This window comes from Atractosteus spatula, chromosome 18 (assembly GCF_055471065.1).
Source record: "Atractosteus spatula isolate fAtrSpa1 chromosome 18, fAtrSpa1.hap1, whole genome shotgun sequence".
In the NCBI taxonomy this organism is placed as follows: Eukaryota; Metazoa; Chordata; class Actinopteri; order Semionotiformes; family Lepisosteidae; genus Atractosteus; species Atractosteus spatula.
Genome location: NC_142723.1, coordinates 13,945,081 through 14,017,169, shown reverse-complemented (window position 1 = coordinate 14,017,169; position 72,089 = coordinate 13,945,081). Strand labels below are relative to the sequence as shown.

Below are 72,089 nucleotides of genomic sequence, written 5' to 3'. Positions count from 1 at the left end.
TAAAATGGAAACAGAAGGAATTACAGAATCAGGATCAGGTTTGTCTGGCTTAGAGATTTGGGTTTGACTCCAAATTTAGTTGCAAAATTAAAGGTTGTTAAACTGCTGAGGTCTAGTTTTCTCCTAAGAGTAATATATGGAGCTACTTGCTTATCTAACTCAATTACTGTTCATCATCCACGCTGGATTAAAAAAGGACCTCACACTCTGTGATAAGGACACAGACACAGAGCTTCTTTATGTACCTTTTTTCACATTTATCAGTGTAGCCAATAGACCTTTTTCTCTGTTTCCTCCAATTAACATTTTGTGTAAAGTGTCCTTGAAGAATAGGGATTGTTGAAACACATGTTCCGCACTTTACAACCGATTTAAAGGGCAGTGTATTAAAAATGTAACATGGTTTATCTATCTTTGCTCCAGTAAATATCAATACATGAGCTGAACGAGTGCTTCCTCTGTCGCAAAAAACACTTTCCTTTGGTCTGCTGGGGTTTATATATTATTTAAGCCCATCCTGTTTTCAGTTTGTTTCTTCATTTAAATGTTTGTATACAGCGTACACAAACATGTAGTAGAAATATCACGCTACTGCTTTTGAAGATTATGTTCCAAAAGCGCCGTTCCAAAACAATACTACAATGTATTACAGAAGTTAATATTCCACAGTGCGATTAAAGTTTTTTTTTCCACAGAACTATCTTCTTTTAACTTGTACTGTATGTAAATGAACAGTTTATAAATTCACATGAATACTCCATACACGGCTGTAGTGCAGTGTTTTTTGAACAGCGTGTTGCCATAGAAATTAATTCTGAATCATTGCTGCTTTGTTCAGTGTAATGTATTGCTTCATTGTATTTCATGTATCGTTTTGAGGCATCACAATTAATTTGTTTGCGTTTCTCTTTGTAAATTAATAAGCAGCATCACAGTACCCTTCTTCCCCCAAAAATATTAAAAACCTCCTTTAACCAGAAGCGTGTCAAGGAAGAAAATGCAATATTATCTAATTTACTACTACTAGAAATATTAGCTTCACCTCTATAAAATTTTTGCCTGTGCATCTACAGTATAAACTCTCAAACACTATTCAAGATTTATTTGTTGAAAACTCTCAGTTCACCATAACACGATTGTGGAGAAATGACTCTAAGTGACCTCCCAGCTAGAAATTGTGCTTTCCAACATATAGAATGGAAAGCTACTGTTACGCTGTACCCTGTACGAATGCAAGACACCAGACATGTGCTTGTTACATGATTCATTTTGAATAATAGACAAACAAGTTGTGAATGGAGTTCATGGCTTTGGTCCAGAAGTGATAACTCAGTATGCTTTCTGAAAGTATTTTCATTTTAATATACAGCTGGAGCATTTTGCACCCTGTAGCACTATTTCACAGCAAGCCTTGACAGGAAATTATTTAAATATCTGAAGTGTACACGGTCTATAATAAGAGACTGATTTAATTTGAAGGGCACGTGCTGATGGCAAAGGCTGTATTCAGCTCGACGACAATTGTGACTGCACTGAAGATATTAGCAATAGGGATCTCCAGTCCTACTGATTTCCTAGGAGACCAATGTGATGGTATGTGGGGAGTGAGCATTGTGGGATTTTGTATTTGGAAGTCTCTTCTCATTAAACTGCAGAAGGGAGTGATGGTATCTCTTCAGACAGCATGCTCAATTAAATGCATTTTACATAACTGAAAACTCCCTGCGTGTGTCCGGGCCGAAGATTCACTTTTCTAGGAAGGAAGCCAAATTACCTGCTGGGCAGTAGTTCCCTTTCCACACAGCTAAACTGTTCCGCGATCGGCAATATTTACTTTTCCTGCATTCGATGAGGCCTGGTTTTCGCTTGCACCTTGTGGTTCCTAGTAATTAATTGCAAGGATGCCGTGAATGCGTGAAATGGTTCTCTGCCAGAACAGCACAGGGGGCATATTTGGTTAGGAAAGTTTTTGTCATAATAGCACAATTATCTGGTTTATGTTATAATTAAGGCTGCAGCATAACTTTGTGTTTCTGGGCCCCGTGTTCAGACATGCATGCGTGTCCTAGTTTAATAAGTCCAAACTTTTTTTTCTTCCATGGTTTCAAATTTGTCTTGACATCACGAGCTACATATTTTGCACTCAATATATACTATTCTGTATCAAAGCCTGGGGATTAAGGGGCCAGATGGCAACCCTAATTTGACACATGGGTGGCGATACAATGCCTGACAATAACATTGCTAGTAGTAGGTAAGAGAACAGGCTTGCTTAGCATAAAACCTTAAAATGCATTTTAAAGGTATTGATATTTTGCCTTTTCTTGCAGGGATGTGATCTGTGCCTTACCTGAGTTTTAGTTTTTGCAGAGCGGGTTTTATTTCGAGTTTTGTGCTCCGGAAGGGAACTTTGTAATGAGGTTTGCGGCTGGAACTGTGGCAGAAAGCAGCTCATCTTTATTAAACTGGTATTGTAAGAGGACTGAGATATTTGCAGTAGTCGTAGTTCATTTCCCCCTTTAATAATATTCTACAGTTCCTGCAGCAAAAACTGCTTCAAGTTTATACTCACACTCACACAGATGTAAGCATGGAGTCTTTTGTATGCTTTAATTTTTCCGGTGTGTTGCTTATTCAGTTCCCTACTGAGTGTTGTTGACTAGAAAAAAACTTCCACGTTCTCTTGATCACATCAAATCTCCTATCTGTCCCAGTTTAAAATTGTGAGGGTTTTTCTCCTTGACTGGTTTTGAATGATTTATTTTTTTTCCTCTGAAGCACCCAGAGATGGATCTTATGTATGTGGGAGCTTTAGCTCCGAATTTATATATATATTTGACTCTGACTCAGAGCCTAATCTTGTAGGTAGACATATCAACCACCTGTTGCATTTTTGTTCCTTGGTGGTTTGAAGTGTTTTTGTGTGTTTTGCAGGTCCGGCACCTCTCTCCCTGAAAATGACTTGTCTCTCCATGTTCCCTAGTATTAAGTCCTGTTTTAATAAGCCATATTTAAAACATTTTAAGAACTATCCAAAACGAACTAAGCAAAAGCTTTGAAAACCTTTGCTGCCAAAACTAGCTTTATCATATTAGAACCTCTTCTTTTTAAAATGCATACACACTCAAGAGAAAGTTGGGAGTCATAGGGGTTAAATTTCTTTTACCATTAGATCTTTCTTGTTAACAGATAAGGCACAAATCAATATTTTCTGCAAAGGCACAAATTGGGTTTTTGTTTTTTTTTTTTGTTTGTTGTTCACAACCCTGTTACTATGGTTGTGAAGTGTGGGAATGAAATTAGTCATGATCCCCGGTTCAGGTTTATTTCTGTCTCTTTGCAGACTCTCTTTCTCTGTGTACTGGGAATTTATCTAGGTCAGCTCATCAGCACTGCAGTGTAGCCACTACTAGTCTCTCACCCCTTTTAATGCCTTCAAATCCAGATTGATAATCTGGAGACAAAACAGGTGATGTAAAAAAGTTGCATAGACTTCACTGTACTTTCTAAATGGCAGGTATAGATTGAATACAAATTATTTAAAGGGGTTTCAGGTCACAGCTGAAATAAAATGAAGCAATTTAGAGTCACTAGCCTGAATTAACACAGCACTGCCTTAACATTTTTGATTTTTGAATGGATCAACTCCTGCAAGCCCCGTTTTGTCTACACAACACCCAGGATATTGTTCGGTCCAGTCGTCAAGATAACAAAAAATAAGATTGCTTGATTTTACTTAACTCAGAATGGTTAATTGACTTAACCTGAGCAGGTTAAGGTTTAGCATTTTGTTGTTTTTTTTATACCTTAAGCTACCATAGAGCAAAAGGAAAGACTGACTGTTCACCAAAACAAACTCTGACTGCCTTGCTTCCTAGATCTCTGACAGCTCGAACTGTGGTGGAATTAACTTGATATGAAAGGTAAGAAGTTGAGATACGAAGATGAGAAACTAAGATGAGAATTTGATGTCAAAGAGTGAAAAGGCAGCTGAAAGAAATTAATAAAGTACCCACATACTTAAATCTGGAGAACCATGCAAAACTTATTTAAAATGCCTAGAATGTGCAAAATTGATCTATGCCATAAAAAAAGTTTAAATTGCTGGTTTGGATATAAATAATAAATATACAGTAAATGAAAAGTAACTTAACTGGTTTTGTTGTTCCTGCTAAACCACTGTATCCCACTTAATGATTTTGAAAATAAATCTTTGTAGATTCGTCCAGATAGGCAGAATCAGTTTCAGTTTTAGACAGTAACCAAAACTACCCAGTGGAGTTTGCTCTCTGCTCAGCATTTAAACAGGTCAAGTGCAGAAAAGATCACAGACCAATCATAGAGCAAAGCAGGCCTCCTGCTCGATGCAGCAGACATGACAGTTTGCCACATGTAGGGGACGGATGAAAGGTTTTTTTTTTCCGTGCGATCGGTCTTTATTTCCATTATGAAGCACCCTTATATATTCCAATGAGTTATCTTTCACTCTGCGTGTGACACAAGGGTTAGCATTAAACAAAGCTGGCAAAGCCAGAGCCTCTGATGGCTTAATATTGCATTTTATCCTGCAAGATTATAATTATATCATGGCACCATATGTTGTAGGGAAAATTGGATGATGTCACTGATCCCTGAGTCCTCATCCAAACTGTGCTGCTAGCAGACTGTTAGAGACTGCTCCTTAGTTCCCAGGGGTGACGTAGTTGGCCGCACTACGTGGGGTTGGATGAGAGGAAGTTGGCATGGGGAATCCTCAGCCCCTAGCACACCAGCAGCCCTTATGGTCTTAGGAGTGAAAGCTGCATCAGAGCTCCATCAAAAGGATTGATCTGCTGCCTGCACTCTGGGACCACAAAAGGAAGCTTGTGCATGATGATGTGCATTTAATAGGATGCCTGTTTGCACTGGGTCAGCAGTAGCAAGCTGAGCTGCTTTGAGGGAACAATTGAGGGAAAGCCATTACTCTTAAATGCATTATTTTTACCGCTGATATTAGAGAGATATGTAAAAACTATAACAACTGCAGGCTTGTCTGTGGTAGCTCAAAGAATGAGCTCATCAATTGCCATTTGACTGATTGATCGCTAGTAAATAACTTAACACTACACTGTATTATCAGCCATCAGTCTTAATCAATGCAGGGTAGCGTTGATTACAAATCCTCTCTCAGAAATGGATTGCACTGAATGCATTTAATTGAAGAGGGAACTTGCCGTAACCACTGGCATTGTTTCAAATTGGCCCTAATGCGATAGAACCAGTCTCAGATTTACTGATTCGTGTCATTGAACACCTAACTCAACTAATTAAAAAAAAAAGTATTTTTAAGTATTTTTTTTCCCTCTCTCTCCCACCTCTCTATCACATCTGGTTTACATGTGCACTCTGCCTTACCTTGTGAAACAGGGTTTGCTTTCTTCTCATATTCTGTAATCCTGCCTTGCTAATATATCTCCACTGCTAACTCAGGCTGGAAAGGTTTCTATCTTAAGAGTCATCAAGGTTGGCGACAGCTGAAGTTTTAATTAGAACATTCTTCAGAGAACTAAATGTCTTTTGCTCTGGCTGTAGAGGGACAGCTTCTAAATAAAGACATCTGATGCAATTCCGGGGTTCCCTGTGTGCCTCAGTGACAGGTAACAAAAACCCATCAGTGGTTCATGCCAGCAGGGTTTCAAATAAGGACTTGTACGAAAAAAGAAATTCTCAGAATTCAGCCTTGTGCTGCTACATAAGAACTTGAGAAACGTTTCAAGTGAGAGGAGACCATTTAGCCCATGTAGCTAGTTTGTAGTTTGGTCGTTAGTAGTTAATTGATCCAAGGGTCTCTTCCAGGTGTTTCCTGAAACAAACCAGGGTTAGCTAGCTGGGCGAATTGCCCCATACCCCTACAACCCTTAGGGTAAAGAAGGGCCTCCTGTTCTTGGTTATCAATGCACTTCCACATCTAAAATTTTCTACCTGTGACCCCTGACTCATTCTGAAGAAAACTCCTGGGTTGGGTGATGTTGAGGACTTTGAGGCTTTTCAATACTTGTATCAGGTCCCTTTCCTGTTCAAGACTAAAGGGTTGCTTCCTCCACTTCCTTTACCTTGTCAGTGTAAGACATTCCCTTATGTCCTAGAATGTATCTGATTGCTTTTCTCTGAATAATTGCCGCCAGGTGCACTCAAGAGAAATGGGTGGCAGTGATTTTAGTTGTCAAATTAGCATGCGTCTTATCTACCCCCCACCTCCCTGACATGAACTGAAGGACCCTGGAAAACTTGGCCACAAACACTTCCTCACCTGCGCAACAACCTCCTCTTCACCTGCGCAACAACCCCCTCCTCTCCTGCGCAACCTGTGCAACAACCCCCTCTTCACCTGTGCAACAACCCCCTCTTCACTTGCGCAACCTGCGCAACAATCCCCTCTTCACCTGCGCAACAACCCCCTCCTCACCTGCGCAACAACCCCCTCCTCACCTGCACATCCTGCGCAACAACTCCCTCTTCACCTGCACAACAACCCCCTCTTCACCTGTGCAACAACCTCCTCCTCAACTGCACAACCTGCGCAACAATCCCCTCTTCACCTGCACAACAACCCCCTCTTCACTTGCGCAACCTGCGCAACAACCCCCTCCTCACCTGCACAACAACCCCCTCCTCACCTGCGCAACAACCTCCTCCTCAACTGCACAACCTGCGCAACAATCCCCTCTTCACCTGCACAACAACCCCCTCTTCACTTGCGCAACCTGCGCAACAACCACCTCCTCACCTGGACAACAACCCCCTCCTCACCTGCGCAACAACCCCCTCTTCACCTGCACAACAACCCCCTCCTCACCTCCTCACCTGCGCAACAACCCCCTCCTCACCTGCGCAACAACCCCCTCCTCACCTGCGCATCCTGCGCAACAACCCCCTCCTCACCTGCGCAACAAGCCCTTCCTCTCCTCCTCACCTGCGGAACCCGTACCCAAGATGCCTTTTTTTTTTAGCATTGTTTGCAGATGCCTATCTGGGTCGTTCATAATGTGTGCATGGAAAAGTTCCAAAGCCTTAATGCACTCCTTTACAAAAAAACAAGTTTTAGCTGACATAATTTTTTATTGGATTGCTCATTAATGTGGAGAATTTGAGCATCAAGTGACAACCTAACAAATGAGAAGACTGTCTTGAAGCCACAAGCACAGAGCACCATGGGGACTTGCGATTCTGCAGCATCAGCTGGCAAAAAAAATATATATCCCCTGTCCCTGCCACATCATTTGTTACGCAGTGACCCACTGCGTCCTGCTGGGTAGGTCGAATCAATTTCTTTCGGCATGCTAGTCACAGCAAATTTCAGCTAAGATATCCCGCAGAGCCCTGGTAATATAGTCTGGTGGAAAACATTGATTCCAAAGCTTGGTTTCCCTTTTTTGTCAACAGAATCTGCTAGGACACAGGATGTAAGCAAGGTGCCAGAAGAAAATTGCCTCTTATTCCAAGAGATGCCCGGGGTACTTACTGCAGGGAACGTGATGAATCTGGGGTGGCCAGGGAATACAGTACTCTGCTTGATCTGTGTTTGTTTAAAGGGACACCCTGTCGATTCTCAGCGGTTGGTGGCTTGGTGCCCTTATTGAATATCTGACTCTCCAGCTCCCTTTCTTCTTCATTGTCTCAAAAACAAGAGTTCATTATTACCGGTTTGTTCGGGGAGAAGGAAAAAGACAACTGAAGTAACACTGCATATTTCCAGATTATTAAAGGAGTGTAGCTGCAGCATCAGTTGCGAATCAACACTGTCTCTAAAGCGTTTTCCATACTGTAATATAAATAAGAGGCACAGCACTGTACATTTCCCATTAGTCATTCAGTGCATGTACTTGACTGAGGAGCCCCTACCGGCAATAATCTGCAAAAGAACACATGCAGGCTAATTCCCACCTGAAAAGTAAAAGAAAGAAAGATCACCCCTACTCCCAGAGAAAGCCGCACAGTCAAAATGTTGATTATCGTTCTTCCTGTTTGCTTTTCCGTACCCTCTGTGCAGCGCCTTGCAAGAGTCTGTCCTTTGATGGCGGCTCTTGTGACGCGTTTCGTCAAGTGAAGATTTGTCCTCAGGACCCGAAGAGTGCACGGCTTTTCTGGGCGGAAAGAAGTTAGAGGGGCGACAAAAAAGAGGGGCTGCCAAGAAAAGTCGGAAAGTCAGATATTGATTGCGGAGGTGTTCTCCAGCCCCCTCTCCCTCTCCCCAGATTAATAGCTGGAGGAAGTACCTTTAGCAGCAGATACAGCTATGAGTCTTTTTGGATAAGGCACTACTAACTATGCACACTGGGATCGTGCAGTTTCCACCTACTGTATTCTGCTTTGCAAACCCTGTCAAGTTGGTTCTCATAGTGTATTATATATCAAATATATATGCATTATATTATATTAGCTTTGCTGTGGGTATTTGTTTTGGGCGAGGGCACTGTGTGGTCCTGCAATCCCAGATCATGTTTTATACCATGGGATTGTATTACCAAATGTTGCATTACTGCAGATGTACTTAGTGCAGTACTTTGATCTCGGTCACAAGCCATCCTGTAAGCACACAGAACTGAAAAACTGCAGGATGCAACAGCCAGATCACTTTGATGAAGGCCTGCCACGACAGCAAAAGCAATAATATTTCAGTCAATCTCCAGCCGCATTTTAATAAGTTATCAAGACAACTTTGCAAACACTTGGCTGCAGCACCAGCCAAATACTCTCCAATCCACGTTTTTTTTTTACATTTAAACCTTTAAACTTGTTTTCAGAGAGCAAGTTTCCACACGTTCCTGCTAATTGGCTATTGAAATGCATTGAATAGAAAATGTATAGCGTGCATACAATTTGAAATGTGAGCATTAGGTTATGTTCAAGTAGAAATCTAGCCACATCAGTGTATCATGAATCAACAGCTGTTAACCCCACAGGAGAATGAGTGGAATGAAGCAGGAACTGCTTAGCAGGCAGTGTTTTAGCAAAAAAAACTCAAATTGGTGGCCATCCTTTTACTTGATGTCGCTTTTCATTGGATGCTATCGGGCAAATTTGACACAAGCCTGGAAGCCGGTATTCCTGTTTCTCCTTCTGTCTTTCACTTCGGGAAAACAAAGCCAGCTGTGCTATGGTTACTAAAACAAGGATTTATGTAAGTTGTTTTCAGCATTTTGTTCGAACGACTTCATTTTTGTGTGTGTCACTGGACAGTGCTTAGTTTCGAACAGACAGGACATTTAATATGTTGTGTAACTTGAGGAAAAGGTCATCTTTTTCTTTCCTTTTCTTTGAACACATGGTGCTGGTGTAATGATTTGAAAAAAAAAAACAGGAATAGAAAAGCTGCTTGTTCTGCAGTGTCCTTTTGCAAGTTCAGCTACTCCCAGCGGAAGGTTAATAAGAGCGGGCTGACATCCCAAAGAATGGAGGTTTGTCTTCTCCTGTCTTTGAAGTGTGTCAGGAAGGCATAGCTAGGACTCTCTAAAGCCAGATAACTTTTTTATCGGGTTTCTTTTCCAAGTTGTCATTGTCCAGCGAGGTCTTGTATGAATTCCAAGTGGTTTAAATACCAGTCTTCTGGCGGCTGAGCATCCGTGTCAGGCCCTGCACAATGCAGAAGCCCAAGTCCCTACAGCTGTTTTTGCATGCTCTCTGCCTTGTGCTTGGCTTTGTACTGCACTCATTTTATCTCCCTTTCGATGGGCTGCTGATTTTAATTTGCTGGTGCTCTGTATGTAAACAGACCAGCAATTCTGACTCCCAGTGCTCAGCAGCTCAGTCCATATCAGGTTTTATAAGCTGCACTGCATGAGTGCTTACCAGCTTGTTACCTTATTTTGCATGCATCTACATGGGTGTGCAAGGTACATTTATTTAATTTGTTGCTCCTTGTGTTTCATTAATACAATTTGAGCTTGGGGCTCTTAAAATGTAAGATGGAATCTAAGATCCTTATTACTAGTTACCAAACGGGTTAGATAGTTCCTATGGCCTCCTCTTGTTTGTAATCTTTCTAGGGGTCCGTTCTTAACCTTCAATATATAAGATAGGTTCAAAAACAAGATGTCATTCTGCCCATGTGGCCCGTTTGGTAGTCAGTAATTCATTGATCACATGATTTCATCCAGTCATTTCTTGAAAGTCAGGATAAGTGCTTCACCAATGTGGTTGGGTAGCTTGTTCCATACTTCTATGACCATTTGAGCCAAAGAGGTGCCTCCTAATCACTGCTTACAATGGTCTTCCACATAGTTTCCAGGTTCCTTTATTTGCTACATTTCTGTGTCAGCTATACAGTATATTATTAATAAGACATGCCTGGGCTATTTTCTCACTTTAATGGGAAAAGAATATTTGTCTGGAAAGTGTCATCTGCACATAAATTGTAAATTTGTTACCAGAAAGGTGAGGCAAATATCTGATGTGCGAGTTGAGGCATTTTGTAACAGTAGCAAATTTTCTCCCTGGTATGATCTTTAAAATATTTATTTTTTGCCTGGTGTACTGTCTGTTCCAGTGTAATCAAATCTGCTTGTGAGTTTTGCACGGAGAAGGTTCCCAAAATTAAAGTAGGAATTTATAGAAATCACACTTGTATTAGTTGTTAACTTGTTCATGAGGAAAGATGAAGAGCTCTTGTCATACTAGTTGCTGTGATTGACATGTTATATAAGTTTTTTTTTTAATTTTTATTTCAGTATGTTAATAAATCTGCTGCCTTCTTTGGTAATAACAGCTCACTGAGTTCGAAAATCATCTAAATTCATGCAAGAAAACATACTCAAAAGTTTCAAAATTAATGGATAGCATAACAATGCTGAGGATAACTTGTTGGTGAAGTATTGTCAACTCCAGTAAACTGTAATGTGATGCAGAAAGGATAAATATTAGCTTACACGTGTCTTTGTGCACATGGCTACAACATCCTGTCTTCAAAAGTGATTTAGTACAAATTTAGTGTTTGTCAGAGAGCTTTGACACTAAATGTATTGATTTAATATTTTAACCTGTTCAACATTATAGCTCAAATCATTTCCTCCTTTTATTAATTTGATCCAAAATATTTTAAGATGGCATTGCAATTTTTCTAACTGCTTATCCCCGGGAGGCATTATTTTTGTCAGCTTGTAAAACAAGTTAAAGAGTGCTCTGTTTTAGGTGAGCATTTCCACCTTAGATGAACTAATTAATAGCAGAAAATTCTGTGTGGAACAAGCTCCCCAGCCATTTTGGTGTCTTTCAAGACTTAGCTGAATGAGATCCTTAGGTCAGTTTGCTACTAATGACCACTGAATGGCCTCTTCTTGTTGGTAACCTTTCTTAGGTTCTTATCCTCTCGTCTTGCAAAACAAGCAAGCACGCGTCTTCCTATTTGATCTGGGGACAGATGCGTTTAAAATAAGCATTCACAAAAGATAGTTTGTCCCAGAGATGAAAGAAGAGAAAACAGCGAGAGCAGCTGACAAAACAAACAGACTCGGGCACACAGTGCAGAAGTCCTGAACTAAACCAACACTTGGGAAACACGAGCCTTAAGATTCAGGTGGCGGCTGCAAACAATCACAGCTGTTTATCAACACTGTCGGTGGTTTGCCAAAGTGGGCTTGTGCTGGCTTCATCCCCTTCTCTTGCTGTAAAGTAATGAGAAGCAAGGGGAATGAATGGTTCTTATACGTTCATAATATTTCAGTGCGATTGGAAGTTAATGCTTGCATTCGGCAAACCTTTTTCATCAGGATGCCAGAACCACTCTTCCATCCATTTTCTAACCACTTCATCCATTTCAGAGTCACGGGGGCAAGCAATGGGCACGAGCTGGGGTACACCCTAGAGGGAATGCCAGTCCATCACAGGACACACACACTCCCACCAGAGCCGGTTTTCTCAGAAACCATTTAGCCTACCGGTATGTCTTTAAACTGTGGGAGGAAACCGGAGCACAGGGTAAAAACCCACATGAACAAGGGGACAGCATGCAAACTCCTCACATATAGTACCCCAGGCCCAGAGCTGAACACCAGGCTCCAGCCCTGCGAGGCAGCAATGCTACCCACTGCGCCACAGTCCCCCCCCCTCAACTTCCCCAACACCTGCTGTCTGGGTGTGATTGCAGTGGGCTGGTGATCCAACAGGCATTCACATGTCCCACCTTGATCCCTGAGTTTCTGTTCTCTTTTCAGGATGCCAGTCCTTTGCAGTGCAGACACACACACACACTCACAGCTAGGGCCAATATACCCCAAAACCAATTAACCTACCCGTAGGTTTTTGGACTGTGCGAGGGAACCCATTTGAACATGGGGAGAACATACAAACTCCACACAGATAACACCCCAGGTCCGGAGTTGAACCCAGGGACCCAGGACTGCAGTACAGCAATTTTACCTACTGCGCCGCCTGAATATTTTTCTATTACATAGTAAAAAAAAACAGAAGAATTCAATGAGTTCAATGAGTTTTAAGGGACTGTTTATATAACAGGGACCAAATGCTGTTTGATTTCTATGTGGAGACAAGAGATAGAATTTCAGAATTCATAGTTCGACCCAGACACATTTCGTAACACTTATCAAAATATTTTTTAAGTCAGTACTTTATTACGGACTCCCCTTTTTCTAAATGCATTTCCGATACATTTTCCTTTTTTTTTCCCCCCTGCCGGTAAAGCTGTTGCCGTCTGGCTTGTGACCCAATGCCTGACTTGCAGGACCCAGAGTTGGAGGCTGGCTGGTTTCCAGGGTGTATCACTGACTGAAAGTGCAGAACGAACTCAGGACAGCCACTGCCAGTCACCCCCTCTGTGCCTCCAGCCCTGTGGTGCAGTCAACAGATGTTATTTTTGTTATTTGTGACCTTTTCAGTGCGAAAACTGATCTCGCTCACATGGGCGAAACGGGAAGGAGATTTTGTCAACAGTGTTGGTGTGGCCAGGACCATGTGCCAGAACTATTCTTTAACACCCCTTAGCTCTCATGGAACTTTCAGCTTTCATGACTGTATTCCAGTCAGTAGCTGTGTTGTGCAAATTGTGCCATAATTCCAAGGTGTGTCTCTTTAGTTTTGAGGCCCACACTTTCTTTAGGACATTTTAGACTCATTGTTTCTTTCTCTTCTGCATCAGCTCTCCCTCCATACGTTTTCTAACTGTTTTATCCAATTCAGGATCATAGGGGAGCCAGATCCTGTCCTGACCAGCAACATACAGTAGTTTAAAAGCTATAGCAACAGGTGAAGTACCTTAACCTTAAAAATTGAATTGATGTTTCTAATTAGTAATAATTCTTTTCACTTATATGGTGCTTTTCTGGATACTCCACTCACAGCTCTTTACAGGTAATAAGGACCCCCCTCCACCACCACCAAGGTGCAAAACTCAACTGGATTATGCCACAGTGCTCCAGAACGCTCACCACACACCAGCTCTCAGTGGGGAGGAGAACAGATAAAGCCAATTCATAGATGGGTGATTATTAGGAGACCATGATTGAGAAAGGGAGAAATTTGGCCAGGACACTGGAGATACACCCCTGTCTTTTCGAGAAGCACCCTGGGATTTTTAATGACCACAGAGAGTCAGGACCTCGGTTTTACGTCTAATCTGTAAGATGGCACCTTTTTTTAAAGTATAGCGTCCCCATCACTCTATTAGGGCATTAGGACCCACACAGACTGCAGGGTGAACTGACCCTGCCGGTCCCACTAACACCTCCCTCAGCAGCAGCCTTAGCTTTTCCAGGTCTCCCAGCCAGGTACTGACCAGGCTCACACCTGCTGAGCTTCAGTGGGCTGCCAGTTGTGAGTTGCTTGGTGATACTGCTGCTGGCTAGTTAGTAGAATACAGGAAAATAGCGATTATTTCTAAAAAATGCCCACCATAAGACCTACATGTATGTACTGAAATAAATATAAAATAATGTGATTGTAGCTGAAACGTGAAGGTCTGACAATGGAGTAATGACATGATCACTGTCAGCTATAGAGAGTTTTCATGCTGCTGCAATTTGTGTTTAATTCTTTATAGGATTTCTGGAGAAAATTGCAGTAATCAATAACATCCCTTTATATCAGAAGCTGTAATTATTTGATTGTAATTTGCCTTGTTTATAATTAAACTGGAGCATTTGTTGAAAAATGAGAGCAAAATCATTCTCTTTTAAGAGCTGAATTAAAAATGATGTACAAATTCTCATGCTTCTGCAGATGCAGAAGTTCCCTTTCACTCTGCGTGTAAAAAAAAAAAGTATGACTGCTCTAATGCCCAATTTGAAATTCAGTTGTCTTAACATTGTTAAAACGTAAGTCTTGGTGTTCTTTTTGAGTGTTAAGCTTTTGTTAAATCTGACTCAGATGCTGGGATTCAGTTGCGTGAAAGCTGGGAGTCTCACAACGAGCTTTTATGTGTTTGAAATTAGTCATGAAAAACTTGTTGGCTCCCAGTCAGCACTGGGGAAAATCAAGCTACTTTAACAATAAGTTGGTTCTTCAATATAATAAGTGCAATTGTACCATACAGAATAATAGCAGTGTTTTGCAGTTGGAATTTAATTTGCTTTTTTTTTTAGTAAATGGTGCAAAGCCACATGCCTCATGCCTTGAGGGAAAGTCACCTTTGAGGTGCCTATCAGTCATATGTGATTCTCTAAGGATTAAAAAACTAGAAATAATTAAGACAGCAGTTTTTGTTTCTTCAGTTTAAAAAGCCTCGGGCATTATTAACCCAGTCCCTTCCCTTGTAACTGTCATGCCTTTCATGTCCCACACCTCTGTTCTCTGTTAGTCTCCAGTTCTTCCCGAGTGCTTCGTTTGCAGTCCTTGTCTGTAAGAAGTGCAGAAAGAGATTCTGACTTGAACAGTTTCCTGCAAGCATCTGCATATCTGCTGGAGGCCAGTGTTCATTTGAAGTTACGTTTTCCGAAGCGTGTTTTTGATAATTGGCTGAAACCTAATTCGGGTCTGTTAACACGAAGAATCTTAACCCATCGCCTCACCTTTTTACTAACTACGGTTTTGCTGCCTCTGTAGAGTTTCAGCCAGCATTCGTTTGGGATTTTTTTTCCAGACAGCCAAAGAACTATAATATATTCAGTAGACAGGGTTGCTTCCAGGGCAGTTTTTCACAGGTTTTTAGCATTTTTACATAAGACAGCTATATTTAAGCTTGTTTTTGTCAAAAATATGGCTCTCAGGTTTGAAGTGTTCTGTTTTTAGTGCGGCTTGATAGTAGGAAAAGGAGCTGTGAGTGACAATAATCATTAACACAGCAGTGAAGTGGAGTAGCACAATTATCACGCTTATTAGGAAAACTGACACATTCAGAGGCAGGAGGGGTGACTGTTACTAGACCCAGGGGAAACTGACTTTTAATCCTTCTGAAGAGAACAGGTCCATATAAAACAACTGTGGCGTTTGGGACTGAAGACGTATACGTTGCTCGAGCTGCACAATGTCTGTTAACAGGGAAAACCTGTGATCATATTTAGGAAGCACATCTTTTTGACAGGCATTCTGACGAGGATCTTAGCACACTGTGAAGTTCCTTCATGAGAAAGGGGAGAAGCTTATTTCGTTTTAAATAGATTCCAGTGCTAAAGTCAGGGTTTTCTTGAGAATGGAGTCACTGTCGTGTCTGTAATCTTAATGAACACTGAAATGTATTTATCTCATACTGGGGAGCCATTGTCTAGCATCAATAATCCTGGATCGCGGTCCAGGATCCATGATACTGTGCTTTTTAGCATTTGATCAGAGCGGCTTGGTCATGGATCAGTGAGAGGAGAAGGGTTTCAAACATCAGATCAATTCCCAGAGTGTCACCGGTTCAATTTCCCAGTGTTAGACACCTGCGGTGATATCCCAGAGCAACATAATTCACCCCAATTCCTTCAGTCAACCCAGCTATATAGAAGCTTGCCAGATTTGCTGCATCCTGGGATGGTCAAGTAGTCTCAGGTTACTTGCAGAAGCTGGGACAAGTTCCAGTCCTGTCAGTCATTCAGTCTCAATTCAATTTGGTTTATACTAGCAGCATGTTCCCAGTAATGCTTTAAAACAATAGACAATCGGTGAGTATCCACCGTGAATTTGAAGCTAATGGCAGGGGTCTGATCAACATAATTTCTTACTGCTTTAATAACCAACGTTTGTCTTTGAAGGTCAGAGAAAGTGCTTGAAATATTTTGGTGTGGGTGCCAATCGATAAGAATGTATCAGGAATTTGCAGCTATTATTAAATGCTTTCTTTGTGTTTCTTAAATCCCTTATTTCCCAAGCCATATGAAAAACAATACAACTCACCAGGAAGTACATTAATATTGCACTTGTCTCTTTTCAAACTGTGTGCTCCTGTGCTCTTAATGGAGATCCATGGATTTTACGAGTCATATGAAATTCCCTTTATGTAAATCCAAGCATCACTTTTTGGCCAAAAAATAACTGGTTTGGTGCACAACTGAAATAAGATTTTTCACTGCTTTTTATCTGCACTTTACAAAGTGACGAGAGAACATACTACTTATGTAATCCTGTTACATAAAGACGAGCCAGAGACAGCAGAAATGATCTCAACTTGGCCAAGCTCACACTTAAGGCAGTCATCCTGCCTCAGCTGAGAAACAGAGCACTTCTACTGATCTTGCATGTTAAGCCTTCAGAAATAACAGAGTATAGGTAAATAAATCTAGAACCGTGATAATGTTTTAAGAGAAATTTAGAAAAAGAATGCAGAATGAAAGAATTTGGATTTAAGAGTTTCACAAATAACCAACTGCAAATATATTTCCAAGAACAGACAGTCATGATAGATTAATACCTACATGATGCAGATGTCCAATAAACAGGCTTGCATGTTATGATGACAGACAGAAATTAGACCCTATAACAACGTAACAGTGTTGATTCACTAATCAAATACAATATACAGTCACGATCACTGACATTAAAGGTCTGAACAATAGAGACATCATTGAAATAGTGGCAAGACATACACCTGAAGCATTATGAAGAATTATGAAAAATGCTGAAATCCAAAATGAAATAGAGGATACAGATGCATCTAAAAGGCAGGTGAGCCACAGACACAGAACTAATTGATTTAGAAATATGAGGATGGCTCAGACAGCTTAATTTAACAGATATCAGGAAAGAAATGATTAACAATTAGATTTTTGTTATTGTTATGTATGTGTAACAGGTGATAAGATCCAATTGCAAATTCCTTCTCTCCTGAATTCTTTTGGCCTTCAGGGTAATAATGGTTTTTATGGAGTGCTTGTGGGGGTACACATCTTTCCAGTCGGCGTAGTTTGTCTACCTTCATCTGGATCTGTGACACACAGACTGAGATCCAATCAGCAACAGCTTGCCAGACTGAAGCACAAATGACTGAAGGCAACAGAGACCTGCTTTTCCTGTCAGAGCAGAAGTAATACCAGGCCGCACAGACGTGCCTATCCTGCTCTTTTTAATCGGAGGGGATTCTCTCTACTGAACTCTTCCTGTGTTGTTAGCATCCTGTCCAATGTTCCCACTTAGTCTCTGTGACTGGGCTCGTTGAGTCGCTGTCCCAGTCCTTTGGATCTCTATGCTTCTATGAGGATGACTATATTAACAAAAAAATGATTTCAGGTTTACAATTTTACATACACTCAATTAAGTGCGCACAAGTTTTTGTCACTGGGGAAAACTTTTTGCACAACTTGAAATTTTTGCGCACACAGGCCATTAAAAATTAGAGGGAACATTGATCCTCTGCCCTGCTAAGTGAATGTTTTTGACTTTCATTTGGTTACATGGTGGCAGGACAGTTTGCGCAGAGTGTAGGACGGTTTTCCTCCTGCCCTCCAAAATATAGCTTTCTATCTGGGACATTGTCTGCTGCACGTATGCCTTGTATTTCAGGAAAGGTAGCTTTGAAAAATGCTTTTTCACAGCTTCTACAGCTCACAGAGGGAGGAGCTATAGTAGAAACAAAATAACTTCTTGTCAATTTGTTTATATTTTTGGATGTTTCAAGTACTAATGAAATGTTGACTCATTAAGAAGCTAATTGCGTTAGTCTCAAGCCCTTGTCAGTTAAAAACAAATGTACCTTCTAGGCCATCTTGAATCACTCTGTCATTTATTTGTCTAATACGGAGTACAAAAGCCTTATTCCTCTGGGTTGGCGTCCTGTGAAATGACTTCTACCTGCTTCAAATATGACCTGGGTTAACATACACCTCCCTCTTGTGGAGAGAAAGGGTAAAAAAAGTGTAAACGGCTACCTATGTGGTGGTTTTGATTTTAATCTATTTGGAGGTGGGGGGGGGGTTTTGGCAGAAAATGGGCAAAAAAACCACTACAGAGTTCCAAAACACAGGAAATGCGTGAGATGTTAAAATGAACAGGTGGTCTGAATCAGTTTGGTCTTTTGACCTTGGCCAAGGTAAAGTACATTTGATGTTTGTCTTTGGATTGGATTGTAACACAGACAGGACAGTTCTAAAGGAACTGATGAACAGCAGACTGAAATACACTAATAACGAAACCTGCATTTGCTTGTGAAATGAATCCGTTCCTCTGAGGCAAAATAATGTGCAACCGATGTGGTGATGTTGCTATTATCAGCACACTTAAGAAATGGAACAAGATTTAATCTTTGCTTCTCCTATTAATACTTCCTTCTTATTTAGCTGGTAGTTGTGTAATCTGCAGTCACACATGACAAGAATCTGTCATGTTGTCTGAACAGGGCAAATATTATCCTCTATAGTCCTGAAAATGGTTATATACTGTAGTTTAGTTTTCAGGTTCTACTCCTAAACAACATATTCAGGACCTTATAAACATTCTCTTAAATCATATTTGATGACAAATAATGAAATTGTAATACATTCATGCCCTACAGCTATGCTGGTGTTCCAGACATTGGGCAGGTCTTGGGGTATTTGTCTTGTTAGCTAGATAGGAAGAAAGACATTACTACTTAAAATTGTCAAAGTGCTTGAATGCCTTGCACTTTTTCCTGCAGTTTATGTCACGGTTGAGCATATTTGTCCATGCTTGACTATATTATTACCATGGGGGTACCACAAGCAATTTGCATGAAGAAAATAATTTTTGAGGCACGTTTGATATAATCCATTATGGTCCTTTTACACGATTTATTGCACACTCTGTATTTTTTGCTGGTAGGAGGTCAGTTTTGTCTCTGCCTTGAAATACTAAAAATCAGACAAGTGTCATTGGAAGAGAGGAAGTGGAGATGGGGAAGTATTTTGCACCAAATTAAGCTGCTTCGACAGTGGCCTTTTTAGGCCTGTGTACTGTACAGATTTATTATATCAGCCACTCCAGGCAAAGAATAGGTCAGATATCTGTATTTTACCAAGCGTAGTATCAATGCTAAGGTGTACAGTATAACGCCATTATGTAAAGCAAGATAATACTGAACATCCTATCACTTTTGATTAGGCATTTTCTACTATAGAAATTGTGGCTCATTTGGAGGTTTGAGGAGTAAATTCAAAACTCAGGAGAGAATCAGATTGTCCTAAACAAACAACAGCTACTGAGACTCACATCCTTTCCTTAGTCCTGCAGTGTGACACAGAGTCAGCCTCACAGTTTCATTTTGACGCACAAGAAAGCGAGAGAGAGAGTGTGCAGCACATTGGCAGGCATGAAAGGCCTGATTTCAGCTCTTTTTGGTCAGAAAAGCCTGCAAAGTTATGCTGATTATATACTGTACTTAAAATTTGAATTTCTGCCCATTAGACATTTTTACTTCTCAGTTCCTTTTCCACTCAGGTGATTTAATGCCCAGGTGTTTATGCGGTTACTTGTATCTTAATAATCCAAGTTACCTTTGTCTGAATTTCATGCACAGTGGGCAAACAGACTTATGAGAAGTTCTGCGATGACATCTTCTGTGTCTCCAATGTGTTGGTGTTCTCTGGAATTTCCTGCTCTGGCGAGCGCTGTGTTTACAGTGCCTGCAATGATTATGTGCACCAATTTATCTCCATATTACCTCGTAGCTACTGTATCTTGACCAGTTTTTCTGCCCACTGTCATCTAGCTTTTAAGCCTGAATGATAGTATCTGTTTCCTTATGCATAGAATGTTAAAGCAAATGAAAGGAATGTAATTACAGGCTCTTATACAAATCATTGAGGAGTTACACAATGCATGGGACATGGTGGCAGGTGAAATTGCTTCTTAACATTAACATCGGCGGTTATATTCATGAGCCGGAAAAACGGTGTTTCAGATTTGTTCATCTGGTGGGGTAGCAGACAGCAACAGCCTTTTCAAAAGGATTTTTTAAAAAGTGTGCTTTAGTTATGGAGTGCACAGGGTAAAAAAAAAGTCAGGACAATTTTGAAAACTGTGAAATAATGGGCTCCCTAATGATATAAACAGAACATATCAGTTGACAGCACATTTATGCTCTTTTCGGATTTCTAGTGCTCACATGCACACGTCAGTAATAGCAGTTATAATTAACGATTGTTCTTGTCAATGGCTTTAATTGAAATTGTGTCAGTGGTTCTAAGTGAAATTAAGCAGTGTGCTCAATTGTAATTCCATTTAAATGCAACCCCAGTGGGCTCTAGCTTAGCATGAGCCAACACTAACGTATAAGGAAACCTAAACGTAATAGTGTCCTTTTATAGTGCTAAGGTGTGCTCTTATGGATTGTCATCTAATGGTGCACCTTGTGGATGTAAGAGCAACAAATAATTACTCCTTGGCTACTGATAATTATATTAACACCACTGTGTATTAATTTCACAATGCTCAGTATGGCAATGCGAGCCTAGTACAGCATGTTGTATACTATTCACCCTGATGGGTGGTTTGGGAGAATAAGCAGTACCAAAATTCACAGGTTACCTAAAAATAGAACAGCACGCTCAAATTGCATCTTACATTATTGAAATATTTGTCGCACTTTTTATAAGTAGCTGTTCTTGGCATGTTGTTGAATTCTTACGGAAATGCTTTGTTGTACTGAGTTTGAAGCAACAGTTGTTTTTTTTAAGCAATTCATGTTGGCAGTTGTCTGTTGATGAAGGTCTTTAATTTCAATTCCCTCTTGAGGTACGCATTTGTTAGCGCTAATTCTCTGTATGATCTCATATTTACTGTATCTTGACCAGTTTTTTCTGCCCACTGTCATCTAGCTTTTAAGCCTGAAAAATAGTATCTGTTTCCTTACGCATAGGATCTTAAAGCAAATGAAAGGAATGTAATTACAGGCTCTTATAAAAATTACTGAGGAGTTACACAATGCATGGGACATACAGTAAGAATTGTGGTGGCAGGTGAAATTGCTTCTTAACATTAACATCAGCGGTTATATTCATGAGCCGGAAAAACGGTGTTTCAGATTTGTTCATCAGGTGGGTAGCAGACAGCAACAGCCTTTTCAAAATAATAAAAAGTGTGCTTTAGTTATGGAGTACCTTTTGATCCACAGTGAGGTATGTTGAGGTGTGGTTTTTTTGTGCTAGTTACCAGGTAAAAGGGAAGTATTTGAGGTAAAGCTGGGCTCAGCGATAATGTCCCTGCATGAGCTGCAACACGTACACAACAGAAAGAAAAGAAGCTTTTCTGCTGTTCTGTAGACATTAGGAAAGGAGTTTGATTCAAACAAGAGGAAAATGTAGTTGAGTGTTGCATTGAGAAGAAAAGCCAACCCTGCGCTGACCTTTTATTTGAATTTGGTCTTTCTCGTCTTCGTTTTCTTTTTTGGCAAAGTGGAAAACATGAAACAGCATTTCAGAATGGGTTCCGTTCGTGATGATAACACATCCTCAGTTTCTTCCATTCCCTGAACGCTTCTTTTTTTTAAAAAAAAAGCCCACTTGTGTGTAGAGCTGTGTGTTTCCTTTGGTGGAAAAGGTGGTGGTGGTGGTGTTTTTTTTTCATCTTCCTGCCAAAACAGTCATTCAAAACCAGGAGGCTGGTTTTGTTTTAGAGTGTAGCTCTGAGCATCTATCACACCGATGGGAATGCCACCCACGATCATACCCCTGTGTGAAATCGCCCCTCGCCCCCACCTCAGCCCCAGCTACTCTTACAACTGTGTCTGAAGTGGTTCTCTCAGTTTAAGCAATTGCACAAGTGAGCAAAGAATCACAGCCCCTGGTCTCCGGCGAATGCCCTAAGTTCATCCTCGTCTGCGTTCTCTCCTGCTCAAATGGTGTGGTGGCTGCGTCTCACGATCTCTGCTTCCTGGGGTGGGTCACTCAGCTGTCAGCAAACTGACTCACAGCGCTGGCTCACTCAAAACACGTGGGAGGACGTCAAATTTTTTTACCCTTTTCTCATGACAAGGAGAGCAGACAGCACCGTGCCATAGCGAAGATGAAGATATTGAGGAATGCCATTCGTCCATTGTTGATTTAAGCAGAATTACACCTGGTAATTTTTACATTTAAGGTCACACTTTACATTCCAAAGGGTCCCAAAGCAATTGTACATGTACATTCACTTCTCACCTTCACCTGGTGACTGCTGTCAGGAGTCCTGATAGTGGCCCCACTACACAGATCAGGTGGAGAAGAGAAAAATTTCCTCAACAGCTGAATTCATTGTATTTGTAGCTAGGTCAGGTTGTGCAAATCTAGAATGGAATTTAGCCAGTAACCAGTGTTAACACCCCTTCTCTTATGGACAGCACAGAAAGAATCTTTCACGTCCAATTTGCCAGTACTTCGATTTAATAATTCAACCGAAGGACAGGCTCCTCCTAAAACACAGCGCTCTTGGTTACCGTACTGCGACATTGGTCTATCATTTCCGGATCAGAGGCAAGATCGCCACCTACTGGCCTGCCAAAACCCAGCTTGACAACAGCACCCCGGTTTTCCTTCGAGGTCTCCAGTTCCAGTCCTGACCAGGTCCAGCCTTACGAAGCTGCTGGGGTCAGACAAAATCAGACCGCCAGGTGATAACGCTTTCACAAACACTTTCCCAGCCCTGTGCTCGATTTGTGCAGGATTTGATCTGGCCTACAGAGACCCAATTCCCACAGAGAAAGCTCTTTACAGATTCCTGCAGACACCCTGCAGCATTCCGGCAAGAATTCCGCAGGGAAGATCCTGCAGGCATGAAGGAGCCCTGCAGGATCCCTGCAGCAGTCTGTAGGGATAATGGTCTTATAGTCATATAGACACCTGCCAGTGTTAGGAAGGGTTTTTTTTCTGCAGACATTTTGTGGGGGTTAGCAATGTGGGTTAGATCATAACCACTGAGGTGCACTTATGACTCACAATCTTTTCCCCTTTAATTGCACATTACGTAACACTCTCGCTGTCCAGGCGCAGGCAGTGGTCAATTGGAGGTGTATTCTACCGCTCAGAGAAGCCCAAAGTATTCATTTGCACTGCCGAGGTTTAAAAACTGCAGCTGCTGGCCTGAGATGAATAGTTCCCCTGTTCCACTCCGTTTAAAATATTTGGCAGAATACACAGGAACAGAGGAAAGGGTTATTACCGTATGCCTGAGGCATCAGAGGTGCTGAGCCCATGTTAAAAAACACCCTGAGCACAGCTTTATTGTTATCGGAATTTCAGTAGAAGGAAAGGAAATTTAGAGCAGATCACCCGCAAAGAGCCAAAGGATAGCTGTGGTCAGAACTCTACACACGAATGATTGTTCTCCGGTCTGAGACAGGACTTTCCATTGACTCCTATTCTATTTTTAATCAGTGGGCCTCTGCTCACTTTGATCGGTAAGCAGACACGCACTCGAGCTTCACTATGGAAATGATTGTTAATACTTGCATCTGCTGCTCCATGATTCCTTCTGCGTTGGGTAGGATTTCAACACCAGAGTTTTGAAATTCTCAGCGCCCGCTTGTGAGCAATGATGAGTTGTCTCTTAAAGCCTCCTCTCACTAGCTCCCAGTGCCTAGCTTTCAGCACTTAAAGTGCCTTTCCTCTTAACTTAAAGATATCATCAGATAGCTTGGCCATCAACGTTCTGCAACACTTTTTGATGTCCTTGCAGGATTTTCATTTACCACCTTTGGATTACATGAAAGGCTGTTCTAATAACTCTGCATCCTTTTTTGTATGTGACACTGGGAAAGACAGCACTAGTATTTGGCCCATGTCCTTCATGTACAGCATGCTGTGTCCTACCGCGATTAGGCACGGAGTCTGTCTGCTTTGCTCTGCAGCCTGAATCATGTTTATTCAGAACCTTTCATCCTTGTAAGGTCTGTAGCACACAGATCTGCTAATAGTAATAGCTGAAGTAGGTGTTGCTGTATATCAGTGTACGTGGTGCATATCTACACTTCGTGGCACAATGCAAAAAAAAAAAATTTTATTGGTGTTAGCAGTGTGTGAGGTGCTTTAAAGTTATCAATGACAACTATTTCCATTTTCATATTATCTGCAGTGTGGAGTTAATTTCATTGACTTCTTTATTAGAATAACAATACTGTAAAATATAAGGAAATAGCTGGCTTGTGGTTGACGGTAGAAGGTGTGACTAAGTTCTGGGGAAATTTGGTGTGGAAATCCCCCTGATCAGCTACTCTTGTCAGTCAATTCAAGTGCAAGTCTATTTGTGCACCCAGTGCTTACAGTACATTGCTCTTATTGATTCCAGTGGTTGACACTGACAAAGTAAAACCAGCAGATTTCTCCAGAATCAAACCGTGAGACACAGACCAGGGGGACAAATGGAAAGTCTGCGGAAGTGCATTGTAAAAACAGGAGGCTTACCTTTACCCAAAGGTTTGTGGGAGTATGGAACAAGCTACCCAGAGGTCCTTTGCTACCAACCCCTGTGACAGAACATAGACTGAAATTATAGGGGAAGTTTATTATGGGCCACGGATATGATATAATCTCCAACCCCTGTAGTTTTTTTCCAATTGTCTATTAAATAAAGAGAAAAAAGTCTAATCAGAGTTAATAAGAGTTAATGAAGCACAGCTTTGCTCATGGTACATAAGGGTGTGACAGACTAAATTAAGCTGTCTGTGTGAGGCTGGGGATTTGTGCTGGAAATAGGTATTTTGAAAAACTGAAAGAGGTAAGGAAATGAGCAGTTTTTTGGCGAGAATATGGAGGAGAATATATGTTTGGAGAACCAAGACAGAGGGTCTTTTTTTAGCCTTAAAAAGCCTAAAAAAATACCTCCCAACAAAGGAGCAGTTTGTTTTTGGTTAGAAGGAGGTGTGAGGACCTCCATTTTGTGCCTAATTCCTAGAGGACAAGCCAGAAAAGGCCCAGCTGTTGTGACCAGCATAACACCACACTGTCACTCTTCCAAATAGTCTAGAAAATGGGCACTTTCAAACATGAACGTTAGCATTAGCACTGCCTTCCTCTCATCAGTCTCCTCACCCGATATCTGACGCAAATACAGGTTATCAAGACCATGTATCTGGGTTACTGTATTTCTCTATCAAGAACAATGAATTATTTTATATACTTATTCTTAATGATAGTCTTGTGTGTTTATTATGGAACACTCCTTCCTTACAAGAAGTATTTATTTCCAAGACATTCGTCTGCAAGTCTTTCTGAATCGATCAATATTTTTGTTCACCTGCCCTCCATTGCTGAATATAGGTCCACCGAGAGTACCCTTGTTGGACAAGAGAGCTGGCCGCTGTGTTTCTAACTCGCTTTCCGTCCTGATTACAATAGCATGTTGGATTCAGGTGGGTCATAAAATGTAGAATGTTGGCTGGTTGTGGGAAGGTGGCCCAAAGTATCTTTTTATAAAAAAAAACGTCCTCATGAGGGAAGCACAATCTCAGCTCTGGAGGTCCAGAAGGCTTCAGCTTTTCCTCCAGCTGAGCCTTGAACTTCTTAATGATAGTCATTTCAATCAGACCATGAATTTCTTTTAAGCAGCCTCGGTTATCAGCAACCACTAAAGGCAGGGAAACAGGACAGTTTGATTAATTATCCAGGTTGATGCCTATCCTTGTTCTTTAGAAGCACGGGACCTAAGCAGATCTTCGTAGAAAAAAAGATGTGCTAGTGTTGTCAACACGCTTGGGCAGAAGTGTTGTGTTGCTGCACCTAGCTCCTCCAGTGCGGCTTTCACCTGGGTTACTCAACTTACGTTTTAAAGGATTCCCTTCCCCCGAGGTCAGCAGTTCGAAGGCACCATCTAGATATGAGAATCTACCCTTGTAAATAACTTTCCCTCCCTTCTGCACGCTAATCCTCGGTTGCAGTCCGTGACGCTTATCTTCCGCTGTGCCACCTGTTCTTCTGATTCAGTGCAGAGTGTGCAGAACAGGAGCAGCTTCATCCAGAAAGTAAAAAAGGCAGTGTTGATTTTTTTTTCCATGCATTGTATTCTCCTCATTTTAACAGGCATAGGCCGAATGTATTTGGAAATCTGTTGTGATCACTCCTAGGACTTTGCCAGCAAGAACGGTTATTCTTAGGATTTGCATAACAGCATCTGAAATATTAGCAATTAGGGCAAGGGATTAAGATAGAGCCCAGCATCTGAAAGTGAGAACCAGTTCTGTGAGCCAGTGCATAATTTTGATGGCTAGAGCATCTCGTTGTGGACATTTAAAGTACTGCAGTCAGGCCAGATTTCCTGAGGGCTCTCCTGGTGAGTCATTAATTTGTCTCCCTCTTGTTAGCAATTTTCTGTATCTCTATATACTGTAGGCAGGTCTTGCTGTTGTACGTTCCTATAGCTTTAAACATCAGGATGTACAGTATATCATGACGTGTTCCAACATAAAAATAGCTTTTTGACTTGTTTTGTTTCCAAGTGCTGTTACATCATTATTCCACTGAGAAATTTGAAAAAATTCCCACCTTTTATGGGTACCAGACTGGAACTTATATTGCTGCAATTTTGGCAAGATTAGACATATATCGGTGCATAAAGTGGACATTATATATATATATTACATATATAATATATATAGTAATATAATAACAGGTGTATTGAGTAAAGACGTAACACCATCTTTAAAACAGCCACATCAGAATTACACTGCAGTTTCTAAAATTAGTGGACTTACTGTGAACATATTTTCTGGCATTGGCCAAGCAATGATGTCAGAGTTCCAAGGCTGTTGCCGAATGTAATCCTGACTTCCACTTCACAAAAGTCAGAGCTGTTTTCTGTTCTGGAAAAATGGCATTTGTGAAACCAGCTCAACACCGACTCAGATAAACAAGAGTCTGAGGTCAAAAGCAGCTGACGCATTTAACCTCACGATGAGGCAAGCTTCACATAATTGCTTTCTAATTGTCCCAGTTGGCACTTTTTTGTTACTACATGTTTGGATTTTCATTAACCATCTTGGCAGGCACATGGTTGTAAACTGCTTTGTTTTCACACTTAGGATTTCCATGAACAGCATGACAGAAAAGGTTTGCCACACAGCTGAAAAATCCATGTTTAAGGTACATGTTTATCCATAACATCACAGTAGAGATCATTTTAAAACTACGATTTCTCACCAGAACAAATACACTGAAAAGATAAATGTGTTAACAAGGCATTTTTTATGCAAAATATTTTTCTGTCGTGAAATCTAATGACACTGTGGCATACATTTTGCTGTTAAAAACACATTTGCAGAATACTAGTTATGCACACCTATATTCTAAAACCAACTCTGCAATAAAGGTCTGAATATTGATACTTTGGACAAATTGATTAAACATTTTATTTTATAATATATTTTTTTAATAATTAAAATGCATCTTTACAATAGTCACCCAACAGAAACATTGTATTTTGACACTACATCCCATCCCCAAACCTCATCTCACATTTTCATGCAGTTGCAGTAATGTAGCTATAAGCAAAGCATATCTCCAAACATATTCACTCAGTGAATTGAACAGGGCTGCTGTTGGGAGCCCTGGAGCCTTATACTAAGCAAAGTCATCTGCAGAAGAGGACAGATTTACTAGAAGTCTCTCCGTGTTACTACATATGTGAATTCAGAATCTTGACTTGGCAGTTTTCACCATTGTAATAAAACAGCTTAGTTCCAGAATAACACAGCAAAGGCACGTAAAATAAAGGAAAGGATAGAATAAAAGTCCCATTTGCAAAAAAATAAATAAGGTTCTTCAGAAAAAAACATTGTAAAACAAGTTGTGATTATTACGGAGCTCTGTTAAAAGGATACCGCATATAGATAGAAACTCTCTTTAGCTGTTTGTTTGCATGAATCATGGGCTGAACAAGTCTTTCAAGGCTGCACCCAGAATGGGACATCCCAACACCAAATAACAGGACAGCCTGAATTAAATATAACAAGACTCAAAGCCATAAGATTCACCTTCAGCACTGACAGGACTTGGAAGAAGACAAGAAAGGTGCCAGATGAGTGGTATAATACACTCAAATACTCAATCATATGAGTAGGACGCAGTAATAATTGTCTGTCTAATAATCACAAGATCTGCGCCAGCACTGGAAGGGAGACCCTTGTGCTTTGTCATATAGCGCCTGCTATGTTCTGCATTGCAGCAGCTGAATCACTGTGCGGACCTGTAGTCTGAAACATTCAGTAGGAAATCTCGAGATTCAGATCTTATTTTGAGCTGTTATACAGCAGACCCCATCACATTACTTTAAGGCAACATTCTCCGAGGCATTGAAAAATCCATTTTCAAACTAAAAACAACGGTTTCTTATGAAATGCATTTCAGTTCATCCTAATTAGGACTTTGATGCTATATATAGTTTTCTATATATTTTTTAAAGAAAATGAACCACTCTAGGGGAGCGATACAAAATACTGAGAAGATAGAATTAAAGCACTTAAGATGTAGTAAAGATGTTCACAACAAAGCAGTTTAAAAGGCATCTAGTTGAAGAACGTTTTTTACTTAAGACATAGATATTGTGGGGCTTACGGTTTATTTTCAAAGGCACACCGCAGAGCATTTGGGAGTGAACTGTAACAAATTTTGATTTCCAAGAAACGCAAACGATAAGCTCTAGTGTATAATATAAGCAGATGCATGGCGTCACGGCCTGGTTTCGACAAGTTTAACAAAAGAACAAGTCCCAGCAGTGTGTGTGTAAACCCCTTTCATGCTGCCTTCAACAAGTTCTCCAGCTGACGGCTACAAAACCCAAACTAGGAGCAGATGCTAAAAGATCTTACAGCCTGCTGCAATGCACTGCAGAGGACATGCATTTAATCAGACCTTCAGCTCCAAAGAAAATGCAGCTTCCTCCCTGGATACTGTGTTCGAGGTTAAGAGTCAGTTAAGGACTTTGGTTTGATTATGGCTGAATGTCTGTGACTCCATAACTTTTCACCATAATGCATATATATCCATCCACCTCACCTCTCATTTGCATGTAGACACATTCTTCCAAAGCATGCTTTTTGCCTTAGATCAGGGGTTCCCAACCTTTTTTATCAGCTGAACCCCTTCAACCTAAATTATTTGCCTCAAGTACCCCCTTGAGATTTTAACTAAATCAAACCTTTCAATAAATGTAGATAAATGCTACAGCAACCCTCTTAACATGCTTCTTTTCACTTGGTAAAAGATTAATATTACTACTGTTATTCTTATTATTACATTGTTATTTATTAATAGGGCTATTTAATTTGACATTGACGTTTCCATTACAATCTCGCGAACCTCCTGCAGTCCCAGGTTGGGAACCCCTGCCTTAGATAGCTTGTAACTAAGTGCATAGTGACATGAACAGCTCCTGATACAGTTGCAAATGCACAACCAGACTGGCCAGTTCCATTACTGAGGGGCTTGTCTATTTCTATCCAGAGCAGTGCTCTGTGGTTAGATGGAGGGGGGTCCAAGTTTCACTTGCCTCACTCAAAGCTCCTGCCTGACCTCTGGCGGGTCTGACCACTGCATACAGAAAAAGAGCAAAATAAGGAGAAACACAGCCAAGAAAGGACATTCTTGTCAATACAGTAGCTTAATATTCGAAATATCTACAAACAGACCAGAGCTTGTCGAATATCGTGGATCTATGACAATGATTAATGTTCCATCTCTCGTTCCAGCCCTATTGTTTAGTTTATCTGTGAGGAAAGGCAGTCCGCAGTTCAGCACAGGATCAATTTGCCTGAGAGCTCGAACCAAGTTCTTTATATTTATAAAGGCCTTTTGACAGTTCTCCAGTATACACTTTAGATATCGCACAAGGAAATGTTACTGAACCAGAACATTAACTACACAGGCACCGAGTTCTCTAGTAAACTGGTGTACTTTTGTACGTGTGTAACTAGAATCCTTTTTCAAAGTGACCTGGCAGTCGATGCAGTTTTGCATCAGGCAAACTTTTAAGCCTGCCAAAAGCTCTTTTTGCAAATGAAGAGGCACATGAAGTAGTCAATGACTAAACCCACCTCAAAAACAGAAAATCCTAGATTTGCAAAGATTCTGCTAAAACAAAATTCTGTTCTGTCAGATGGGTGACTGGCAGATATCATACTAGATAAAAGTCTAGCTGATCAAACATCACTTTATCAGATCATAACAAACCACTAGACCTTGTAAAACAAGGGACTCAGAAATATTTGCTCAGCCTTAATAATCCTCCAACCACTGGCAACTTACACTGGGTGAATACATAAATATTAGAATCAGAAAGACCTAAGTCTAGGCAGTTAATTTAATTCAGGATGTGTGGAGTAAACATTCTGTAATGGGTAAAAAAAATTGGAAATACCGTAATAGGTTTTTAAGCACAAATGATCAAATGTTTAAAATTATAGCCAATTTTGTGTGCAGTACGTTACACAAAGGGGTTAAACATGAAAAAAATGATGACCGAGGGACTCGATACTTCATATTAAACAGCAGTGGCCTTGTGGTTACATAGGTACATTTTCACTGCAGTTCAGGGTCTGTAAAACACTTTGGTAAGAAATGCTGATCAAAGATCTAACTTCCAGCTTTGAAATACAGGAAATAAAGGCATGACCCCCCGGACTTCAGAACTGAGGCTGCTGCTGGTGCATTGGTTTACTGGTCCTGTTTCCTGTTGGAAAGCTGGATAATCTTAAAGCACACCCTAAAAGTGAATATACAAAACTTTGCACACAATGTCTACATGACTAAGTTTAACAACTGCTTCTTCGATCACAAATAAATTGTTTGGAGAAACTGCTCATTTAATGGGGACTTTCCTAACCTGTTGGACTGGAAAATAAACTAGAGACCCCCGATTTTGAGAAACACCCTAAAGTTTTTGTTATACTGTACTGCCCATGTATCAGTTTAATCTTCCTTTTTTGTACCCAAGCCAACAGAACAGTATCAGTCAAACTCTCTTGAATTAAGAGCCAATCCTGACTAAATGATTTGTAAATGCAAGGTGTCAGGCTGACTGGAGGACAGGTTTATCAATACCAGCAAGGTACATCTGTGTCCTCAGGGACAGCAAGGCTATCTCATGGAGGAAAGACAGAAATCCAAACCATCTGAATGGAGGGGCTTTGGGCTGTGAAAAATTGATCAGCACACCCTGGGAACATCTGTAAATATTACAGGCTGCTGGCACAGAAAAACAAATGAATCACAGTGAAGGTGTCTTTTGTTTTCACTCACCTACTGTATTACTCCTTTAATCTTTCACGGCACTAACATGACATTGAAGGGGGCCACAGGCAAAAATTTAAAAAAAAAAAGCAAAAGTGCACGATTAAGAGAAAACATCCGAGAGAGGATTCAAAAATCAGAAGTTGGAGTACATTAATGCTTAGCTCCTGTAAGCAGCGTTTTCACATTTGTTAGAATCAGACAGTGGCCTTTAAAAAAAAAAGTGCTAGTTTCTTTTTTTTTTTCCCCCTCTCAACCATGCGAACAGATAAAAGATAAATAAATCAGTTTTAAAACTCTGAAAGCAGAGGTCTCACCTTTTCGCCCGTCTTCCTCCCTTTTTTTTCCCCCTGATACATTCAGCAAATGAATCACTGCCACTTATATACATAATACAGATATAATGGTTAACCCGCCTATTTAAGCTTAGCTTATAGCAGACTGCAGTACTCAAACAGGAGAACGTGGAATTATGACAAACACTACACATTTTTCGACACAGGATTACAGGCGGAGCAGATTCTTTAAATATGCTTTTTTTTCCCCTCCGTTTTGTGTGTACCGAGTAGGCATTGCCCAGTTGCGACACCACAGTTCTCAAGAAAAAAAAATACCCATGGCTATCATCTCGGTTTGAAAGCTAAATATGAAAAGTTTCCTCTTGTGTACCAAACTATATATCATACATATACAAAAATGATCTTAGCAAATACTGCAAATGATGTATGGTCAGTCTGCCATACGTTAAAAAAAAAATGGGGTCTGTGGCGACCGCGCCGCAGCCATTTTTATACAAATCCAGGGATTTTTTTTTTTAACGGTGCAGAAAGAAAGAAGAGCTGGTGGTTAATTCTGTCCGTCTTCCAGGATCTCTTTCACGAAGGAGGCTACGTCTGTTTCCTTGGTGTCGTGCGTTTTGAAGAAAGGGTGTTCCTACACGGGAGAGAAGGAGAAGGACTGGAGTGAACGGAACGTATTCAGAGTGGGGGAGGAGAGGTGTGGCACAATTTAGTCCGTCCATCCAGCCACGCCTTGAGAATTCAAACTTTCACTCAGTACTGGATTTCCCATTAGGCACTGCAGGCACAGCGCCTAGGGCCTACGAAGGAGGGAAACACTAGTGACTGACGAAAAACCAGCTGAAACAACAGGCTTGGGATTGACTCTAGATGCTCCAAATCAATAATCACACGCTATCTAGTGGCTCTTCTAGAAGCTAGAAGGATCGAAGCTCCATCAATCACGTGGTTAAGCATGAGAATATTTTAAAGTGTGTCATGTCAATCGACGTCATTCGATTGGCGTTTACCCCTCTTTCTGCACATCCAGGGCCTACGAACGCCAAAATCCGTCCCTGCTTTCACTGGTGTGAAGGTGGTTAACCACAACTTTCAAATGAACGACGCAACAGACTAAGATTGCCAGACAAATCTAACTAGTGAGTGAGCCTCTCTCCTCCCTCTTTTCATGATCACATAATAGAGGGTTGCTGATGTTACCGATGTCTTTTAACCACATGTACTTAATACTGTTGCGACGGTCTAGGTGTGGAATTGGTTATATATGAATTTGGCTATTGTGCTCCCCACCCTCGCTAATGTCAAGTCCCTCCTGTCTTTGATTTTTCTCCTTGTTGCCCCAAAACTGTAGGTCCAAGCTTCTAGGAATTATATAAATGTCATCAGTTTTGTTCCACAGTTGAGAATTTGTATCTTTTTCTCCTGTTTTGTGTGTGTTTCTGTGGTGCTCACTGATGAACTGGAGCCCCAATCCCTGCTTTGGATCCTGTACTTCTGAGACCTTTGTCACTGACTCATGTTGCTAGCTCTCTGTCCAAAGACTTCTAAAAATTCTCCTAAATTTGCATGAAAATGGCAAATTAATCACTTGCGTTATGCCATAAACATTGCTTAATAAGGCTCGACTGTATGGGAAAGTATTGGATAAAAGTGAAGACGGTGTCATTCATCCCGAAGAAGGAAAATCAGAGAAAGCAGTGGCTTCTTGAAAGGTCCAGAATGTATTCTTTTCTATCAATATATTTGCGAGAATTGACTGAAATAATTCTGAACCTTCTCTGTTAGAAAACATTCAGTCTTACCATCAGCTCAAGGTAGTTCATTCTTTCTGCTGGATTCTTTTTCAAACTGGAAAAAAAAATACCAAGCATTGCATTTGTGAGAATTTTAAAATGAGAAACATTGTGTATTAGAACTTGGACACAATTTGAACTGTAGCTGTGAAATAGAAGTTAGACCAAAAAGCTTTTCTTTTTTACAGAAATGGGCCTTAAACACAAGGCAATATGACGAGTGCAGAACTTTCTTTGCAGTGGAGTTTTCATCTCTATGTAAAGAGCTCTGCAGGCTGTAGTTTAGCTGTACAGTGAACTTAAAAGGGTTACAAAGCAGTGAATTGTACAGCACCTTTAGCGAGCCGCTTTCTGAGACTCATCCAAAACACAAAGAAATAATGAGTCAGGCTCCACTGCAAGTTGACTTTTGGGTGCTATTTATGTGTAACAAAGACAAAAGCTTCTACACTATTGTGATGTACCGCCCTATATCCAAAAAGTAAGCAAAGAACAGAGAGTCAGGACCTTGGTTTTACGTCTCATCCGAAGGACGGCTCCTTTTTACAGTATAGTGTCCCCATCACTATACTGGGGTATCAGGACCCACATGGACCGCAGGGTGAGCGCCCCTTGCTGGCCCCACTAACACCTCTTCCAGCAGCAACGTTAGCTTTCCCAGGAGGTCTCCCATCCAGGTACTGACCAGGCTCACTCCTGCTGAGCTTCAGTGGGCTGCCAGCTGTGAGTTGCAGGGTGAAATGGCTGCTGGCCCCCACATCCTACCCCAACATCAGCTCCTACCCCCTGTGGAGGCCAACCGGGGCTAAAAGCCACAGGCGACAGTCGGTCTAGCACAGGTGATACACGAAGAGGGGTCCTCAGAACAGCTCAGAGGGGCGCTGGCCAGGCACCGACAGAACAACGGGTGGGGGTGGCGTTCCCAATGGATTCTCACCACTGTGCCGTGAAGTCCACGAACTCCCTGGAGAAGCGATCTGGCGGCAGCTGGGGGGAGGGCTCCTCCACCACCTGTTTCAGCTGCTGGAAGGGGGTCCCCCACGACTCGTACGGGAAACGCAGAATCGCCAGCTCGATCTGAGGTGAGGGGGGGGGGAGACACAACATTGTACTTTTTAATACCCAAAGACGAAACCAAAAAGAGAGGCTGAGCTGGCAGCACGGCCCTTCCTGTGCGCAAAGTCTTTGTTTAAGGATGAAACGTTCAGCAAACAGCACGAGACGATACAATGGCAAGAACATACTGTAGCGTTATACACCCAGGAGGGGCACCCCAAGAAGACCCTATATTTTTTTATTAATATTCCTACGTGATGGAAGATTTACCGACCAAGTTCTGAAATATTCCCATAACAAACCTTAATTAGGGTTAATTAAGTAATAATGAAGGCCACCTGGGCAACCTAAGTAGAATGGTCTGGATTAAGAATGGATTTAAAAACCATATCTACTTAGCACATTATGCAACGAGTCAGCAAAAAAACAAACTTTGTGCACATTTGTGTACGTTCTGCCATCTCGCTTATCTTTCTCTCATTTTGGGTACAGTATTTTATTCATTCACTTGCAACCCCTTCTGTTCCAGATCTGTCAGAACAATAAGAAATTAAATTCCCCGTGGGGAAAGAAGTTATACAAAGCTTTTTCTGTTGAAAATGATGGAAACACTCTCGGCAAAACGAGACTGTCTACATGTTAAACACTGGCTGTTTTACATCAAAAGGCAAGTGCAGAATTCTACAAGAACACTAATGTTCATATTTTAGAGATATGAGGATGAAGAACTCTCCACATACGTATTTTCTAAGCATACATTAAGAGCAATACAATTTTTATACCCCTTTGTTGTTACATTGATCTTGATAGGAAGAGCTTTACACTGAATAAAACTAAAACCTCCCCAATTATTCTGCCATACAGAGATGACTTTAGGGATAAGAAATCATTCTTTTTCATCGCTTGTTTTTTGTGCCTCATGCAAGACTATGAACGTGGCTTGTGTTTTTTTCTTTTTGGATTTACCTAAAAAGGCCGAATTTGTAACCTGACTTGGTAACCTGCACTCATATCTCGTGTCACTGGGTGATCAGCCTGTCTGCAGAAGATCTCACAAGACGTTAATCAAAAAACGCCTTTGGCTTTTGTTTTGTTTTTTCCTTCTGTCCTCAGATGGGGAAAAAAAAATCCTTTGTCAGATGAGCTCAATGGAACAAACACGCTTCGTTTCATTAAGTGGTACAAGCTGCCTAATTGAGTTTCTAACAGTTGCAGTGGATGTGAATCACAGTAAAGCAATAATGAACAGAGTGTCAGTGGGAGGCATTAAGTATTATACAAGAGAATAGTTGCCAATCAATGTTGTATTTTTTTCCCCACAGATGAAAATTTAATTTAAAGTGGCTTGCGCTGATAAAGGAAAACTAAAGATGCTGCGTGGCATTAACAGTAAAATATTTTACTTTACATTGCAGTCCAACTGGTTCAAGCCTGATCTGTCGATAGCTGATTGGGATTCCCAATGGAGTGACACACTGGGATAAGGTGGGACTGGAGCAGCCACAGTATTCGCAATATTGTTTTCACCAGCTTAGCTTTCCCAGGTGCCTGTGAACTTGTGTGATTACAGAGAGTTGCATCAGTCCTCCGCCTGATGCCAGTGCTTCTGCAGGCAGAGTGGGACCTTGCAGAGTGAAATAAGGCAGGAAACTCAACGACGTCTATTTTGAAGGACGCACGCCCGCAACTTTCATCCTTCCAAAGATGGCCAGAGGCTCGTGCAGATAAACCAAGTCAGCTGATCGCTGAGGATTTCACAACAGGGCCACATAAAAGAACAGTACCGGGTCAGTTCCAGAATTTTAAGAACAGGTGACAAGAGGGGCAAAAACTCCTTCCTTACCAGCGTGATTCCTAGACTCCACACATCCGATTTCACGTTGTAGCCCTTCTGACTCAGTTCGGGGTTTATCCGCTCAGGCTGGAAATACAAAGTCAGGGAGGGTTTGCACCAAAGGTCATCAGAAAGAAAGCGCGCTGAGGTTTTCCGCGATATTGGAATGAAATGAAAACCCTGCACAGACTGATCTTTCTTCTTCTCCCCTGCAAATCCTATTTTAAAACGCAAAGATCCGTAGCCGGATATTGTTTTTGATCTGTGAAGATCAAAGCGGGTTCAAGATCAACTCAAACGACTGAAAAGCACACATTTCACTGCGCACTTTCTCTTAAGGCTGTGTGTGAAACTTCTGAATAAACTAGATAGCTGGGCTTTTTTTAATCACTAGAACAGAATCAAACCACAGAGTTCCCCGTTGCACCATGACAGTTCTGTCTGTGGTTTTAACTGTTTCCTGCAGCTCGAGTTTAGAAGCTGATTAGTGGGTCATGTTCTTCAACAGAGGACACACAGGTTAACGAGAAATGCTCATACTTTGAGTTATATCGGGACACTGAATAGTTTGCACTAGCCAAACTGTACACTACAGAAGGGACTGATCATGTGAGCGACAGACATAAGGAGGAGTCCTGTTTCGATAGGCGATACTCACGGCCATGTACGGTTTGCAACCAGCATCTAAGGTCTTTGCAACAGAATCTACGAGGTAACCACTGATCCCAAAATCACACATTTTCACGTGACCTTCATTGTTGATGAGGACATTTGATGGCTTTACATCTGTGGGGGTGGGAAAACAAAATAACACTTAAAAAACATGCAAACGTTTAATTATGCGTTTTGATCTGCAGCAGCAAATGACAAGTAATTCTGCATGGCACAGTGCATACTTCTAGACATCAAATGCATCACATACGGATTTTTCACACTCTGCACAGTAGGCAAAGGGAACTATTGCTTGCGTGTACGGTGCCTGTATTTGACGAGACTATAGGGGAACATAGTTTTCATTGTTTAATGTCCCGGGTACACAGGGAAGTGCTGTTGATGGCAGGAAGAGAGCACTTGAATTTTAATCTGTGGTCAACAAACTGGCAACACACGGGATGTGTCTTGACCGCACTGCAGATCTCAGAACAGATAATCACTGGTCATGACTCTCAATACCCTATATGAAGCCTATTCTTGAGATACTGGTAACGCACACTAAAATCGAACATCATCGGGCCTTCATCCATAGTTCATGTTGAGAGACTCCCCCAATTCCTGGCATGATCTCACAAAGAAAAGCTTCTTTTATTTCCCTTTTGAAACAATTTGTCATTTGTTCCATAAGACAACACTCAGTGTATTGTTCTGCATTTTACATCTATCGGGCCATCCCCCCCCCCAAAATCAGGTAGCACTATTACTATGGAATATGATTTGGCAGGAAGTTCACATGCTGCTGGAACGGTGTTCCCAAGTTGTGTCCTAAAGTGGGCACACATCCGCAGCATGTTGCCCAGCTGTTGCCACTGTGCCGGCCAGAGTGATCACACAGGGCAACAGGCTGGTAACAGCTTCTATCAACCCCTTGCTGCCATCAAAACGAAAAATGTAACCATGTAATCAAGCCCTCATAGTTACTTTTCAGGTGTCTACAAATGCTTTAGATACTGTAACTATCAGACATGTAAGAAGACACATTATAGATCATCATGTTATACTGCAAATTAATTGTGTTTGCAATCAGGATGCAAGTGCCAATAGTAATGTATGTGTAAGATGCTGACAGTTGGACAGGAGCATTCCATATGCCATCTTCTATAAAATCAATATACAGTACACATAGACAATGTATATAAATTGACTGCAATACTCCCAAATTTCCCCAGAGGGCACCTCTTACCTCTATGAATCACAGACAGCTTACTGTGTAAATGTTCTAATGCTTTGACAATCTGGAGAGCAGAAAAATACAGGAAACATCCAGTTAATACACCTCCCATATCTGGGTTGGGCAATTCCAAAATTAAAATAATATACACCAGAAAATAATTTGCAATTGCATGATTATAAAAAGAACTAGGGTTGACAATTTAAAGACTTGAGTGTCTTTTTCGGGCAGAATAGGTATAAAATCTGTTAGTCCTGTGCAGTTGCATTGAAAAATCAGATCAAATCAGACACTTACAGACACAGCCATTTTCCCTAGAATGTCCTCTGGTATCTTCTTCTTTTTTTCTATCACTTTTTTGTAGAATTTGTCCAGTGAGGTATCCATCAGTTCCATGCAAATCCACACATCACCCTAGAGAAGAATTAACCTTGTCATCGTCCAGAGTACAAGTGTCTCAGATGCCACTTGTTTGACATGTATTAGAAAGTTGTCCTGACATTACACATGTAAGAAATGTTTTTGAAAAATTCCATTGGGCATCTTTTTTAAATGTTACCCCTGAATATTTCTAAAATGATTGTTAATGTGGATTTGCACAAATTTCCCGGGATTTGGAGAGAAGGTCACCTTTTCACAGATTTTGGAGGTTTGGAAGATACAAAATCAGTGCCTGCCCACCAAGAAAAGACAGAGAAGTGCAGAAAACTTTCAGAAAAAACATTTACCGTTAGATTACATGAGATTAAATTAAACTCCCATTTCTCAGCACTCTGATCTAAATTAGCGCCGATCTGCAATGCTGTTTTTCTATTTTGTATTTAGAAAGAACTGGTATTGATGAGTGCCTTTCAAGACAATATGAAAGTAAAATGTAAAATACACAGTAACGTGCAAAACCTCCAATTTACATTACGAAAATGGACGAAACGTCCAGGTATGCACAGCGCCATATTCCGCGATTCAGAACGAGGCAACAAAACTTCTGGTGAGGTGAAACAGCCCTATTACATTGTAAGCAATCAAGCTTGAGAATTTGTCTCTTTTAATCCAATAGAAATATTGCTCTCGACCTAGAGACAGTTTTGCAAACAAATACAACTTACTTGTTAACTCTGCATGCAGATCATGTTGGAACATTTCTGGGGTAAAATGTCTGCAGCACAGCCTGTACTTATTCGCTCGTACATCCCATTACATTAGTCATTACGGTGACTAGTGAGCAGGAAGGGCATCACGTCTCAATTCACGTGAACTCTTGCTCTCGCCCGTGGTGAGACCAGCAGTTTGCGGCAACTATCCAGTACTTTCAGAAAGTTCACAATTTTGTGCCTAATTCTGAATTTGTCAACTTTTGCGATTACTGTCAATGAATTTAGTTAATGAGCCTTAATAACGGTTTGAGAAACTGGACTGCATTTCCCCTTAAAGCCTTTCTACTCTTGGATACAAAGCACTACCTAGCAGTGCATTATTTTGTTAAACTATTATTATTTAACTTTAATAATATAGGATAGCTGAGTTAAAGCCATCTACATCTACATATTTTTCTGCTTCTTACATTCCGGTTGTGGGAAAGCATGTCTCTATTAAACTGCAGAATTGCCTCTAACCGATATACAGTAACAGATATGTGTCCACCACTGGGCAAATTTGTCCTCATCATCAGAAGTGTTGTGGCTAATGAAATGTGCAATATAACAGGAGACTCCATATTCCACAAAAGGCTTTTGGGTAGAAAGTGAATCTGCTGTCTTACAGCGAGTAAATGCAGCTCTTGCCTATATGTTCAGACCTACCTCTCTGAAAAGGGCTCCGTAGAAGGTCACAGTGTAAGGGCAATCCACTGTCCTCATAGAAATGTCCAGGTCCATCAGCAACCTCTTCTGTTCTTGGCTGTTCACAGTGGCTCTTATCCTCTGTAGGGGAGGTAACAAGATCTCTCCTTTAGCCTTGCTCTATGAGTGGTACAGTGGAAGCTCAGTGCTTTTTTCCCCACTAAGAAATTTCAAGTACACCGTGTTACAAATTAGCGGCTTTCAAGTCTTCAAGGCTCTTCACAGACATGAGACGAAAGGCACTGAGCAGCAATTGACTGCCCTACTGTTTTATATACTGTGTCTGGCCTTGTGACTAGAGCAAAGGAACAGGTAAAGGTTTATTCCATGCTGAAAAGACAAAGACACTTTACTCCTCACCATGGAATAAACCTTGACCTGTTCCTTTGCAGCCTACGCATGCTGACTCAGCTCCCTACTTTAACCACTCCTGGAGCAACCCGCTTACCGTCAAAGGCCAATTAAATGCGTTTGTCTGGAATCCCCCAAAAAATGATAACACCCTGATTCAGAGTTAGGAGGGGGAAGATGCGGAAATGAAAATGTTAAGGGGTACTCCCTGCACTAGCTGAAGCTCATGCAAACCCCTGTTGGTTAGCACTGCCTTTGGTGAGCAGTAAAATCCAGACAAGTCAAGAGTTCAGGTTTGACCAAAGTTACGCTCGGGTTCTCATGATAATGAAGTCTCAGGCAGCTATGAACGGGAGAGGCTTGTGCCTCTTCCAGCCCCCCGGGGGGACCCCGGGCGCCGAGGAGCTGCTCGCGTGACGACTCACTCACTTTCACGGCCATGATGGTGCCGCTCTGCGCGTGCCGGACCCTCTCCACCACGCCGTACGCCCCCCGGCCCAGCTCCGACAGCGACACCAGGTCGTCGGCCTGCACCTCGAAGTTCTGCAACCCAACAAGACAAGCGGGTCCGGGGACTCTTAATATCCGTGAGAAGAGCAAGCCAGGTCCAGGGCCCGAGCTGTGGCAGAGCCACTGCATACTGAGAATCCATATAATTTACCACAACATACCACCCTTAAAAACACAATTAGCACTCGTTGTGTCTTCATTATCGTCCCAGTTGAGCAATACCTATTCATTTTGAACCCTCCTGAGTACAGGAAGGATTTTAAATCATTATTAACCATAATCATTTAAGATGTCACAGCTGTAATGATTGTAATTACAGTGCAGATGTCTTTCTTCTGTTGGAAAAGAATACTGCTGGGATATATCATTCAAATAAATGCACAACTATATATATATAATCAGTACACTGCAGGACGGAAAGCAAGTCACATGTATCACCTGACTAAGATTCCCTGCGGCTGGAGAATTGTTTTGGAGTTGACAGAGTTCAAGCATTTTTAACTCTTTTTTTTAACAGAATCGGCCATGTGAAAAGAAATTAGTTCACCTATTGAAACCATTTTTGTTTGCTTTTGATAAATGATGAATATCACGTTAGTTCTGTTTCTTTATTCCCAAAACTACCTTATTACTGGTGTTATAATCAGGCTACATCTTAATCACTAGGGGCATCGTGAGTGTGGATAGACAGACAATAGTGAACGGAAGGATACAGCACGTTTCTCACGTCGAAATCGCTGTCCAGCTATTTTTAAACAGCAGGCCAAGGTAGGAGAAGAAGGAAAACAGCATGAAAAAGATCAAGACAGCGGGCTGACAATCTCATTGGTGGCACATCATGGTTTTCTAGGAAATGAGAGAGTGCCAGTCTTTGATTCAAATTCTTCTATAGGCAAAAAGGCTAATTATTTGACACCCAATCACCCCCTAGGTAAGATAAGGATACTGCACGATGATTGTTAGCCACAGAACCCAATTACAAAATAAATTAACTACCTTAGTTTAAAAATTAGGCAAGTAGAAAGGTCATCTAATGTTATCTTCCATGAAGTGGCACCAAGACTGAAAACAAATGGAGAATGAGGATGCGATGCCCAGTGAAGCACGATATTGCGATTAGTAAACCTCATGGTTGTCAGACAGGTTTTAATGCGGCACTTGTCTCATCTTAAAAAAAAATAACCCAAAACACTCTCACAAATATGCGGGTCACACCTTTTAATCCACTGGAGGAACACCTGTTACACCTGTTTAATCCTGGCTGTGTTCCTTATATGAGTTAAAGGGCCCAACATCTCCCCCTCAGGCAAGAGGGAGATCAAAGTTGTACAATAAATTGCAAACTAATCCTCGCCGTTGAAGACAAAGGAATCCTACTAATGCCAGCCAGTCCCTTTTCTCAGCCTCCCACAACCTTATATCGAAACTGGAGCTACGCCGGGCTGCAGTTTCTTTGTTCCCTGTGCGTAGTAGGGTATTTATCCAGGAAGGTAGGGCTTGTGCGGTAGGGAAGGCGTGCAATTTTCCATATAGTATGAGATCCCCAGAAAAAAATGCACGCTCTTTAATTAACCCATTATCGCCCTGCATCCCATCTGTGCAGCAGGAGAAAACCTGCATTTATTACCAAGATCTGCAGGCTTGAAATGAAGAATTTCCCACCGGCGGCTTTAATACCTCCCGCTGTCGTCAGTAAGCAATCATGCAATTGTGCATTCGCCTCTGCAGCTCACGCCCAACGTTAAATCCAAAGAGATTGCTGGGCGTTTATTTTATCCATAACCTTGTAATGGGGTGGCTACTGTCTACGGAATATGTGCGCTACCGTATAACCATTTCCAAAGGTCGGAACTTAGGGGCTACAACAGGCGAATTTTCAAACGAGTGGGATGAGGCTTTTACAGTATATACTGTATTAGAATTCAGTGTTTTCTCTTATCCTGTTGTACAGCCGCTGGTGTGGGGTGAGGATGAGGTCTAGCAAGAGAGGCGAAGGATACTCTCTGACGAGTTCACGGCTTTTTATAAGTAGTGCTGCTTCATCAATCTGAGCATTATCTGAACCCAATCCAGGGTTTGACCTGCAGTTCCTTTACAGTACAGTCTTTTAAAGAGCCAAAGACAGAAAGCATCTAATTTTTACCTGGGTCTTGTATCGGTGTGCTCAAGCACAATGGAAAATAAAAGAACAAGGAACTTTCATCACTTTTTACAAGCAGTTTAGTAGCTGCGTTTCTGTCTCTTTTTAAGCCTACAAGCTTTGCATGCTCAATTTGAGGTGTGCTCTGTGTTTTTCTTGATAAAAGCATCACTCTTAGTGTGGACCCCCCAAATTTAAAACCAATTTGAAATATGATTCTTCTAAATAAAGCTCCAGTCCTGTGGCATACGCAATATGGAGGACATTTGCTTTGTCAATAGGTTTCCATTTCTGAGGACCCCTCAGAGCACCCCGAGATTGTGTTTGGAGTATTTTCAAGAATGGGACTGCTTTGTTTTGGCTTGAACTGTGATTTTCCAACTCCAGCACATGAATGCTACTTCTCCAAGACAAATGGGAGTTTATAAGGTGAAGGAGCCTTTTGCTGGGGATTAACAGTGCTGTACCAGTTCCTATGGACATGGTGGACACGGTGTAACACGCATTTGTGTCCCCACCTAAGCAAGCAGTGATGCATGTTTGCAAACAGACCTTTCCTGGAAGACTGAATTAGTATGGTCCGTAAACAACACACTGGAGCGTACATAACAAAAATGAAGTGGCCAATAAATTGGAGCACACAAAACACTGCCTCTTAGTGGAACTAAATTTCCTCCGGAGGAAAAAACCTGTATCCACTTATATCTCACTGCTGAGCACCGCTGTTTCTTGATAACAGACAAGCTTTTAATCTTTTGTTACACTTTAAGCAAATGGGTTAGTCACACTCCCAAAGGCTACGAAAGTAATAAAAATAGCACAGATTCATAATCTGAAAACATTTCCTAAAAATAGATCTAGAAAAACTGTAAAATCAGCAAACACTTACAAAGAACTGTATTTTTTTCCTTAACGTACAGCATGCATGCAAGGTTCATAGTGCCAGAGACGGAGAAAGGCCGCCAATAAATTTATGAATGTCAAACAGTGCACAGAAGAGGAGACAAATTATAATTCTTGTAACAGTCAAAATCTCATGAAACTTCAAATTAGGAGCACAGTCACAGCTCCGCAGTTGTAATTCAAGACGGCATCATTATCGTACAAAAAGAGAAAAACTGACCACTGCAAAATACCAAAATACCTGACAGTGGGTATTTATTTGTAAACCCTGTGTATCTCCCTGTGTTTGTGTTTGTTTGCTCTGGGTGCTCCGATTTCCTCCCACAGTGCAAAGACATAGAGGTAGGCTAACTGGCTTCTGGGAAAATTGGCCCTGCTGTGAGTGTGTGCACGTTAGGATCTGTGTGTGCCCTGCGATGGACTGGCGTCCCGTCCTGGGTGTACCCTGCCTTGCGCCCATTGCTTGCTGGGATAGGTTGTAGCTCCCTTGCAATCCTGAGTTGGAAGAGGCATTTAGAAAATGGATGGATGGAGTTTGAAGCTCGTGATTCGTGATTCACATGCATGTTGTTCGTCTACAGTTCTTTCAGATTGGGATATCCATGGCATAGGTCTGTTGTGACCTGATCTGAAATCCATGTTAATTTCTTTGCACATGGCCACCTACAGTGCATGCTTTGTGGGAATGCCTGGAAAATCAAGCATGCTCCATGGACATTTTAAAGACAGCAATTGTGAACTTATTTCAGTTTCACCTGACATGATTCAGACCTATTTTATTTAACTGTCTTTGCTGAAAGTTATAGAACATACAGAATGACACATTGAATGTTGGGAAACAAGGAATACATTTCAAGTGCTTGCATAGAGATTGGGTGCATCTAACTTGTATTATTAATACAAGGAATAAATAAAAAAACTCCTCTGTACATTGTGTGACAGGGTCTTGTACTGCGAAACAGGCAAAGGACATAAAACCTTTAAGAAAAGGCAGTGGAACTCTTCCAAATACAGTAACTGGTACACTTAAGGCTGCCAAGTTACTCCCACCTTCACGCTTAAAATGTTAGGGGGCAAACAAAATGAATAATGTCCCAAATATTATTTGTTATGAATATGATATGGAGGAACTCTCATATTGAAGTTTAGAAGGGAAATATTTGTTATTGTAAACAGAGTGTTCTAAATGTGGACTATCACCATCCCCTGTGTATAAGCTCAAGGTCTACAGCATGCAAAAAATGTCACTGAGCAGTATACAGCACTGGACAACAGCAGGATACTAAATTCCATTACAATGAATAAAAGGGCACACAAATACACCAAATGCTCATTGGAAATAAGTAGGTGTTCTTGATGTGTTTTGCTCATAAACACCCTGATTCAGAGAGCCATGACTCTTCCTTGTTTGAACAGCTGAATACAGATATAGCAGGGTCTTACTGAACACAGCACTGAACACTGCGATTAACACCTGGCTTCAGTCCCAGCAGTTACAGGGAACGTGAACAGATCTGGACTCGAATGCGAGTTCTGGCTGTTTGAAAAAGATTACGCTGCCGTGAGAGCTAAATGACTGAATCATATCAGTTTGTAAAGACTAATTAAATATACGTGTGATCAGTACGTTTTTTTGTTATGTCTAGATTGGATTAAGGCAATGACCTGCTGGCTGTGCTCCCAAACAGTAATATTGCTGAGTTACTGCAAACACTAAGATCTGATATGATATTTCCGCAGACAGTCTGTAACTTAGAATGCGGACAGAATCCTTCCGTGCGACTCAAGCTGAAGGTTTTCCTTAGCGCGGTGCCTCTTTCCCTCTTGCAACATTTTTGGAAATGCCTGTTCAACCTCCCTTTTCACCTCCGTCTCACGAATGGTGATGCCTGTGCTGCCTGTAAATTTGACTGCCAGGCCTGGAAATTCAACCTGAAATATGAGAAGCATTCCCACCCTTTCTGTTTAAGAATGGAATCAAGATTGCAGTGTTGTATTAAGTGTTTGCTGGAGATTGCATTAGTTCTTGTGCACAGGGCACTATTATCAAGACACAATACGTAGATGACCGATTTGCAATTTGCTGAATTCATACTTACAGTATATATGCATATTGAGGCCTAACAGGCAGGTTTTTCATGCCCTTTCACTGTACAAGGTGCACTGCTTGGAGCATATACTGTCTAGCTTTTGATGGAAAAAATAATGACTCATCATTTCATATCCAGTAACAAAAGCCACGCCTTAACTCAAGCTGAATCATGGTAGTGTTCAACATTGAAATTTCTGAAATAGACCAGTATAAAAACATGATGTCAGCCTAACATCTCTTCTCAGTAGCATTTCAGCAGCAGCACTGTTTGCAGGCTCCTTGCTTTACAGGAATAGATACTGGGGTATTTCTTCTCAAAACGAGGAATCGTTACACCTTTCACATTTGCGATGTCAGCGATCATCATTAGCGCACATCCCTCACATTCCCTAATATGTTTTACCACCAATACGTATATAGAACACCTGCCTGCATTTAGGACCATCTGGGGATGAATTAATACAGCCAGCCGCTATATCACCTTGCAATTTTACAACTGACAGCCCACTGAAGCTCAGCAGGTGTGAGCCTGGCCAGTACCTGGATGGGAGACCTCCTGGGAAAACTAAGGTTGCTTCTGGAAGTGGTGTTAGTGGGGCCAGTAGGTAGAGCTCACCCTGCGGTCTGTGTGGGTCCTGATGCCCCAGTATAGTGACAGAGACACTACACTGTAAAAAGGTGCCGTCCTTCGGATGAGACATAAAATCAAGGCCCTGACTCTCCATGGTCATAAAAAATCCCAGGGTGTTTCTCAAAAAGAGTAGGGGTGTTACCCCGGCATCCTGGCCAAATTTCCCCTGGCTTTAACCAATCATGGCCTCCTGATAATCCCCATCTACAAACTGGCTTCATCACTCTGTTCTCCCCACTGAGAGCTGGTGTGTGGGGAGCAATGATGTCTGCCATCATCCAGGTAGGTGCTACACATTGGGAAATCCCTTATTGTTATGTAATATAAGAAAGATTACACATAAGAGAGGGTCATTTAGCCCATTTAGAAATTGCAACATAGGGAAAACATAAACATACTATACTGGAGAGACATAAATGTCTATTATTATTCACAAAGTTTATTTATATGACACGAGAATGTCATATCTATTTTCCTCTCAGAAGCAAAGTAAGGCAGTACTCTTCCCTCTTGATTTTAACTTGTACTAAGCCACAGTATTTGCTGACAGGTTTCTTAAGGAAATTCTGCACAGTCAAACAGTAGAGGCTTTTGGAAAGTGCCAACCACCTTCTCTTAAAGGCAGAAGGCTATTTTAGAACTCCTGCCACCTGTCTGGCGAGACACGTATGACTTCAACATAAAGGCATCGGGACGGCTCATCTCCGGACTCTTCCCGGCTGACACTTCCATAAGGAATGCTGGGCAAGTTCCCGTCGCGCACTAACTGGGGATCCAGCTCTACAGCTCCTGCATTTCCCCACTAGCCCAGTGCAGTGGGTGGGAAGGAGGACAGTTCACTCCACAGCAGGGAGGAGACAGGACTGGCAGGAGGTTAAGGCACTAACCAACCTGGCTTTTAACCCCAGGGCAAGTTCATATTTGGAAAATCAGTTGGGTTTTTTTTAGGTTAGGCGGTCACCTAATCAGCATGCTACAGTATGTTTCTGCACCAAACTAGAACCTTGGAAGGAATTAAAATTCAGCCAGTTTGCCATAGGAATACAATACAAAATGAAGGGATACTGCCATTACGTTAGCAGTGCTAACGATAATGCTTGACGCGACCATTCAGCAGGCGGTCCCTAAAGCCATGCATTCCAAGACGACAAACGGTACCAAACTCCCACTGAACTTTTTGCTGGCAGGGATTTTTGGCTCCTGTTTTATAAAGGAACATCAACAATAGCAAATGCCAGTGTAACCTCCATATTCCTGCGGTTTTCCTGAGTGACAGCGGCCGGTTTCAGCTGCTTTGCACGTTGGGATTAACGGACGAACCTGCTCGTTTTTGTCCTAAACTCTGAGCAGCTGTATGGGCTTCAATATCACCGACATCAAAATAATTTCTGGTATGAGCGCTGGCTGTCGCAAGTGGAGGGTCAGTGTTGCGCTAGCTTTGCTGTTGTATAGTGGGTTATTTTACATGTCATTAATATTTGTCCCCTGTGGAATGCCAGCCGATTACTCACTGAGCACGTGCACAGCTCTCCAGCTCTGAACATACCTTCTGTATCACCTTGCTCCGAGACCGTGCAAAGGTCCTCCATAAACAAGCCTTCACTGAAGGCACGACTGTTTCATTGTGCAAATTTCACAGTGGTTTTGGAAGTGTTTCTATTTTTGTGAGTCCCCATGCTTCTCTTTAGTGCAAGTTTGTAATGCAGCTTAAAACTAACAGCAGATATTGAAATCGAGGGAATGTGACAGAACTGTACTATGGACTTACTATTACTAACTCCTTTTTAACAGGGTAGGAACACAACAGGTGCTTGCCACACCTGGGAGCCACTGGTGCTGTGAAAGTGGTATTTTTTCCTTTAAAAAAATGTCTGAATGAGCTGGTCGGTCATTTTCAACAAACACAAAGAAAGAGAACCATAATTCGGTCACTAAACAGCTTCTGCCGATACCATTTTGAGGACCGTAATGCTAAAAAATCATTTTTTGAAAAATTGTTTAAAACAAAAACAATAATTCACAAAGTTTGCCTTTTTAACCGCTTTTGCAGCTTTTGCAAAAGTGTTTTTTGAAGTGTCCTGTTTAACTGAGCAGAGATTTTAAAAGCTGTTTTACGCGGTGTCATTTTCAAACGCCAACATCAGTGCACCAGAATAGAACGGTAACCTCAGTGTTGCGGACACTGATTCAGCAGGCTGGTGATGTCAGTGTTGACAGGGAGAGTGGTTTGTGTGCACAGGGTGCAGGACAGGTTGCTATGTGATGTCATCCCTCCCTCAGGCTGACAGAGCCCTAGAGCTGTCTGTAGCATCTACAGCACCAGTGCCAGAGTGCAAGAAACTGCTCTCTTCCCTTAATCACATGCCACTTCTTGTGTTACAGCCATTCTGCAGTCAGGCTATTCCACATGACTGAGCTTAGGATCCATGTAAATTGAATGTATACAGAATGTAGAAGAATCTATAATAATGATTTATTTTCTTATTATGGAGTCATGCATTGCCTATCAAAGCAAGACGTCACTTCATTTTAATTTCTGAGTAGAGGTGGCATCATTGATTAAAAACTTCTGATCTCTAAAAAAGACTAGCTTGGGTTTAAGTTTCTAAAGTGTATCCTTCAGAAGAGGATATATATACTGGATCCGACTGGACAGGGAGGATTTTTTTATTTGAAAACTGCCCGCTTTTTGTAGGAGGGAGCGAGTGCGATATTGTTGCGACTGTACGATTTGGAGTCTGCTGGACAAGTGTGGAATCACAGAATTAAAACAGGCCAGCTGTCTGCCCCTCCACTTCTTACCACTGCATATACAGGGTTTTATTCCTAATTGTCGAGATAATTACTTAGCAAGACTCCAGCAAAGACTTGTGCAGATAATAACATTATTGTAAGCAAGAAAAGACATTTAGCAGAGTCCGCTTGCTTTGGGAGACAGAAGGTGGTGGTGTAACCGGGAACCAGCTGTGATAAGGGTCTCTCAAAAGTTCAGAAAAGACTCCACATGTGAATACAGGAGTTGCCGACACAGCTGGGGACTCCAAATTGGGGGTGTGTACAGGCAAAGAAATAATCAGCGATTCCAGATATATAAAACATTTTACAGAATAAACATAATGACGCTACCCAGGAATTCCTTGTTTTCTTATCCATTACTACATCTAGTCAAGACAACAGCTCAGGACAGTCCTTAAAACATGAAGCTGAATCATAAACAATTCATTTAATTCACTTTCTTGGCTCAACTGGGTTTTCCTGCAGCACTAACTTTGGAAAGGTTCTTGACTGTGGTTCTGAGGATTCTGAGCGAAAAATGACCTGGCATTATAACTGTTACATGGGGGTCAGGTTTCTGAGTTGGGCTGCATTTAGCGGTGGGGAGAGGCGCTGGTTTGGGAATTCATGCTGCAGGCAATGCACACCTCAGGATTCCACTCAGCTATCAAGGATCAAGATACAAAAGCCTCACATGCTTACTTTGTCTCCAATTGTAATGAAGGTCCTGGAATCCAAATTTCGGGGCGGCCTGTAGGAAGAGAACTACAGTTAAAAAAACATACAGAAAGCTGTGATCCAAATGTGCTGGCGCTGATTTATTCTGGTCTTTATAGATTGATTGTGTCAAGAACACAGATGATATTTTAATACGTGTTGCGTAGAACTACATAATATTTGACACAAGACGTGGTCCATCATTTTTGTTGAAAGCATGATACAGTGCCTGAAATCTTACTTTCTAATGCACTAGGAGCAGTTAACTCATATAAATATATATATAGAGAGAGATTATTTGGTAATCATCACTATCTGCTGTCCCTCATGATGCTATTGTCTGGGATTTGTCGATCGATGCCCAGATAATATGAATCAATTTTACTCCAAGTCATGTGACAAGAACGTTTATGCCTTATAAATGGAATAATGGCATTCCAGTGGGTTTGTTCATTTGAAATGAGAAGAAACGTGTTCAGTTTTGACACCACATGGCTCGTGGAAGTGACACCACAACACCTGTGACTGCAATTCTGTTTTACCAAAAGGTGAACTTTAAAGGTACTGTACACAGCTTTCAGCAAAGCTGAGCTGATTAACCAGTGCTAAAACATACAATGCTGTATGCTATTTAAGTCAAAATCCCCTGCATGTTATGTCCACTGAGCTAGAAAAGTTTTTTTGTAGCTGAATCATACACCTAACAGGGGGGTCTTCTTTCATTCATTCATTCATTTCATGCACGCATTAAAAGCAGATCAACAAATACGCACACAGGATTAGGCTCTTTCTGCTTGAAGACGTCATCTGGGATTTTCAAACCCGGCTTCCTCTTCATTTTTCCTGTAGAATGCAAACACAGGAGGCCATTAGCTCGCACATAAACGCAAATGGCTGAACGATCCAAGGGCCCTCCAGGGCAGCGACAGCTGGACCGTATTCATCCGATTCTAAGCTGGATGATTCATTAAGGATCCCTGGGAATCGGCCGGGTGACTGTGGCACGAGATTGCAGAACTTCCCTGGAAAACGACCCTAACATGTCTGAACTGTCTACTGCCTTGGTTTTTTGGCAATCAAAGTAAACTCGGGAGATTAAGACATGAGGCCCTAAATGTCTTTTAAGAGGGTGAGAGCAGTTGAAAAGGCACTGGTTTATAAACACTACTATCCCTTAACAATTCCAGTTGTTGGACAGCATTTCCTGCTGTCCCATTCATGTGGACCGAATTTCGTACCGCTGTGGAATAGGCTTTGCGTAGTAGCACAAACAGGCTAGCCAACATTAGAAGTATATCACTGACAGTAATGACCGTAAAAAAAAAAGGCAAAACTGCACGTTAGCACCAGTAAAAGATCCCGAACATGCAGTCTAGGTTGTAATTTTGGCAGATGAAAACAAATTCAATGGACTGTAATTTAAGACAAAGAATTACGTTCCTCTGCTCTTTAACTGTGCTGCTGATAAAACATTCCAACACCAAGGGGACGAGCGATGAAATGACAGGCGAGTGTGTACACTGAATCACAAGCCCACACCCCTCAGTCCGTTCACCATTAAAAAAAAGTAACAAATCAAAGTTTCCATTCAGTCCAACTAGGCCGTTTGGTAGTTGGTAGGAAATTGATCCAATAATCTCATTAAGCTGTTGCTTGAAAGAAACCAAGGTATCATCATGGATAGGCTGTTCCATACCCTCACAACTCTTTGTGTAAAGCAGTTCCTCCTGTTCTCAGTTTTAACTTCTGCATGGTTTCCTGCATCTTAAAATCATGATAAGGCTAAATCATGAACGCGTCGGAAACAGCCACAGCCTTACAGGATCTGCGGACATCGTTAGGCTGTGAAACTGTCCCCTTCAGGTGCGCACTGAATCCAACATCTCTGCAAACCCCATCTAAAAATGAACAGAAAGCATTTTTTTCCTGGTAGCGTTATGGCAACCCAGGGTCTACTTCTGAAGCACAGAGTGCAAGGCAGGACTGTGCCCTGTATAGGACAACACTCCACTGTAGTGCTTATAAACACACAGGGACAATTAAGAGACACTCATTAGCCAAGACCGCATGTCGGTTCTGAAGCTGGCGGGTAACTGCAGCACCCATGCAAAACACACACAATTATACTAATAAGTTAGCTCCTAGCAACCAAGTGATCTGGGTGGCTTCCTCTCTTGTGTGGCTTTTCTGGTCTACTTATATTAAGTTGTGAAGCATCAGACAGAAAGACGCTACATGGTTTAAAGCCCCCCCAGTGAGCCAATCTTCAGCTCAACGTCCTGTTACAGACAGCCGGAGTGGAAAAGGGCCAAACTGGCGTCACTGCTGACTCCTGTGCCCACCAGCCAAGTGGCACAATCTCGAGTCCGAACAGGTGGGAGATCAAATCTCCCCCCCCTGGGAATGCTGACCTGAGTGCGAAGATTTTATCTAGTCTGTGAACCTCTGCGTCAGTATTGTTTTACAGAAAGGTCTACCACCGTAGGGCTATCGAAAAGTCAACTGACCTCTTTACTGGTATTGTTAGGGTAAGGGGTTTGAGTTTTCCCGTTTGGTGTCAGATTTATCTTAGTCTTCAAAACAAAATCGACCAATGTGAAACAGATGCAGTTTTAAGTAAAAAAAACATCTCATTCTATCTGAGAGATGGATTCAAGACATCAGAAAGCAGAGGCATCATTCAAGATCCTACATAACCTCTGTGATCCCAAATCTCTTGGTAATCTGCAGTATCTTAAGTCTCTGGTAGAGGTCGTAGTCAAATGAGCTAGGCTGTGTCAACAGGTTCAAAACCTAGATTGGAAAAATCTGTCAGTAAGCCCCAAGCCAGGATTGTGGTTAGCCTTCCTTTTAAACTAACAGAATACTTGCAATGTTTCCATGTCTTTAAAGAGGATTTTAATGCTATTTTATTCCTATGTGTACTTTTATTTTATAGATACATATTACAGGTACTGTTAGTTTTCTATAATTCAATAGACATTTCTCCAAATAACATTAAAGGAATGCATTTCAAATTAAAGATGTAACACAATTAATTAAGTTAGTTAAAACACTCCTACAACCTAAGAAGTCAAATATTAGGAGTAACTGTAATATTTACCGATGTGTAAAACCTAAATTATTATTTAGAATTGCCAGATATTAGTCATTTTATACGCACTGTATTTCGAACAGCCAGTTGTGTGTTTTCCCCATCTCACAGCAACAGAACCTGTGACCGCACACAGGGGAAGTACAGGCTGACTCCTCCTACCTGCCTACCTTTGAGCCAATCAGCTTTTAATGTGTCACAGGCAGCACCGCCCCATACTGGAGAGGCGGTGCTGATTGGGAGAGATGTATGTCCCTCACTGAGACCACAGCACAGTCACAGCTGGCAAGTGAGAGGACTGCAACTCGAACCCATGACCATAGAGTTTAACATGCAGTCAGATGAGCACATTTACTTCCTGAGTTACTCGGCAGGCCCAACCTCTTAGGAATCTTTAACCATTTTACAACAGGAAGCAAAGAAAACAGTCCAGACCTAAACCAATCAATATGACTAGTGATCTTTTTTTTCTGAGCTGCGTCTTCAATGATTATTCAAAGCAATAGGTTCCTCAATGCAGGGATGTAGAAGTTAGATCTACTGTAATTCAGCTTGAGCCAGGTTTTACTGACCGTGATTATAAATTCCTTTGCAGCTGACAGGCCCAAATTAAACTAAGGCTGCTTGTGGAAAACTAAAAATATCTCAGGGTTCAGTTTCCACTTATTTGCAGTGGAAAACTGAAAAAGATTGACAGAATATGATATCGGTGCAAAAAAAATGCACATAAAGATAAAACAAAGTCAAATGTCTGCAACTTATTTTCATCAGTATAATGCATTTGGCAAACTCAAAAGCAGTTGGTACAATTTTATTAAATGGCATGGTGGGACCATAAAACAGGCAAAACAATCCGAAAGTCTTTTGTTAAAGAATTTCCAATTGTATCAAACACAAGTGACTTAAAAAGTAAAAACGGGATGTTTTTGGAATACAATTCCTGTCAAGACTGGTTTGAGAACTGTTGTACCCTCAGCGTTTGACAAAACAGTATGTGAGCAAAACAAGTGAACTGAGACATCAAGGCTGATGTTAGAAACGGTCAGAAGAGCTGTTACGTATTCTTTGAACAACATCTGAAAAGGAGCACATTATGAAAAGCAGCTAACTGCTGGAGGCTTGTATCCTGGCCAAATCCTGGGTCTAATGGCAAACTACTGGTGCTGTTTACCGTTAAACAATGGCACTCATGGAAATGGAGTTATGGTGACCATTCAAATGACTTTCCCAGAAATATGTTGATCCCTGTACTATATTTATAACAGAACCTGGTAACATTTCCGAATGGCACACTGCCCTGCCTCCTCTGTGATTCAGATGAACAACACATTTTACTCTCCAGAGCTAAGCCTCTTTAAACACGCCTCTTTTGCAGAGGCCCTGTAAAATGCGCTCTGGTGAACACTGAGCTGTGGTTGTCCAATTCAGCCCTTAATTCCTCCCTTAATTCCAAGCTGCAGGCTGCCTCTGGTGAAACAGACGAAGAGAAATAAACTAGGCATTTCCAACTGGTTTCTTTACTGTAGAATTCCTTCAGAAGGAAAAGAATAGTGCTGGATCCCTACGCTCAGAACACTCTACATCCAAAGAAATATAATGACAGCCCTACGAATACAAGGGCATACTGCAACTCTGAGTATGTGATGAGGACAGACAAGACAGAAGGTCATTTAGCAATCTGCTTCCATTTTTGGATGGATAAGGGCAGAAGACAACAATGGTGGTTACAAAAAAAACCATTCCTGATCGTCCAGACTGCTGCAGTCCCGGAGTTTGCTATGATCACGTCTGTAATTAACAACTCCAATGAGTCTTATTGACGTTTATAGACGTTTTAGGGACTCCTTAAGTATCCCAAAGATGCACTCAACCCCCAAAAAGAGAACGAAACTGCAAAAGCACAAGGTTCCCAGGCTCGATTACTGCAGCAAGATTAAAAGTCAAGATGCCAGCACTTTCAGAAAACGCTTTCAAAATCTTTTCTTTCTTTCTTAATTACCTGCACTAGGGTATGCATACCTCCAGTGGCTTACTACACCTACCACAATGAGATTTGTTTCTTTTCAGAAATGTGCTTTACAAATGTAATTTTTCAGGGCCTGTGGTTCCTCACCAGCGACTGCCAAAAAAAAAAAAACTTCCTCTGTCTCAAATCATTCCACAGACGGACAATAGTGCCCACACGCACGCTTGTGCAAGCATATTTAAATAAGCTGCTCCATCATGTGCCTTTTTGGTAAAACTGCAGCAGCCAACTTTAAGAAAGTACATGCAAGAAATAATACATCTACGAGAGAAAAAAAACTACGTTAAACCCCAAGGCTAAAAGGCATGCTTTGTTGCACATATCAACACAGATTAGGTAACCTAATTGTGGTGAGATAATACAAATTAAGGACTTGCAAAAGGGTGGTTTTCAGAAGTGACAACATCACTGTACTGAACTGCCAAAATGAAACGTCCACCCCCAACACAAGACCGTGGTCGTTCACACTGTCCTGTCCACGACCTGTATTAAGACAGCCTAGACCCCCTCTTTGCTCAAGACGAATACATTCTGGTTGTAACCAGAAGCTGAGGAGATCAATAAGCGGAGCCTGTCTTAAAAATAAAACGACGCATTAGAAATCCCGAGTAACCAGACACGATACGCAGAACAATCTTTTTATATGGTGATAGCATAGGGTTACCGTCTGTAACGCGAGACTGAGCCCCATATAATGACTGGAAAAATGATTAAGCTCATCCCGACTCTACAAACCAAAGTCTAACACGAGCCCTAACTTTTGTTACATGTGAACGCGAATATTGTACTGGCTCAACCGACATCAGACCTGGGACTGGCTTGTGTCCGTCATTTCAGAAGAAACTGCTGTCACTTTTTTTTTTCCGCCCGCTTAAACTCGCCCGGGCGGCTGGCCAAAAACTGGCTGGAGCTTTATTTGAAATTCTTGGAAACTGCCGAGCCTGTGTGGAGTCTGACCACCTTCTTCCCAGAACGGAACAGGAAAGAGGAGGACACATATGTTAAGCAGCAGACTTTCCCTTTGCGATGCACGTGTGCTATTGACAACTTTGCCCATTTGATCACGCAGAGTTATAAAGCACATAAGGCATGAATGATGCATAGTGACAACCTGAATTTGTGCTGTATTTGATTTATCATATGCATTCTTAATATAACATTCTGTCACCAATTCAATGTGCAGTCTCTTCACTACACAGTTGTTGTGGACTGATCATTGATGCATCGTACACCTCAAATTCAAAAAGATTGTTGGTTCGGCTACAACTTTCACCAGGTACATCTGAAGCCATTTTTTACCTAATAAGAATGACGACGGTGTTTCGGGCCTGTATTTTGTCTCTGCTGGATATTGTAAGATTCTATATGCCAAAAAATGTGTGTTTGTGTCTGAAATTCCCTATTAACGCCCTGAAAGGAAAAACCTGCAATTGAAAAAAACTTGTCAAACCATCATCGTGCCTGTCCATCTAAGAAGGTAATTGGCTCAGCAAAGTGATTTTTCCTGTAATAAGCTGGATAATAAGCATGGCTTTTTTCCTGTAAGAAGCATGGCTCTTTTTTTCTTCCTGTTCACTGGAACTGCAATAAATAGAGCTCTTCTCGACAATCTCTAGCCTCCTGAAAAGAACAACAACAAAAAACAAAAACAAACTGAAATTGTGCAATCTGGAACTCTAGACACACGGCTACCCTGGTCAGGTAGCGCCACACAGTACATACACAGTCACCTATTTAAGATAGGAAAGGAAAGCCCATTTTCTGTTTCGTTTTCAAATGGGCCCTTCTTATAAAAACGAACCCATTTGGCTCAAAACTGACAGATGCTTCAGTGTCTCAATCAATGTAGGCCCAGTAAGGTCAGATTCGGGCTATCTTTTTAACAGACTGTTGTGGCACATATTTGGCTGAACACCCCTGGGGTTAAGTGGGGGCATGAATACCCTCATGCCTGTGCTGTTACCAATTAATGAGCTCAAATGTAGCCAGGACATCCACAGCCCGCCCTAGAATAGTTGCCAAACGGCCTGCTCGGTCCCTACAACCTTCCAGAGACACCAGAGAGAGGGAACTTACTAGCTGCAATTGGGGCTTGAAACGTAGAACAAAAACAGTGGCACACGCTTGAAAAGTCACATGCAACGGCATCTCTCTCTCTCATCTACCGGAGAAGCAGCAGTTCTAACGTCTGCCTATTCGAAGACATTAAGAGGTTTCAAAAGGGAAAAAAAAGTCAGACTGCAGTCTTGAGACCTTAGGTCCGGGCAGGGTTATCAAGCATTTGTAAACATGATGCACAAACCCTGACCAACTAGAGACTTAATGACATGGTTTATATCTAACAAGGCAACCCAGGGATTTGTATATAAAAACCAACACCTATTGGTTTATTAAAAGCAACAAGGACTTCAAGCAACTAGTAAGCCTCTAATTTCTTGGAAGGAAGCAAAGATCAACAACTATAGTTTTGAAGTGGATAAGTTAACAACTCTTTCTGAAATTCCTAGACAGGATGAAAGTACAGCGACCTCCACCGCAATTTCCCACCTCTAAGTCCGAGACCCCCTTGCGGGCCTGTGAATTTTCCAGAATCTGTGGAATGTACGCAAACAATTTAAGGTTCGTTTCAGAAGGCTGCAAGAACATGTCTTCGTGTAACAACTTGCACACTCTGCTAAACCCAGCTAATGAATTGACCACCGGCAGCCAAGTGCTAAAACAAGGATGAAAGGTTTGAGCATGCAAAGTATTTGGGACTTGCTTCCTGTCTGAAGCCCAGCTCTGCAGTGTAGTCGCATTCCACAGATTATTTCCAGAGTATGGGGATCTGGCTGAAATGACTGTAGCACAACTTCCTCCAGAACAAGAAATATTCATGTTCTCACTGGAACTTGGGCCCAGTGCTACTCTCCAAATGCCAGAACACATCAGCCACCTGGAAAATCCCTTGCCAAGCTCATCAATATTCTATAATGCTTTTATTTCTCGCAGAGAGGCATTCCAAGACTTCCAGGAATGTCCCACGCTGAAAGAACTGAATCTTTTTAGTCTTAAAAAGAGAAGACTACAAGAGGACCTGATACAAGTACTCAAAACTCTCAAAGGCATTGAGAACTCTTCTTCAGGCTGAAGAATGACACATGAACCAAAGGACACGAGTGAAAAGTGGCAGTGCATTTAAAAGCAAGAACAAGAGGCACTTCTTTACGCAAAGGGTTGCAGGAGTGTGGAACAGCCTTCCCAGCCATGGTGTTGCAGCTGATACCCAGGAGTTCCTTAAAGAAATGATCGGATGAGATCCTGGGATCAATTAACTACTAACTACCAAATGGCCTTGATGGGTCAAAAGCCTCCTTCTCTTTTGTAACCATTCTTATGGTCTTAAAGAAATGTTACTCAAAAACAGTCACACAGCTTTTCAGGGCAGATATCTGATGATTAACTCTCAAAACTGATTCTGGAATTTGTATGTACTAATTAACACAACAATGCTGTGAATATTTATGCAGTGCAGATTATATACTGCATGTTATGCCTATTTAGGTTTTATTTGGTGGTGAAACTTTGAAAATGTTTGGAATTCAAGTAGTTTGCACTTGTTTTCCTAATGGGAATAACCTAAGAATTATTACAACGGGGAAAATAGTGATGCATGATCTCTCCATGAGATTCCTTACCACAAGGAGAACCCAGTACAGACCATGTGATAATCGTTCTGTGTGTCTCTGATTTCTAGCCAGAAACCCACGTGCGCCATTAATCACCAGAACATAAAAAGTTTGCATACATTAGGAAGAGCTTCCGTATTGCCAGAGTGTCTCACTTAGGGGGAAACAAGCTGGCGACTTAGAACAGAACACGAGCAAAGCCAAAAACACATCCTTCTTGCAGAAACCACAGCTGCGCGTGGATAAAATGATCTAATCTCTGTCAGGGAAGGGGTAGCTGCAGCCATCGCCATGGATGTTATCCCACACTCTCCTGATAGGTTACTGGCCTGCGGACACTGTCTATTTGACAATAGCACATTCTAAAAAAAAAAAGTCACGTCAAGCCCACAGGGGACTCGGTGTCTGAGAATAATCCAATCCTCTGGGTGACTAACACCCGGGGATTGAAAGACAGATGCCTTTTTTTTAAAGACAGCTTGGAGTGTGTCACAGTCGTTCGTTTCATACGGGCCTTTTGAGAACTCCGCGTGCAAAATGTTGTCAGCTAGTTTCGAGCGGGTGCGTAACAAAGGAGGTGCCTACATTTGGGTTTCAATCTCCCCCACCACGCCTCACTCGTGTGTAGGAGTAACTCAGTCATCTGATGTGTGAGAATGCCTCACACCATCGGTCCATCAAAAGGCTTGCAATATGCTTTCTTCAAGGAGAACTGCGGTCCCAGGTTCTCAGACTGTTATTAAATCTCGGTAACAAAATAAATTCGTTGATGGTGTAGAAAAATTGGACAAATTTCGAAATTAGGCGCAAAACTGAACTTGGTGAAAGTTCTGTAAGGTTGCCACTGTTTGTCGCAAACCGCCGAGAGTGAGAGTTCCCACTAATTGCGACTTGATGCGGCCCTTCCTGCTCACTAGTCCCTCTAATGACTCGTGTACTGTGATGTACGAGTCAATAAGTACAGGTTGTGCAGCAGACATTTCACCGCAGAAATGTTCCAATGTGATCTGCATGCAGAGTTAAGTAAGTAAGTAGTATTTGTTGGCAAATCTGTCTCAAAATCGAGAGCAATATTTCTATTAGATTAAAAGAGATGCTTCTGATGTAAATTGGAGGTTTTAGAAGTTAATGTGTAAATTTTTTCTTTTATTGCGGTTTGAAATGCACTCATCAATGCTTTCTAACCCCGAAATATAAAAATACCCCTTATATATATATAGTAAGTTCATCCCCCTCAAACTGCAGTTCCACTTAATACTAGCCTCTGAACCTGCAAATATTCCAGATTCTGTACTTATTGTTTCCATACATTTTACAACCAAAGTCACACAGAGTATTGCTGGGCCATTTTGGGGCTAGTCTGGTAGGAAAATGTCTGCATTAGGACAGATACCTGGATTACTGACACAGGCCGTAAACTTTGGCAGGATGAGACTTACTCATTCAAGCTGCAGGACTGATCCCAGGACAAAAACAAACATCACTCTTACCCCAAAAAACCCTGAGTAAGCATTTAAAAAGACTGTGTTTTTCCTGACACCTCTACCAAACAAGAAACTTGATTACCATTGCAGAAGTTAATATGCAAGCAGTTATAACTGCAGAGCTAAGTATTCTGGCGCAGTTATGTGCAAGGGCATTGTTTTCTTTGACTCGTGGCTGGAGAAATGCAGCCTTATAGCTGGAACGGTTGGTTTTCAGTGAGAGTTTTGAGCTTGGGAAATTTGCTGCTTTGTAAAAAAAAAAACTGACGATCCGGGAACGCTCACCCAGCACTTAATTCATACCCATGGAATTAATCATGGGTCGAATTTACCCTCTCTCTTCTCCCTAAATTCCCAGAAATGACACAAACAGGCGCGAGACCGCTAAGAGGAAGTGTACACTGTGCGGTGAGTTCAAAGGACTTGCCGGGAAAAAAAAAAACGACGAGCTGGTTTTCCCTTTTTGTTTTTAGTGAGCGAAAGCCACTTCATGTGCGCTGCAAACTGCAGCTGGTGGTGTGGCCTTTTTTTCCCCTCCCTCGGCGGTTTTCATTTTCTTGCTCAGAAGCTGGCCTGCCGGCCGGTTACGAGCGTTGTGGCAGGGCCGATCTCTCGGCTCGACCTCCGTTCGGCCACATTCTTTCCAGTTTGGCACCAGAAAGAGGAGGGGGGCTTGACTGGGAACCAGCCAGCGGAACTCGCAAGGAACGCTGCAGTAGAAAGGGGCTGCTTCAGGTGCCTGTTGCCAGGATGTTACGTCAAGCCAAGAGCGGTACAGACACCCAGCTACACCTTCTGTGTTAAAGTTTACGTAGTCTAAAATTACAGTGTGGAATACCCACCTTCCATTATCTACCTCCCTGCTTTGCCCCCCCCCCCAAAAAAAGGTTTTACTTGCAGGTACGTTTTACTGTGAAAAGATGTGCCTGGTGATGTCTTAAAGCTAAGCAGTGGACGAATTCGCTCTCCTGTGCTCAGATCTAAAATATAGACTTCAATAAAGTCTACTGCCCCCCGCCTGATTTTTATAAATGAAACGGGTGGAGATGGGGGGTTCTTTCCTTCTACAAACCAAGAAAAAGGTTTTGGTCCTCTCCGGTCCATCTGCACTAATATGGCAGCCACACAAACTTGAGTTTGTGCAGATATTTTCTTAATTAAAAATAGTAATATTCATATAAAATTGTACACTGTCGGGAACCATTTGCCTTGTCTTGTGGCAGGACTTTCCTGCACCTCTAGAGCTTCAGGACTCCTGAAACATCCCACTCTCATGCATCTGCCCAGCACTCATGCATCTGTTCTTAACAACCCTGATGACTAGAAAGCAATGCAACCTACTATTCTGATGCAAAATCAGCGTTTGGAAATCCCCCTCAAAGAAATTCCACAGCCTTGAACCATGCACGGTGATCAATAGCTTCACAGTAACTCGTGCCACTAAAGGAAGTCCTACCAAAAAAATATCACCTTTATCTTTGACAGCTACAACTCTGACTGCTGACAAGTCGTGCATTTTTTCGAGTGGCTTAGCTAATCAGGGCACGTCAGCTGGCTGATTCTTTACCAGCGTGACGATGAAACCGATCTGCGTAGAAAACTGCCCCGCTAACTGGACACGCAAGTCTCAGAGGCCAGTTGCAGTTATGCATGCTTTAACCTGGCAAGCAGCAAGGGTGTGGCTCCTCTGCCTTCCTTTCAAATACAAACTCAAAGATCCACTTTTTAACTACGGCCTTTTGAAATTGGGCTCTGCAGACAGGTAAATAAGGTTTTGCTTCCTTTCCCCAGTACCTACCCCTTACAGCAAGGTGCCCTGAGACAGACTCAACACACTTGAGGACATGCTTGTTGTGGCCTCTCATTGCAATATGTTACCAGGCAACAGCAGACAACTTGCGGATCTTCTGTTAGCAGTGATTGCGTCTGAGCTGCAAAGAAGTGACCAGACAAAGCACTCAAGTATTCCTCCTTAATCAAAGAAGGATTCCAGGGTCCAACAAGAAGTGTACTCAAAAATGAGCTTTTATAGCCTAAAGAACTCGCATAAACAGGCACTTCTTCTCTCTTTTGAACTTGCCCTGGCTGCAGCTCCTCATGCCACTGCTTTCCTTTAACGACAAGTGGATCCTACCGAAATTCACGTCCAGCTTTTTAGAGGGGAAGAACATCATGCATTTTCACCCATAATATGCAAAAAAAAAACCCAGAAACTCAGTACATTTCATGAAATATGCTTTTGCAAAGGACAGGTCAAGATGAAACACAAATACGGCAAAACATCCCAGTTTTGCAGCTCAGTTTAAGAGCAAAATGTCTGAGCTAAGAGAGGAATGGCTCCTGTGCTGTGCACCAAGTCGCGCGAATATAGACCCCAGCACAATGAAGCAAGTCGGAAAGAGCATTTCTAATCCAAACCTGAGATAAATCAAGAAGCACAGGGTAGTTGCGTGAACAAGTCCACACGTGTCCAAAATAAACCGCAGTGCAGTGGCTCTGTGGCTCAGGATCTGCGCCTGTGGCTGGAAGGTTGCCGGTTCGTATCCCGTGGCCGGCAGAGGAATCCCACTCCGTTGGGCCCCTGAGCAAGGCCCTTAACCCCAGCTGCTCCAGGGGCCTTGTATAAATGGCTGACCCTGTGCTCTGACCCCAAGCTTCTCTCCCTGTCTGTGTGTCTCATGGAGAGCAAGTTGGGGTATGTGACTAATTCCTAATACAAGAAATTGTACATGGCCAATAAAGTGATCTTATCTTATCTTAAAAGAACAAAAAGCAAGTTCTAAATATTTCGCTGAAGCTCTGTTTCTTCAGTCCTTAGAAAACGTTGTTTTAGCTCCAGGTTTTTTTTTAAAACATCCTTTTCTGTATTTCACTCAGCCTTGGACCCCTTCCACTCCCAAGCGGAAGCAATCCCTGTTTCCCTCTGCTGTCTGTCATGTATGGTAGGCGAGCACTTAACTCCCACCGCGGAGCAAACACACGAGCAGTCACGCAAACTGCTGCCTGCTTTTATAGTGCTTGCTTATTTGGTTTCTATGACCACATTCTGTTATCCAATCAGGGGAAAAAAAAGTCAACAGGAAGTGCAGTAACCTGCCCATGTTTGTTTTAAGTGTGCAATCTCAATCCCCAGTACTTCTGCAGCTGTGATACTCCGGTGACTCAGGACTGTAACTCATTAAAGAGCCGGGAAGCTCACTGAGGGAATCTGGGATGGCTCACGGGGAAAGGAGGCTTAGATTGCCTGCGGGCGCTGGATTACTTAGAAGCCTTGCAGATTGCAGTAGGGTGATGGGACCTGAACGCTGAAAGGTGTTCAGTCCTTTTAAGGCTCACAAGAATTCTGCGCCACAAGCCCCCTTCTGTTGCCCGCACCATTCAAAGTGAGACAATACTGCATTGTACTGTGAGCTTTCAATACCTTTTTGGCAGCTCTCTGAGTGAACAAAAGACCCTCTGGACTATCAACCCATCCATCCATTTTAACCAGCAGTAACCCTGGACATAGCAGGGCACACACAGACACAGACCCGCACACACTCACACTAGGGGCAAGTCAATGCATTTTCCAGTATTTGGACTGTGGGAGGAAACCCCATGAACATGGGAAGAACATACAAACTCCACACAGACAGCACCCCAGGAATGCTGGCAGCAATGCTAACCACTGTGCTACAGTGCTGTCCACACCTGGACTATTATAAAAATTCGTTATGCGAAATTACCAGTTTTTCCTTCATCTCCTAGAGTCACATGAAACTGTTTGCTAGCGGCTGTGTCCCTCCTGCTGTATATTACACATTTTCTGTTCTGCCTTTTTCTTTCTCCCCACTTTTGGGTCCAGGCTGCTCCATGCTATCCCACACAGGTTGCAAAGTAACACCTGAGAGCACAGGAAAAGTGGTTGCAACAGGCTCCGCCAAACAACTGCATTTGTTAATAGGTAATCATTACCTTAGCTGGCACCTGAGCTAAAAACAACCATGCCGTCAGACTAGGACAGTTCAAATAAACCCTTCAGAACCCGGTCATCAGCTGAATGAAAGCACGAGCTGCACACAGGAGAGGTGGAAAATTATATACAGGCTGGGTAGCTTCTACCCAGATTCTGCCAATCCGGCGTATTTCAGAGGACACAAAGATGAGGGGATCTCATCTCATCTGAGCTTAAAAGAAACCAGGGTCTCAGGTTCGACAAGATGGCTGGGTCTGTCCTACCCAGCACCCACACCCCCATGTCAAGAACAGCCTCTTCTTCCCCATTATAAACTCACTTCTAGTTCCTACTCATGCAAACACAAAGACAGATGGGACCCTCAGACACGAAGTTAGAAGACATTCTTTCCGCCTACTTAAGCCTTTGCTGGACTGAGCTGAATTAAAAGAGCAATACATTTCAAACAGTTTCAGTTTTTAACGGTTTTTTTGTGTTTCGTCTGCATATGAGAAGCAAGTATTCCTTAATAAAAGCTAGAGTGTATAATTTAGTAGCTAGGCATATGAGGCACACCCAATACAAACTAACAGGCACATACATGGAACTTTCTGTCAGCGTTTGAACATATATGCATCTATGATTTATCTACATTACGTATCGCTCTACAAAGTAACAAAGTACAAAGTAACCCTTGTGGCGCTCTTTGAATAATAAGGATCAGTTTTGATGTTAACTGAGAAATAATCTTAACTGAGCACCACAAAGAGGTGGTGTCAAGGCTAAAAGAAAGTTTCACACGCCCTGAGCAGTTTCCTGAGTGAAGTGCTTCTCCAGAGGCTCTACCCAGTTGCTATTTTGTCCTACACAGACTCCGAGACTCTTTCTCAAGGACTTGCTCTCTCAGTGACCGACTCCTGACCCCCTTCCTGATTTACTGTACTCTCCTCCGCGGATGCAGACCTATCGGAAACTGGGCCGTCGCCGGACGACCGTGGGGCGTGGGGGGGAAGGGTGTGCTCAGGGGTAGGAGGTCGGGGGTTCACTGTCACCACATCATGGTCGCCTCCATTCAGAAACACTACAAACACACTCGCTGGAGGACAAATCCAAACCGTCAGATTCAAGCAGGACGAAGCCGCTCTGAGCTTTTGCTCCTCTGATCTTGGATACTCTGTTCACAGCCTTGGGATACACTGAGCCTGAATAACCTTAAGTTCGCATCGCCAAGCTCCTAAAACGCCACAGCACAAGAGTGCGGTCTGGGACCAAGACTAACTGAGGCATCAAAAGACGTTTCAGATTCCTTTTGGTGGGCACGTGACTCCTTCCCAAACGTCTGCGCTACACTCGCGTCGGCCGGACAGCACTTCATTGTGCTGTGTGGTGCGCTGGCTAGGAGACCCTAATTTTTGGGTGTTCGGGGGGGGGGGGTTTAGGACTTTTTTTCGCCTTTCAGCAACAGCGCTGGACCAATCGCACAGCTCGGATCGTCCAGCCATCGCTGGCTGCGCAGCTGTGGCGTGGGCTGTTCACAAAAACCGGGCCAAAGGACTGACCTTCTGGTTCTCGGGCTTTCATGCCCCTGTGCCATTTGAATACGGGACAATGAAAGCCACAAAAGCAAGTCGCTGCCTTTTTTTTTTTGCTGCCTGACCTAACTCTCTGACTCCCGCATGCATTAATGAACTTTTACAACCAGGACATCTCTCCGTCGCTCTCTTGTACTACAGGAACCATCTGTTGCTCTGCGAGGAGGAGAGAAGACACTCTGCCTCCTCTCACAAAACGGTCGTAAAACCCCCTAGCCCACCTATTCATAAAACCACCATTCCCCCTGACCAAATCGCGCGCACGCGTAGACAAAAAAAAAATCTGTTTTCTGGCTGCAGAGGACCCACATTGCATGAAAATGGGGGCAGCATGTCAAGAATGTCAGAGAAATGCAATCTGGGGCTTTTCAGACCTCTGACTTAGAGCGCCACTGATTCATCACCCAGCAAGTAACTCTCCAGCAATTGTGAATTATTACTATATCCGCTTGATGGTCCTCATCATATATTACCTGTGTACTCTTTGTCAGCTGAATGATTTTGGCCGCCTTAAAAAAGATAAGTTGTCATGGAAATCACTGAGCTAGCTAGGCCATCGTCAGTCTCTGCCAGCCATGTGTCAAAATTCTAAAAAAAACAATGCATTTTTTAATGTACTTTGCCTTTTTGTATCATATAGATTGTACAGAAATAAAGAGCCTGCAAGTGGAAAAGAACTCTCATGTGTTTTCCACAGCCAGTCAGTGACCAATACATGCTAGTGGCTATAGGGGACTTTATTTTGCTTTCTGATGCTTGGCTCTCCCCTAGACAGCTGAAGCCTCTTGAGATAACGATCCCCGAAGAGACCAACTTCAGGCTGGAAAGCAAACATCGTCAAACTCTCTACATTCATATGCAACTAAGAAACTGTGCACAGACACAACCCCCCTCCCCCCTAACGACCATAACAATTGCTAATGAGTTTTAAGAAGTGGCACTATAATCACATTACAGACATTTCTGCTTCAGACTCATGTTGAAAGCTGGAATGACTCAATTTGACATGCCATGGGAGGGCATTTAATTAGGCCGGCACGAGGAGCTGGCAGAAACCAGGTCAGTCCGGCTGAAGCCTTTGTTCGGTTTCATCCTCTCTCCTAAAACACTACCACCTGTGATCTACCCTTAATTAAAGGCGCGGTTTCCAGCCTTCTGAATATGACGTTTTTTCGAACCCTCACAATGTCGTTTTATCCCAGCAGACCAGTTACTGCAACGCTGGCTTACTTGTCTAATAAAAGGTTTCTAAGTGAGAAGTGATGAAAGTGTAATAGGTACATATAACAACGTTACACAGCCCCAAGGGCAGCTGTGCTTTGCCAATTGCTTGAGAGGCTATGCGCAACGCTAATTTCATTCCCCATTGCACTTCCTTGAGATCCAATTTATCAAGATGAAGTAGCTTATTATCAGACCTTATTGTATAAGCAGGAACCAATAATATAATGTGCCATTGAAAATGCCATACAATTGAAAAGCAATTGATATGAAGTATCTCTTTAGGTCCAACATCTACACTGCCACCAGGCAGCTGTTGTAAGTCAATACTAATTTTCTACAAGAGCTGATAATGATGTTTGCAGGTTCAGACTTACTCCTTAAGGAGACTGGAACACTTATTGATCAATGGACTCCACAATGAGTTTATTATGCAATCATGCATCAACTTAATATCAACTGCTATCATCCAGGCTTGTGAATTCTGCTATACCCACAGAGTATTCCTATACTATGTTGGAGCCTGAAGTCACTAAAATAAGAGCTTTAGTAGCCTCCTTCAAGTAACTTAGTTAATTATTTGAGTTTGCTTATCAGTGCAATGGAAAAATAAGGCAGAAAAATATTTATGTAATGCTGAGACTGAATGAAAGTAACCAAAAAAGCCAACACTGCTTTAAGACTGACAAAGTCAACCCTCTAGACTTCTTCAGCATTAACAGTGAAACACGAACCAGGGCACATAGGTCGAAACTACATGGAAGTGATTTAAAACCGAGAACACTTTCTTTACCCAAAGAGTTGGGGGGGTGTGGAACAAGCTGACCAGCCATGTGTTTGAAGCAGATACTGTGGCTTGCTTCATGAAAGACCTGACGATTTGAAATGCACTTTCCCCACTCCCGGTCATCTGGTTTGTGTTTTACTGCTCATTCAGCAGAAATCCAATTAGTTGACTTTGTTGAGGCCTTAGAGGATTTTGGATACTCGGATCGGGGTGCTGATACATGAATCCAATCCTGTTAACACATTAATCGTAAAAACGGTTCAATTTCCACTGGACGGGTAAAGTTGCAAAACTGGGGAGAGCTGTGTGGAACATGTTTCCTTGCAGTTCGGGCAGAGTAAAGTCATGTCATATAGGAATAAACCTGTAGGATTGCTTGACTTATCTCGTCCCTTTAAAAAATGGCACCGCATGCCTCCTACACACCAGCACCTCTTTCAGTCGCAGCATATAAACGCGCAGCAAGAGTGAGTCAGCGACGCCATTCAGAAGAAAACACTAGATGAATCACAACCTGAGCACGGTACAGACGACAAATGCGGAATTAAGGAGTTGGAAGACGAGACGCTGTATGAAATACAGCCCGAGAGGTGCTGACAACTACGACAAAAAAGGCGACTAAAAACCATTTACCGACGTTAAAGCCATGCGTGCAGAATTCTGCAAGTTACACTGTCCCATTCAAGAGGTAAGAATGAAAGCCCAAGCCTTAAAATACACAAGTTTCAATCTTTCACCCAAAATAAACATGTGGCTGGTGTAGATTCCCGTACTTTTACTCATTGCAGGTTGTTTTGGCGCTAGCAGAGCGCACACGGAGGAAAAACCCATTTTTTTTGCCCTAATGAAAACAAACACGCCTTGGCAACATGTTTTAACGCACGTTCGCGTGGGCTTTCCCAGGTTTTCAAAGTGGCATGGATACTTTGTAGGAATTATCTTTCCCTGTGCCCTTGGGTTTGAGGTAAGGAGGAAGTCTGCTCTAAGGCGACTCGGATACCACGCTCGGTTTTTTTTTCTCCGTGCTGTGCTCGCCGTTTTTCACTGCCTTTGATAATGAGTCGCACTGGCTTTAATCACGTCTCTCTAACGTTTTGAACTTAGGAAGTCAGACGGAACCCCCCACGCTGCCCCGCAAAACTGTGATTTCTGTAGCCGAAGCCCACAGTCGTTGCAGAATATTGCTGCTGTCTAGAAAAGCAAAATCGTTGGTCTCGTATTTTTGAGATGCACGGAGTTCGCACGGTCACGTGAACAGTTCGTCACCCTCTCCTGGAGATAACCTACTTTTCTAACTTCCTAAACTAATGCCCAGCTGCTTCTGGCCAAACCCTCGACCACCTCCCGAACCGACCCGCCATTCCCCCGACACCCACACAGCTGCGCACGCTGTTCCGGGTCTTGCACCACCACCACCCAAGAGGTCGCAGCTCAAACTGCACGCCGGTGTCCTCAATATTGTTAGGAACAAGCCCGGTCCCTCTTCAGCTGGCTCGGCCAAATGCACAAGAAAACTTTGCTTCTTCTTTTTTTTTTCTTTCAATCGTTGCTTGGGCAACAACAAACTGGGACCCGTTTTAAATCGTGCATTCTTGGCTAAAATATATATAATGTTTTCCGTGCCGCGCCACTGAGCCAGCGAGCGGCTTAGATTTCCGCATAAGCAGATAAAACAGGAATTATTTGTTCTGCTTGTATCCCAGCGGCGTAGTTACTGGAAATAAAAGGCTGAAATTAGACGGGGAATTCGTGACGGGCGATACTTAGGGAATTGGAGAGAGGAGCAAACACGACCCTAGGTTGAAACCCACAAGCAATTACACTACATGTGCGGGCTGCAATAGTCTGTTTTATTGAGTGAAACGGACACACCTGGACCTTTACTGCTTTTTTGTTCTGACCAGTAATTAGCAAAACAGCGCCATAAGCAATTTAAGGCGATCTTCACTTACCGGTGTTTCTTGACATTGACATGTTGTGGGTTCCCAATTCAGAGGTGCAAGCCTTTGATTTTGTTGTGCACTGTACAAAAACGCCTGTTGAAGAGCTGGGGGGAACAATGCACGCACAGAAACAGTATCCGTTTTCCGAGACTCAATGCAACGACAATCCTGCCGGGCTTGCAAGGAGCACGCAGGCTAGATCTTCAGGGAAATCGCCGAACCGAACCGCACAAGGAGGGACGGATCTTTCAACTTTTGTCCGCTGTGCGATGTTGCAGAAATCCTCGTTGCTCAATCAAAGAAACAATGCCAGAATTATGTTACCGGTACAGTGCCAGAGCACACCGTACACCAGCGGCGGTTTCTACACCATAGGCCGTAGCAGCGTAGAGGCATTCATGAGACGCTCCCCCAAATTATTAATGAAAAAGTGAAAGCAACAATACAAATAATTCATTAATAACCCCCCCAAAAGCCACAAGGTACAGGACTCCGTTCGTTCTCTCGGTGACTGGAGGTTTTAATCAATGACGTCATCCAAGACCGTACTAGCGCGCTCGACCAATCGGAAGGCGGCAGGCAGCGCTGCGGGCCAATGGGAGGCGAGCGGGCCGGCCCTCGTTCTATCAAGTTTGAGTCCCGAGAAAGATAATTGCTGTTCTGAAAGGGTGTAGCATCCTCCTGCTGGCGAGCTGGTGCTCTGAGATTTAGGAAGTGGCAAGTTAGCGGGGTGTTTTCCAAAAACTGCCACGCCGGATGGAAGTATGTGTACTTGCGTGACGTTCGTTTCCATTGACAGCGTTACGGGTACTTGCGGAATTACGCGCGGTGTGAAGCAAAAAAACGCACCTTGTTTTTTTGGTCGTGTACTAACAAAAAGACAAACAATTTCCAGTCTCGCCTAGAAGCTATCCTTTTACGGCATGACGTTAGAGCTGGTACAATGCATGTTTCACTACACAACTGCGCAGACTGTGAGGTGGATTCTGTCATTATGTTGCAGCGTCATACAGCATTTACACAAAAAACACTTTCCAAACTTCTTTCTACACGTTGCATTAATACATTACGTAAGTTGCAGGGTCACAAAATACTTGCTTATTGCAATGCATATATACTGTAGGTGTATGAAGGCATTAAAGATGGCCTTTTCACTTACAATGCTAAAGGAGAAACTGCCCTTGTGGCAACGAGAGAATTGTCTTTTTATGTATGTATTTGAGTGTCCTAACCTATAGGTGCACTCTCATTAAAAAAATTAAAGAACGCAAAGAAGTATGCTCAGAACAAGAGGAGACCAAACAGACAAACGAGAGTGTGTAACATCTGTGTCATTCATTCAGACTAATGCTCTTAAAATACCAACAGACCAATACATGGGGAAGAATAATATGCCCTTCAGATGAATGACCCACTGAACGTGAAACAAAAAAAAGCAACAGCAGGCCGTTCTGTGTGAAAACAAGATGAAATCATTTTATTCCTCAGGAGTCGACTTCCCCTGAGGAAATTCATCAAGGAGGGGGTCTAGATATATAATACCCATCCATCCATTTTCTAACCACTTTATTCAACAGGCACAAGGCAGGACACATCCTGGAAGGTATGCCAATCCATCGCAGTAGTATATTATATCCTCGATACATCTTGGATAATGAATTGAGCTCCCAAATCTGTGCAAATGTCTTAAGACATTAGTGCATTGTTGTTTTCCTTCCACTCAATGTTTTACCTTCTTTGTAGTAAAAATCTCTGACGGTCTTCTACATAACTTTTAACCATTTACTTTTAACCTAAGAGTTCACCCCTGTATGTTGTAGTACAACAGTAGCCTTCACCTTTATGGGTGTGTAGTGTGGAACCGATGATGTTGTTCAAGAGAAGCACCTGACAATGAGTCACTTAGATCTGTTTGGTGATTGCAATGGATTAACTACTACAACACTTGTTTTTTGGCTGTTTATTTTTT

The 72,089-nt window shown here is 42.2% G+C and overlaps 1 protein-coding gene across 1 annotated transcript; it reads right to left on the bottom strand.

Annotated features, from left to right (window-relative positions):
* Nucleotides 1–31,540: 31,540 nt before the first annotated feature.
* Nucleotides 31,541–70,633, bottom strand: LOC148818649 (dual specificity mitogen-activated protein kinase kinase 3-like). The gene is made up of 12 exons (XM_088936597.1): nucleotides 70,130–70,633; nucleotides 51,145–51,214; nucleotides 50,357–50,405; nucleotides 41,033–41,146; nucleotides 40,214–40,333; nucleotides 38,712–38,828; nucleotides 38,427–38,478; nucleotides 37,188–37,315; nucleotides 36,539–36,616; nucleotides 34,577–34,716; nucleotides 33,649–33,694; nucleotides 31,541–32,480 (listed from the first exon to the last, which is right to left on the bottom strand). Exons 1-12 carry the CDS (start codon nucleotides 70,149–70,151, stop codon nucleotides 32,394–32,396), a joined length of 1,023 nt encoding a protein of 340 aa, XP_088792723.1. The 5' UTR covers nucleotides 70,152–70,633; the 3' UTR covers nucleotides 31,541–32,393.
* Nucleotides 70,634–72,089: the final 1,456 nt, after the last annotated feature.

What these genes read in the sequence shown, in the direction of transcription:
- LOC148818649 (XM_088936597.1), bottom strand. Translation starts at nt 70,151, where the DNA reads ATGTCAATGTCAAGAAACACCG. An exon ending in GTCAATGTCAAGAAACACCG is followed by an intron (nt 51,215 to 70,129) that starts GTAAGTGAAGAT and finishes TGCATTCTACAG; the next exon opens with GAAAAATGAAGAGGAAGCCG. An exon ending in TCATTACAATTGGAGACAAA is followed by an intron (nt 41,147 to 50,356) that starts GTAAGCATGTGA and finishes GTTGGGTTGCAG; the next exon opens with AACTTCGAGGTGCAGGCCGA.